A 67,990-nucleotide genomic window follows, 5' to 3' on the forward strand; every position below is an offset into this window, starting at 1 on the left:
CCTTGGAAGCTGGCCTCACGTTCTGGGGAGAGGGCAACTTAGAGAAGGGATCACCAAGTATAATGCGGTCGGAGGCCATGCAGGGGAAAGGTGATGCGGGCTGAATGTGGTCTAGAGACTGAACACAGTGGCCACTCAACACCTCTATTGCGAACCACAACACCTAATGAGAGAGAGAACAAAAGGAAATGCCCTGCCACAGTGGCAGGGTGGTGGGGGGAGATGGGAATCGGGAGGGTAGGAGGGATATTGGGTGTACCGGTGGTGGAGAATGGGCACTGGTGAAGGGGTGGGTTCTCAAACTTTGTATGGGGGAAACATGAGCACAAAAATCTATAAATCTGTAACTGTACCCTCATGGTGATTCACTAATTAAAAATAAATTAAAAAAGAAAGAAGCGCCACATATAACGAGCACATCTTTGTTAGGTGTTGGCGGGGAGGGAAAAAAGATGGTTAGCGCCTCAGAAGGTGAGTCTTCCTGGGAGGCTGAGCCAGAAAGAAGCTTGAGCCAAGCTGTCAACCACACAGCCTGGTCCCGAGACTCCCTCAGTGCGGGGGGAACTTCCTTTTCCTCTCCCAGATAAAGCTTCTGGCTTGGTCCCTCGTCATGCCCCAGGTCCCTTCTGACCTGAGTACGTAGGGCAGCCTCTGTCCGAGTCTTCCCCTTCCTTAGGCCGGAGGGGGGAGGGGAGTGCCCCCTTCAGTACGGCTTGATTTGCTTCTCCTGTGGTCCCGTCCACGTGCCTGCAAGCCCACCCATGAATTCACCTCAGGTGCATTCTCTGCTTTTCCTTGGGGCAAGAGCCAGGCCTGGGGGGGCTTTAACTGGCACCCATGAGCCTCATTCGGGAAACAGCTGTCACCTGTCGTCCCGTTCACTGATTTGCTTGAATGGGAAAATAAAGGGGCTTAATAGCCAACTAACAATGCCTGGGCAGACAGCTCAGACCCCCTCACTCCTCGCTTTCTCTATGGCTCCAGCTGTACCCTGGGGCAGCGTTAATCTTGGGGTCCCTGTGAATGGTGGGGCTCACATACACAGATGTGAGGAGCCCCTCAGCCCGGGCTTGGTGCTGCCAGCAGTAAGGCCATCCCTGTGAGAATCTCAGGTCACCCTTGCCTCATCCCCGTGAATCACATCAGCCCTGCCTGCCTTTGCCATTGAGGAGCCCAGTACGAAGGCCTTCTGCTCAAACCCTGGCACACATGGGTCCCAGTGTCCCCGTGTTGGGAGCCTGTGCTAGTTCCTAGTAATGTCCTTGTCTTGGGGACATGTCTGAAGGCTGGTTTATTAGAAACCATCATAAGTTATCTAGAAACCCAGTACATTATAAACTTTATGTATCCTGAACATTCCTGGATGTTTCCAATGTACGCTTCCTTTAGGAGACATACGTGTCTGTGGCTTGTTCAATAAAGATGCTGCGTGAGCATTGCTTGTCCAGCCCTTAACCTGTTGCCCTTCTCCCTCCACCTCGGGGACCCTGTTCGACGTAGCTTCGAGGGATTGCGGCAGTAATCATTACCGTGCCAAGGTGTTGGGGACTGTTCAGGACCCTGAACAAAAGACGACCCCGAAACCTTTACCCTGGACAAACCGGAAAATTCCATTACCAGCTTTGCATAACCTGAGGCACAGGTGCCCCTGTGACAAAGGAAATAGCTAAACTCAAGAAGTAAAAGTAGCCCAGGGCAGGTAACCAGGAGACCCCAAAAAGCCGGTAAAGTAGAATGCCTTCCTCTACACTAAAAGCCTTGTACATTCCTCCTGACAGATGTTCCTGCCAGATAAACCCTTGTCTTCCCCTCCCCACTATTTCTCAACTGACTCTTGGAGAATGTTGTAAGCCCACCAAATAACACCCCGAACTTTTCCTTATTTGGTCTGAGAAGACACTTCCTGATAACTCATGTATCAACCCCCTGCTAAGAAAGGTATAAAACTAGCATGACTGCCAATAAAGACGCTCTTGATCGGCACGTTTCATTTTGAGCCCCGTTTACTAACCTCACCAGTTTTATTTCAGATATGGACCGCTCAAAGAACCCACCCAATTAGGAGCACTTTACACTGTCTCTCTGCGGGCCGGAGAGATTTCGGGGGGAACGCGCACCAAGGCCTGTGTAATCCTCAGCAACTCCCTCTCGCAAGGGATTAGGGAAATGAACCACTTTCGACTGGGGTTCTTTCTTGATTGACTGCACTTTTGACCAGGGGTTGCAATCTTGTGCAAGCAAAACTAATTTTTTGGAAGGGTTTGTTCTGACCTTAGGGACTGGACTCATCAGGGGTGATGTTACTAATTTTCCTAGTGTTTTTCTGGGGCTTGAGAGAAATAGGAAGCCTTCTCACCTGCTTCACACACTTAATAGTCTTCGCGACAGTGTATTTTCACACATAAAAATATGAAAGGAAGCAGCAAGCAGGTAGGGCTGGCGATTCCACAGTCCAGGGGGTCCCTAGTGCACCCTGAGGTGCTATGCTGCAGGGCAAAGCCAGGAGTAATTGCAAGCGTCACTAGGTCTGCCCCTCACATCACATCCCAAAAGAAAATAAAAACCCCAAAGTTGGCCTTGGACCCTTGCTTGAATATTCTCCCAGGGCTCAGACTGGGACACGGACCCCAGCGGGGCGCCTGGTCGTTGTGGGGAGACCTGGGGAGCTGTTCCCAGGGTGTCCTGCTCTGTGTGAGGGGAAAGGGGCAGAATCAGGAGAACCCTTGCTTCATCCCTCACCTGCCTGTAAAGTGGGCTCGCAGGAAAACACATGGAAGGCTGTGCGTGGGGTCGCCCCCCTAACCTGGGCTCTTAAGCCGAGACTCCCAGATCTCAGAGCTACTGTGTATGACAGTTTCGGGTCAAGGAGCGTCTGTGGGACGTCTGGGGGTGTTTCGGGAGCGTCTAGGGTTGCAGATCATCATCTGACTTGGTTCTTGTCTTTGGAAGGGGATGGGGCGGGAGCTTCCCCTGTACCTTGATGTTGCTGGTCTCTCCGGTGAGCTGCTTTGGGTCTCATGGTGCCCGTTCTCCCTAGGTGAGCCTGACTTCTGCCTGCAAACCAGCCCTCTCCCACTGAACACAGCGGGAGCCGGGAGTGCTGCCTACGTGAGCTGGGGGTAGGGAGGTCACCTGTGCCCATGGGAGGCACCTGGCTGGCCCATGATAGAAAATGCCCTGAGGATGCCCACACACCTTTTAGGATGCTAAGTTTCAGGACTTGACTGATCCCAGACTGGGAGGCTCAGTGTTTGTCCCTTTATCCCTCCCACAGCTAGAAGGGGCTACAAGGGCCATCCAAGTGTCCCCTCTGGGGACCAGACAATGGCCTAAAGGGCAAGTGCGTTTCAGGGCAAGAGGCCCAGGTTCAATCCCTGACATATGGTCCTTAAGGGCTGCTGCAGGTGGCCCCCAAGCCCAGGGCTGTCTCTGCATTTGAAAGGGGTGATGGTCTGTGAGTAGCCCCCAAGGTGAGCTGACTGGGCAACGTGGGGGGTGGTCCTGGGTCAGCTGTATTGGACAGTTGTCAGCAGGTTCTGGGGGGCTCAGCTATGTGAGGACCATACCCGCCCTGGTTGTCCCTTGGAATCCCTCACTGGCCAACCACACTCCAGCCCTGCACTTCAGAACAAGCAGGAGCCGGGGCACGAGGACATGGCGCAGTGAAAGGGGCACTGGCCTTGCACACAGTTGACCCTGGTCTTCTCCCTGGCACCACCAGGTGTGGCCCAAAACTCCTATCCTCTGTCAAGTTTTCCAGAAAGCTTACAGGCGCCTTCTTGGCAACTTGCATCGCAATCCGTGGAGTGTGCTTCTCATTTTCTAAAAAGTTTTGTATTGATTCAATTAAAACAAGTCCTTTGTAAAAGCTGGGCTGGGTCCCAGGGGCCTGAATCCTGACTGGCTTGGTCCCTGTCCCAGAAGCTGTCCCAGCCGCTGAGATGGGGGCTTGCAGGTGCTCTTTGCGCTCTTCTTCCTTTAGTTTCATCAAGTTCATGGTTGTATTTGCCCTCCAGAAAGGCACCTAGACCCAAGGAATCATCCTTCGGTTTCATGTGCCGTGAATCACTGGATGCAGTTGGAGGGGCTGCAGGCTTGAGTGCTGATCGCAGGTCAACGCGTTCTCGCGGTGCCAATGTTGGAGACGAATGCAGAAAGGGTCCGTTGACCCAGAGGACGTGAATTGTCTTCGCTGAATGTCGGGTTACGGTCGCGCTTACTCTCAATTTTGTTAGTCTCGTCTGGATCCGTGGGAACTCTTTCACAGGGGGAATCCGGGTGCGCACGTGCGTTGAGAACTCGGTCTCGTCAGGTGTCTTCTGAGTGAAGGTTCCTCACACCTTGGCGCAGAAGAGCGCGCTGTGGTCCTCTCACGATGGATGCTGAGAGTACGTTCCTCCCAGTTCCTCCCAGGGGCCGGGTGGGATCTGGTGGCAGGTCCGTGTGTCCCGCTCTCCTCTAGCTCAGGTTCATCGCAGACTTCAGCACGTTTTGTCTGGGGGCGAGTGGCTCTGCCTGTACCTCGAGGGGCAAGCGATTCAGTGGACGATTTCTTGCTCGTGATCGACTCTGTAGTGGGGTAGGATGTTCCTCTTTGCGCTCCTATGGGGCTGCTCCCCCTGAATGCAAGGGCCAAAGAGCTGTGAGCTTCCAGATGCTTGGAGAAACTGGGGTACCCGGAATAAGTGGCCCCAAGAGTTCCTCTCCTTGCCCTCTGTCCAATACTACTGCACCCCAAGCTTGCTTTCTCTCTTAAAGGGGCCATGACCTTAGAACTGACAGATTTGAGTACTGGGCTTTGGGTGGGATAGACAGGAGTTTTGGGGGTGACCTGGGCTTTGCCCCCTTTGACAGTCACAAATGCCTCTGACCTCATAGGAGTGTATAGTAGGGGGCCCTGTCCTGTGCTGACTGCCCCCCAAACCCCGTGGCAGAATGTGGGTTCCTGGCACTTGCAGCTCCTGGGAGCAAAGTCGTGGGGTACACCTAGGGCAGGTACCAGGGACTGGATACTGACACCCCAGCATGGTTCTGGACTCCCCATATCTGTTAGACTCCAACTATCTCGGGGTTTCCCCAACAGGAAGGACTGGCCCTCGATGGCGCCTCACCGCTGAGTTTGGGGACAGAGTCCCTTCACACCGGTGCCCTTGGAAAGGCTGGACTCGGCACCAATTGATGCCTTGAGCTGAATGCTTCCTAGGGGCCCTGTTGATGGGGGCTTCTGTCCTGTTCCAGACCCAAGGGAACTGGATGCCATGTGGAACTGTCCAGGCCACCTGTGTCTCTGGACACGGGATGGGGTGGCCAGAGTGGGTGTAAAGCCTTGGCTGCCTCTCTAGAGGCACCCCCCGCCCCCCTTCCCCAGGGAACTTGAGACTTTGGTTCATCTCTGGCCACTTCCCCGTCGCTGTAGCCTGCACTAGTTCTGAAGCGTTTGCCTGCCCGTGGCTCAGGGCTGCAGCTTGTCTGAACAGCAGGTGGGCCTGATGCGTTAGCACTGGGAGAGCCCTAAAATCCACTGGGGAAAGGGACCCTCACCTCCTGGCTGCGGGGTGGGGTCTGGCCACATTCTGGCCAACACCTCGGGCATTTGGACCCTCCTGTTCCTCCGAAGCCAGGTCTGGTCTGTCCTGGGGGTGGGAGCGGGGGCCGGGCACTTTCTCCCTCATTGGAACACCCCGATACCGCCTCCGGCCCAGTCCTGGCTACAGCGTTTCCATGACAGAAAACGAAAAGATGCAACAGCACATGGGATGCAAGCGTTTATTTGCCAAGAGCCACCTCCCCAGGTCGGTCAACGGCGACGGGCGGACGAAGGACCGGGGGACAGAGGAATAGGGCCCCAGGCTGGTCTTCTGTCAGTTTTATTTCCCTCCTCCCCAGTGTAGTCCGATCTCTCCCCTTTTGCCGGGTCGGAGTCCCAGTCCTCAGAGGTCCATCATCCTAGTCTCCTCGCAAAGCACACCAAAAAATTGAAATTTTCAGTCCACCCCTGAACCCGAGCACTGTTTGCTATGAAGTGTCCAGTCACTGCCCGACATCCTGGTGAGCAGTGGCCTGCGCCGTCAGAGGTGGTGAGTCATTTGGCCCCGTTTTGGTGAGATCCTGCGTCTCCATGAGGTTTGAAGAGATGTTCTGCAGCAGGAGCCAGTAGTGTCCTGTAGAGGCTCCATCAGGAGTCGAACAAATTGGAAAGTCGCGTAGACGAGCCAGCATCAGCTCGGTCCTCTTAGGCGGACTCCTGACTTCCTTGGGACTTCCAGCTGGAATTGTTCCTGCACTAACAACTTGGCCGCCTGTAATTTTTCAGTGGGAAGGGGCCACTGGTCCACCCATACAGGCTCAGTGCACTTCCACATGATCTTATCCATATGGGGTGCAGGAGGAGCAGGGGCAGTTATTGAAAAAACCTAAGCCTGTGCGGTCATTTTTCACTGGGTCAAGGGCCAGTGGCACAGGCATGCCTTGGAGGTTTTTTCCTAGACCCTTTCCGGGAGAATAACCTGCTTCGAGGAGCATGTCTAGGCTCTTGGTGTCAGTTAGTAAAAGGTCCATTTGTGAAAGAATATCCCTGCCACAGATTGACTGGGAGCCCGGGCAGAACATAGGGGCGTACTGTCCCGGATTTTCCCTCTTTGGTGCGTGTGTCAATCAAGCGGAAATGAGCTTAACATAGGGTTTTGGGATTGACCTATACCCTGAAGGTGAGTCAGTGAGAGGGTGAGCGGCCGGTCTTTTTTTTTTTTTTTTTGGAAAAGCATATTTATTAAGAACCAAAGGGACATAGCATTTATTTTACTTAATAATTTACTTAAAGGGACATAGAAATGTTACCTTCATTAAACATAGGCATCCAGTGGTTGGTCTGACTAAATAAGAAAGCCCCTTATGTCCTAGACACACAGCTTGGGTCTTTTTTTTTTTTTTTTTTTTAATTAGAGAATCACCGTGAGGGTACAGTTACAGATTTATACACTTTTGTGCTTATGCTTCCCTCATACAAAGTTCGGGAACCCATCCCTTCACCAGTGCCCATTCTCCACCACCCGTAAACCCAGCGTCCCTCCCACCCTCCCCAATCCCATCTCCCCCCCACCCCACCCTGCCACTGTGGCAAGGCATTCCCTTCTGTTCTCTCTCTCTAATTAGCTGTTGTGGTTTGCAATAAAGGTGTTGAGTGGCCGCTGTGCTCAGTCTCTAGCCCTCATTCAGCCCGCAACTCCCTTCCCCCACATGGCCTTCGACTACAATGTAGTTGGTGATCGCTTCTCTGAGTTGACCTTTCCCCGGAACGTGAGGCCAGCCTCGAAGCCATGGAGTCAACCTCCTGGTACTTATTTCTACAGTTCTTGGGTGTTAATCTCCCACTCTGTTATTCTATATACCATAGATGAGTGCAATCTTTCTATGTCTGTCTCTCTTTCTGACTCATTTCACTCAGCATGAAACTTTTCATGCCCATCCACTTAACTACAAAATTCTTGACCTCCTTTTTTCTAACAGCTGCATAGTATTCCATTGTATAGATGTACCAAAGTTTCCTCAACCAGTCATCCGTTCTGGGGCATTCGGGTTTTTTCCAGATTCTGGCTATTGTAAACAGTGCTGCGATGAAAATACATGTGCAGATGTTGTTTCGATTGTACTTTTTTGCCTCTCTGGGATATATTCCCAGCAGTGGTATTGCTGGGTCAAATGGGAATTCAATATCTAATTTTTTGAGAGTCGTCCAAATTGTTTTCCAGAAGGGCTGAACCAGTCGGCATTCCCACCAGCAGTGAAGAAGGGTCCCTTTCTCCCTACATCCTCTCCAACAGCGGTTGCTTTTGTTCTTTTGGATGTGTGCTAGTCTCTGTGGTGTGAGGTGGTATCTCATGGTTGTTTTGATCTGCATCTCTCTGATGATTAGTGATGCAGAGCACTTTTTCATGTGCCTTTTGGCCATTCGTCTTTCTTCCTTGGTAAAGTTTCTGTTCATTTCTTCGCCCCATTTTTTGATGGGGTTGGATGTTTTCTTCTTGTAGAGTTCAACCAGTGCTTTATATACCATTGATATCAATCCCTTATCTGATGGGTATTGTGTAAATATCCTTTCCCATTCTGTGGATAGTCTTTGGATTCTGGTCAATGTATCTCTTGCGGTGCAGAAGCTTTTTAGTTTAATGTAGTCCCATTTGTTGATCTCTGTTTTTACTAGGTTGCTTAGTTCCGTGTCACCTTTGAAGATACCTTTATCTTCAATATCGTGGAGGGTTTCGCCGACCTTGTCTTCAATGTACCTTATGGTTTGTGGTCTAATGTTGAGGTCTTTAATTCATTTTGATCTGACTTTTGTGCATGGTGTCAGGTCAAGGTCTAAACCCATTTTTTTGCATGTGGTTGTCCAGTTGTGCCAGCACCATTTGTTAAAGAGGCTTTCCTTGTTCCACTTCACATTTCTTGCTCCCTTATCAAAGATTAGATGATCATACATTTGGGGTTGCGTGTAAGGGTATTCCACCCTGTTCCATTGGTCTACGGCTCTGCCTTTGTTCCAGTACCATGCTGTTTTAATTGTTACTGCTTTGTAGTAAAGATTGAGGTTGGGGAGGGTGATACCTCCCATCGTCTTTTTCCCAAGAATTGTTTTAGCTATCCTTGGACGTCTGTTGTTCCATATGAATTTTAGGATTGCTTGATCCATTTCTTTGAAGAATGTCATGGGTATACTTATAGGGATCGCTTTGAATCTGTATAATGCTTTGGGGAGTATTGCCATTTTGACAACATTGATTCTCCCTATCCACGAGCAGGGTATATGTTTCCATGGGGCCGGTCTTTTTTTTGCAATGATCAGACCTAAACACTCCTTCCCGTTGATTTCTAAAATCATCATGCCCATGTGATCAAGAATGCATTGGGCAAAAATGCAAAAGTGTGACATTGGGGGTGGTTTTTGTACTGTTATAGGAATGAGTAATTAATAGCTCTGCTAGCCATGGGCCAGCGTCCAAGACTGAATGTGGGGAGATTGATTCAACTACTACTCCAGTCTGCCCTTGAAAATCAGCATCTACAATCCCGGGGAGTACTCGAGCACCCTGAGCGAGCATATTGCCCCGTCCAATAATTAGGCCAAAAGTTCCAGATGGCAAAGGGCCACAGGCATTGACATACATTATCTGGGGACCCTGTTCTTTAACTAATATTGTGCGGGAGGTGGCACAGGGGTCCGATCCGGCTGAGTAGGGGATGACTTTGCAAAGGGATTGGACGTCGATGGGTTGAGCGGCCCATGATTTTGAGGTGCCCCAGTCACGGGAGAGGGAGCGAATTGGGGGCCCTGGGGCTGGCTAGTATCAATTTTAGCGGGCTGGTCTTCTGGCGGCACTCTGACGCCCAGTGGAAACCCCGTTTGCACACAGGGCAAAGAGTTCTAGGTCTGGGCCGCGGTTTTTTATTGGGAAAGTTTACTGAAAAATGTCCAGGCTACCGACAGCGAAAGCACAGCTTGTCCTGGCTGTTTGCTGGTTGAATGGCAAGCTGTTTGAAGGCAGCCCCTCTAGCAAGCCCTAATTTTTGGGTGGTGGGATCGACATCGGAGCATATCCAGATGTATTCTGAGAGGGTCTTCCCACGCTTATAGGGACGGAGTGCGGCCTGGCAGACGGAATTAGCATTCTCATAGGCCAAGTGGCGGATCAGCTCATTATCCGTCTCTTCGCTTCCCATAAATTTTTCAGCCGCCTCCGTGAGGCGCCCTATGAAGTCACTATAGGGCTCATTAGCTCCCTGACGAACCTTGGCTCGTTCATGTGTGGGAGTCGATGTTACCACCGACCCTTTAGAGGGAAGTCCCCTCCAGGCCCAGGGGGCAGCCGTTTGTATTTGGGCACGTAGCCCTAGGGGAAATCGAGCCTCCACTTCATTAGAATCGAATGGTGCATGGCCCTGAAATTTAGCAAAGATCCAGGATGAGGAAGAGCCTCCTTCTCTGATGTTGCGGCATGCCATTTTTTTGGCATCATTCTAAATCTGCTCTCCACAAGAGATAGTCTCCCCTACTCAGGACAGCCTTAGCGACTGAGAACCAGTCGTTTGCCGTGAGCCATCCCTCACTAAGGGAGTCCAAAAGGCCAAGCGTCAAAGGAGCAGTGGGGCCGCAAGAAGAGACAGCGGCCTTTAAATCTTTCAGGTCTTCGAATTTTAATCTAAGGTAGCTTTGGCGGGTGGGTGCCTGCGGAGCTATGTCCTGAGGGGAATTTTCCTCTTTGGAATGTGCCCCTTCATCAGGCTGATAGGCCTCCTCAACTTCCGTCTGAGGAATCATCAGGTGGAGCCGTGGCAGAGGTGGGGTCACTGGGGGCTCGAGAATGGGACCTGGTAACTGGGAAGGCTGCCCCGCCACACTCTAGCTTCAAAACCCACGGCTGAGGAGACCGAGTTTGCACTAGGTTCTTGGGAGAGGGAAGAAGGCTGCAGGGCACTCACTAGTTCCTGAACCAGCTGCCTTATTTGAGTCAAAAGTTGAACTATTCCTGTTTCTGTTGGAGAACTGTGTGGAGAGCCACCATGGGACCATGCTTTGTAGCACTCTTTGTAATCAACACCTGTGTGCTTCGAAAACAACTAATAAGGAAACAGGATGTCTTGCCACGCCCATAAGCTGTGACTAACCTATCAGATGCAGACACGTGGGCGTAAGCAGGCAGCGAGAGGTATATAAGGGGGAAGGTCACCTAGCTCGGGGGTTCTCCCTCATACGTCCCTTTTTCCGCCTTACTCCACGTCCCCTTTCCTGATTTCATCTCTAACGCATGAGAAAGTTCCTAAATAAATCGCAGCCAAAAGGATCTCCGAGTCGCGTGTTTCTTCGCTGGACGAAGCGGCGCGCGACAGAACTGCGCATAAGGCGGCAGTATCCCGGGCAAGCTGGCGGACTGCCTCACTGATGTCATATGGGGGGTTAAAAAAGGCAGTGGCATGGGACAGATAAGGGGGTGGCTGTGTTCCTGACAGAGGCCGAGAAGCTGAGGGCTGACACCTCGCCTCATCTACCTGGGTAGCCCCATCCTCCGGGGGCAAGGATTTAGGTTCCGGGGGAGAGGGATCAGGGATATCAGAAGTCACAGGGTAAAGTCTCAGAGGTGCCTCCGCGCGGGAGGGCTCAGATAGGGGAGCAGGATGGTGAGTCTATCTTCCTGTCTTTTTTGCGCCTTAAGAATCTCACTTCTTGCGGGGCTGGAGTGATAGCACAGCGGGTAGGGCGTTTGCCTTGCACGCGGCAGACCCGGGTTCGATTCCCAGCATCCCATATGGTCCCCTGAGCTCCACCAGGAGTAATTCCTGAGTGCAGAGCCAGGAGTAACCCCTGTGCATCGCCGGGTGTGACCCAAAAAGCAAAAAAAAAAAAAATCTCACTTCTTGGGGCTAGAGCGATAGTACAGTGAGTAGGGCGTCTGCCTTGCATGTGGCAAACCCGCCAACCCAGGTTTGAATCCCAGCATCCCATATGGTCCCCTGAGCACCACCAGGAGTAATTCCTGAGTGCAGAGCCAGGAGTAACCCCTGTGCATCGCCAGGTGTGACCCAAAAAGCAAAAAAAAATCTCACTTATTAAGATCCAAATAGAAAAAGCAGAATTAGTGAGAATAAGTGTATAAAAATAAAAAGAAAAGAAACGGCGCGGGAGAGGGAAGGGATGCCTCACTGCACCGAGCCAGGCACAGGGCCTAGGGCAGCAGCTGTCTCTCCCGCCACCCGAGTTCGGTAGCCTCCAGCCGCTTCCCCACCCCGGGGAGGTTGATGGCGAAGATGTGGCAGGCGAAGGAAGGAACGGAGCCAAGATGGTTGGTCTCACTTGTAGTTTATTCCAATCTTCCCTCTATACACTCTCCTCTGGAACTTTCTCTGGAACTCTCCCCTGGAACTCTCCCCTGGAACTCTCCTCTGGAACTCTCCCTCTGCCCCCTCAAACAGCTACCTTAAATCTCCCCGTCCCCCAGCAGCCTGGGGCTTATCTAAAGGTGTGGTTACAATCCATAGGGAGGGGGTATAGTTCTATCTCTTAGGGGAATGCCTTCACTAGGACAGAATCTCTCTTTCAGCAGGAAGACCCACCCAAGGCCAGAGTCCCATGAATGTGTTTCTCTTCTCCTCAGCCAGCAAACATATAAGAATTCATAATATTAATCATTTTGTATGGACACAATAAGAGATGCATTAAAGCTTATAGAATTGCTCTCCTGGGGCCATCTCAATCTCAGACTACAGTGCTCAGGCCAGATCAGTCTTTCCTATCCCTAGCAGGGTCCCAGTCTCATAATTACTATTGGATCATGACAGCATTTGTCTATGATCAAGCTCTTAACTTATAGTTAAGAATTAGGCACTTTGGCCAGGCCCATCTCGATGCCAGGGTAGCACATAACTCACCGCTTGCCCTGGATCCTTCCCGTCCCACGTCGGGGACCCTACTTTGGGGTGCTAGGAACTGAGGGCAACTGAGGCTTAAGTGGAGAAAGCAGATGCCCAGGAGGGAATATCGAGGCCAATTAAGTCTTAAGTTATAAAAACATAATATTGTCTTCTTGTGTCTATACAAAAAAGACATAGCTTTAAAGTAAATTATTCAAAAGGCATAAAGAGGAGAGAAAGGCAATGTTATAATATTCAGTGTCCTAGGAAGTTCTGACCTTACCAATTAACAGAGTTTGATTAAGGGAAGAGCAGATAAACTGGTAGAATTGGTTACAGATAAACAAAAGAATGGGAGTGACTCGGGAGCACTTTGATGGGTGTGACTGATAAACCTAAGCTCCTTGGGCAAGGGGAGCAAGGACGAACCAAAGTCAGGCCTAACATATTTAGAGCTATATTCCAACATCTCCCCCTTTTCTGTTTACAAAGCGCCAAAGATCATAATAGTTCTGATGGGTCATGGATTTAGTATCAACTACTCTTTTACGAAGGAGGCAGAATCCCAAAATCAATAGAATGAACATGATCAATAAAGCTGTACCAGCACTACTGATAGCATGGGTAATGCTTTGCCACCATGACCTAGGGTCAAGACCCTGTAATGCTTCTGCAATACCCTGGGCTAAGTTTTCATATTGAACCCCTGGGAGTTTATCCTTAAACACTCGAACAATCTCATTCTGAAGGGCGAGAGTGTCTAAAGACATGTTTCCTTTCAAATCTTGCAAATGGTATCTAATTTTTTCCCAAGTATAAGTGGACCCATTATATCTATGGGGGGTAATACAGAAAGAGGAACTATTCCAGTCACAAAACAGTTTCATTTGTTGCTCTAAGATATCAACCCGGTCCTGGACCCAAAGTAACGCTTGTTGTAAAGTGTCCAATCATTGTTCAACATCATGGTTGACGGTGGCCTGCATTGTCCAAAGGTGGTGGGAGTCATTCTGCCATGTTTTGACGAAATCGTGTGTCTGGACCGAGGTTTGAAGAGCTACTCCTGCAACAGCAGCGGTAGTGGTTACAGCAATGAGTCCTAGGACAGCTGCGATCAGGAGCCCAAGGAATCGTCGGGAACGCCGGAGCAGTCGTGTCACGACTTCAGTCAGGAGCCCTTCAGCGGGGGAGCGTTGCCATTCTCTAGTCAGGTTCACCGGTAACCATATATGCGATCTGGCCTTTAACAAAATTATACTGTAGGGAGAATCTTGGATTGAGAGGGAAGAATTGAGACAGGTAAATAAGGCACAATCATGACAAGAAACCCTTTTTCTGGCAGAGTCAAAAGAGAGGGTGCCTCGGGCAAACACATAAGGATGCTTAACACATGCTTGCATGTAGAAAGAGGAGCTATAACTAGCATAATAAGTAAAATTGAACTTCTCAGAGCCACATGAGTAACCATCCCAATAGTGGCCAGGGCTTAAGGCTGCAGCCACTTTCCATAAGTCAGAGTGTTCCGGATAGAGCGTTCCATTACGTGTAGCTCGAGGGCGAGGGGGGGCGAATCCCCCATCATGCCATTCCAGCAATTTTAGGGTCTGGATGTGTAAGCTTGGAACGGAACTAAAAAAGGTGATACTCCATTTGGCTGCAGGGAGAAAATGACATTTAGCATAATCAGAATCATCAGCACAGTCAGGGACGAGCTTGCCTCTAGGTCCCCAATCTACCAACTCATAATCTTCATGATAAGATAGTTTTCCCAGTGGGGATCGGCATTCCGTCCACTCACTGGGAGAGTATTTCCAATCTTTCATAGAGATAAATTCACAAACTGGAATGGGAGGTTGACCTAGAGAGGTTAAGTTAGTGGGTGTAACATCAATGGAGAGAATACGTGTAAGAGTAAAATCTTTTTGTGAATAATCAGAGGTAGTATGAATTAGGGGCTTGGTATGAATCCAAGTCTGAAGGCGAAGAGGGAGACAGGGAGGCACTCCAATGCAAACAGGATCGAGTGAGTATCCTAGAGAAAAATTAAAAGGTGTTCCTTCTTCATTCGGCAACTGAGGCATCTGTGAATCCCATGGAGGGGGTAAAAGAAAGGAATTGTTAGTCCAGACACGGGGGCCTGGCATGGTCCAATCCACAACCTGTAGAAGTGGAGGGTGAGGAACGTAAGTCCAATAGACATGTTTAGCTTCACTTACCACGGGATTGCAAAACAAGACTGCCACTATGACCAGGAATAGGTACCTAAAGGAAAAGAAAGTGTAGGGCACTCTGGGGGTGGCTACTCCTTTTCGGACCTGATCCTTGGTGTGACCCCAGAATATATTACAAAGGCTAGGGGCCTTTGTCTGGGGGTTTCTTCTGCCGACCTGTAGGGGTCGCATCTTCTTCGGCAGATTCTCTGTTGTTGGAAACTGCTCCGGTTTCTTGATTTTCAGCCAGGACAGGTTTGGCGGTGATTTGGAGTTGATTATCTGAGGGTTGCGGAGTCTTTGATGGTCTGAGGGCCAAATCAGGTGGGTAAATTCGACTCCTGATGAGACGCAACGGGACCCATAGTTTCTTAGGTTGTAGTGAATCTATTGACTGGAGCTCTGAAACTCCACACTGGGGAGAAGGGCTGCAGCTGGGAATGTCCCCTGGTTTTGCGGGGCCTGGGGCTGGCCCCACTGCAGGTTTCCCGAATTGGGGTCAGCAGCCACACCAAGATTGGAGGGACAATCTCTGGCCCAATGGTTTCCTTTACGGCATCGTGGACAAGGTCCAGGTGGTGCTCTCACAGTGGCACGGTTTGGAGGTGCCCTGCAGTCCTTGCGGAAGTGGCCTGATCTCCCACAATTAAAACATTTGCCCTTATCTTGCCTCTGTATGGCATAGGCCTCAACAGCGTTAATGCGCGCCTGATGTTTGATAGAACCAACATTCCGACATGCCTTCAAGTATCCCATAATATCCTCCTCCTCCTTAATGGGGAGCAAAATGGCCTGGCAATCCTCATTAGCATTTTCAAAGGCCAATTGTTTGGACAAAAGCTCCTGAGTTTCCTTACCCTTCACCTGCTTTTCTATGGCTTCCATCAACCTCCCTATGAAGTCTGCATAAGGTTCTGAGACTCCCTGAATAATCTTTGTATAGCTTCCCTTGAATTCAGCATCTGCATCAATCCTCTCCCAGGCCCACAAAGCGGTGTCTCGGACATGAGCAAACACAGCACGAGGCAAGGTGACTTGCTTTTTAGGGTCGTGCCATTTCCCTTCACCTATTAACATCTCATAAGTCAACTTAATCCCTGAAAATTTTCGTCCAGCGTGGCCTATGCTCTGTAGTTTCGCCTTGGCCTCATCACTGAACCACATCCTCCACTGCATATACTGAGAAGGGCTTAAGCACGTCTTAGCAACCACATGAAAATCTTGAGGTACCCAATGAGCCTTTTTGCTCCAGCCTGTAAGATACTCCTTACAGTACAGAGATGTAGGTCCGTACAAGGCACAGGCCTTTTTAAAATTACTGAGTGAGTCCATTCCTAACCCTTCATAAGATGGAGACTGATTTTCCTCTAGCTGGATGGGAAAAAAGAGACAGAGCTCATGGGGTCTGGGTGGAATTGACCATTTACGGTCGAGAGGTCTCAGCTGTAAGCTTCTATTGGGAGCGTGTCCCGAGCGACCTGGAGGCCGCCTGGTTGAACGGCGGCGGCTCCTGTGAAAAGCCTCCTCTACCAAGCCGCTCTCAGACTCAGAATCTGAGGAAGTGGTAGCTGGCTCATCATACCCATCACTTTCCTCTGATTCACTAGAAGTGGAGTCATACAAGGGAGGTGGTGGTCTCTCTGGTCTAACGTCAGTAGAGAACGTTAATTCATCAGTGGCAGAGTGATTTTTGCTCTGAGAACGTGTCTGCACTGGAAATGCCTTGAGCTGCTTTCGGGGTTTGGGTACGGGAGCAGCCACGCATTGAGCAGCAGGCTTCTTTCTAGGCTTGGGTATGGGAGGAGCTGAGGGTAAGGCTCTCTCCGTAGTAGAAAATTTCTTTACTTCATCCTCAAATTTAAAATCCTCTCTGTTTAACTCCTGAGGAAAGCCTCCCATAGCATATCTAACTTCCTCCTCCTCAGAAGTATCTTCCAAAGCTGTGAGAATGGAATTAATGATTTCCCAAGTTACCCAGAATTGTTTGGGGATTTTAGCCCCTCCTTTAAATTCCCTGAAAACATTATTCTTAATTTTTTCCCAAACCTTAGGCTCCAAAGTACCCTTATCTGAAAACCAGGGATGAAACTTATAGACAATTTTTAGGCAGGACCGGAGTTGGTCCCGAGAAACACGATGCCCAGTTCTCTTTGCAAAATGCTTAATTAATTCAATAAAAAACTTGCCACGTTCAGTTTGGCGTGAAAAATTTTGAGCAGACTTCTCGCGGCACTGTTTTTGTCCCATCTTACTGATGTAGGCAGGTAGATAGGGAAAGGCCCTTGGCAATGAAACAGATTAACAAAGTCTCTAGGAAGGAGAATCCTGAGACTGACCCACCTTGTGGATACAGAAAACAGACCTGATAAGACCTTCAGCAGACCCTGAGGAGGTTGGACCCCTCCCCATGAAGTTCCTCAATTCTGTCAACCTCTCCCTTAATCTGATTAAAATGTGATCCAGCCTAAGGAAGACCCAGCCTCCCTGGTAACCTTAGCAACGGACTTTTACCTGGAAAGAAGCCCCCACGTGGGGGCAGGTTGGAGAAACCCTATAAAGGCCACCTTGAACAAAGGAAGGGCGCGCATATGCTGCCTGAGCCCATGTGCTGCTTGTGCCATGTGGCCGAGCACATGTGTCGCCCACATCTCCCCCCTTGAGATGTGTACTTTCATGCTTTCGTGTCCAGTGCTAGGATGTGTGTAGAGCTCTCTCCATCTTTGGAGGAGCCCGCGTTCTCTCTTTGAGCGCGTTATTCTTACTATTCTCTCTCCCACTTATCCCTTCCTCCCTCCCTCAGCAACTTCTGAATAAAATCTATTTACTTCACTGCTTGTCTACTCCTGAAATTCTTTTCCGAGAGCGAGACAAGAACCCAGTAACTCTGGGCCCCGGGTGGTAGAGGCGGTTGGGGAGAAAGTGACCGTCTTTCTCCTCCCCACTTCACATAAGTCACCCGTGGGGCCCACCGACATCATTACTGGGGCAGTAAGTCTAGTATTTTAATTCACTGCACCACAAAATTCTGTTCTCCCACCAAACTTTTCTAGAGTGGAATTCTACCGAACGCTATTCTTACCTTTAGTTGCACAGCGGTTGGAGATTCGTGCACGCACAGGGACGCCAGTTGTATAAAAATAAAAAGAAAAGAAACGGCGCGGGAGAGGGAAGGGATGCCTCACTGCACCGAGCCAGGCACAGGGCCTAGGGCAGCAGCTGTCTCTCCCGCCACCCGAGTTCGGTAGCCTCCAGCCGCTTCCCCACCCCGGGGAGGTTGATGGCGAAGATGTGGCAGGCGAAGGAAGGAACGGAGCCAAGATGGTTGGTCTCACTTGTAGTTTATTCCAATCTTCCCTCTATTTCTGTTTGCACAGGTTTGTTTTTATTAAAAAAAAAAAAAAAGTTGGAAACATACATATGTACAGAGTGAGCAGCCCAGACAGCGCAGGGGGCTGCCAGGGGGCTTCACAGAGACGGGCGGCGGGCGCGGAGGCGAAGGCAGGCGGCGAGCAGGGGCGAGGCTCAGTCGGAGTCGCAGGCCTCCTGCTCTGTGGGGGCGGCCACTGCAGAGGCCAGACTGTCCTCCTGGCCTTTCAGCCTCTCTCGGATCAGCTCGGCGATGGCTCTCTGGGTCCGTTTCTCCAGCTTCTCCAGCTTCTTGGCCACGTCTCTCTTGAGGTCCCAATCAGGCTTGCGGGGTGCGAGGTTGGCCAGGTCCACTTCCTCAATGACAGGCTCTGGCTTGGCGGCCTCCAGCTGCTCCTTCACCTTCTCCTCCACTGCCACGGGCTTGGCCTGGGGCACCCTCCTCTTCTTCAGGTCCTCGTCCTCGGGGACATAGTTGCGCAGCCGGAGCTCCCGGTGCTTCTCGCCTTCCTCCTCTCCGTCTCTGAGCTGCTTGGTCTTTGGCTCCCCATCGTCCTTGTCCTTGCGCCCGGTTTTCTCCCGTAGGGCCTTTAGCCGTTCTTTCCGCCGCAAAGCCTCTTCCTCCAGCCGGCCCACACCGGCAGCAGCAGCCGCCATCTTGGCCGCCGACCCTCCCCAGTTGTATAAAAATAAAAAGAAAAGAAACGGCGCGGGAGAGGGAAGGGATGCCTCACTGCACCGAGCCAGGCACAGGGCCTAGGGCAGCAGCTGTCTCTCCCGCCACCCGAGTTCGGTAGCCTCCAGCCGCTTCCCCACCCCGGGGAGGTTGATGGCGAAGATGTGGCAGGCGAAGGAAGGAACGGAGCCAAGATGGTTGGTCTCACTTGTAGTTTATTCCAATCTTCCCTCTATACACTCTCCTCTGGAACTCTCTCTGGAACTCTCCCCTGGAACTCTCCCCTGGAACTCTCCCTCTGCCCCCTCAAACAGCTACCTTAAATCTCCCCGTCCCCCAGCAGCCTGGGGCTTATCTAAAGGTGTGGTTACAATCCATAGGGCGTATAGTTCTATCCCTTAGGGGAATGCCTTCACTAGGACAGAATCTCTTTCAGCAGGAAGACCCACCCAATGAAACAGATTAACAAAGTCTCTAGGAAGGAGAATCCTGAGACTGACCCACCTTGTGGATACAGAAAACAGACCTGATAAGACCTTCAGCAGACCCTGAGGAGGTTGGACCCCTCCCCATGAAGTTCCTCAATTCTGTCAACCTCTCCCTTAATCTGATTAAAATGTGATCCAGCCTAAGGAAGACCCAGCCTCCCTGGTAACCTTAGCAACGGACTTTTACCTGGAAAGAAGCCCCCACGTGGGGGCAGGTTGGAGAAACCCTATAAAGGCCACCTTGAACAAAGGAAGTGCGCGCATATGCTGCCTGAGCCCATGTGCTGCTTGTGCCATGTGGCTGAGCACATGTGTCGCCCGCATCTCCCCCCTTGAGATGTGTACTTTCATGCTTTCGTGTCCAGTGCTAGGATGTGTGTAGAGCTCTCCATCTTTGGAGGAGCCCGCGTTCTCTCTTGAGCGCGTTATTCTTACTATCACTCTCTCACTTATCCCTTCCTCCCTCCCTCAGAAACTTCTGAATAAAATCTATTTACTTCACTGCTTGTCTACTCCTGAAATTCTTTTCCGAGAGCGAGACAAGAACCCAGTAACTCTGGGCCCCGGGTGGTAGAGGCGGTTGGGGAGAAAGTGACCGTCTTTCTCCTCCCCACTTCACATAAGTCACCCGTGGGGCCCACCGACATCATTTTGGCGAGCCAGCCAGGAGTAGCAGTGAAGAAATCCGCGAGGAAGGAGGTAATCCGTGGAAAATCTGCTGTGGAGGTATGCTCCCTTGGAAATCTCTAGGGGGGATGAGGGAGGAATGTGATAACCTCTGTGTGAGTGTGTGTGTGCATGAGCACCCTGATAGGTCTTCCTATCAGGCGTGATTTTGTGGCTCCACGACCTGGCACTCTGACTTAGAGGCACTCCCTCTAAGTCACGGAGCTCGAGTGGGCTGCCTGCGATTCCACGGAGAACGTACGGTCAAGGGTGGCACTGGCATAGCTGCCGGTCGCAAGTCACAATGCTGAACCACTATGGCTAAGTTCTCCACCGGCCAGGCAAGCATCTGAGTGGTCTCTGCAAAGAGGCACCCCTCCTTTGTCTGTCTTGCGTCACCATTCACTATGGGAGGAATGGGAGGAAAGCCCACTAGTGGGAAGGTTCTGGGAAACTAAAGTGAATCAACATCCAGGAAGGACATCCTTTCCCCACCCAGTCGCTGTCCGATTAAAGGATTAGCTAGAGGTCGATTGTAATGCTAATGAAGGCAGCCAGCATGTTTAGCTCTAGACAAAGTGAGACTGAAGAAAAAAAAAAAGGTAAAAGCAGGGAAGATGTAGCAAGCTAAGAAAGGCAGAACTTCTTTCAAGGAGCAGGGTTTCTTTAAGACCACAGCATTAGGTTCGGCTCGGGCACACAGCTGTGGGTCTGCCCGGTGCCAGGCCTGCCCAGGGACGCCTGCGGCAGAAGCAGAGGCCATTGATGGAGACGGTCCAAATCCAATGAGCCTCTGAGTGAAGGCCAATGCTCGGGGGGTTAGAGTCCCCTCGGGAGAGGCCAAAGTAAGGGCCCATACCCGGGAGGTGAGAGGCCAAAGTGTAGGCCAATACTCGGGGGGTTAGAGTCCCCTCGGGAGAGGCCAACGTGTAGGCTAATACTCGGGGGGTTAGAGTCCCCTCGGGAATGGCCAAGGCCACTACGAGGGGTTAGAGTCCCCTTGGGAGAGGCCGAAGCGAAGCCCTGGAGAGTAGTTTTTGCTCAAGGACCATCCTGTCTTAGGTTTTTCCTCTTCCCTAGGTTGTTTCTGGTACTCAAAAGAACATGGGCAACTCAACTTCAATACCTAAAAATTCCCCTCTGGGTTGCTTGTTAAATTAAAACATTGGAAGAGCCTCCAGCTAGATAGTTTAAATAAGGAATATCTTGTTGACCTCTGTAACACCATATGGCTTGAATATAATCTAGAGCATGGGGAAAGATGGCCAGTGAATGGCAGTTTGCATTACCAGACCATTTTGCAGTCAGATCTTTTGCAAGTAATGAAAGAAGTAGGATTATCAAAGCAGAGAAGGATTTAATATCAAGAATGAAGAAGTGTGTCACTAAGGTGGTTTACCCCCACATTTGATAAGAAGATACTAGCTCCCTGCCTCAGAAGTAATCTTGATCTTAAAATGGTAACATCTGGCAACCTTAAGTTTCAACCACTTGGTCATAGTTTTGCCGGCTTGCATCAACAAAAGCGCTTTCTTGACCCATTTCTAACAAGCAGGAAACTGGCTGGTCAGGCAGAGAAACGGGGAGCAATGTTCCCAATCGGCCGACAGGGCTTAACTTTGCCCTGGGAACTGCTCCTTCCTTTCTCAGTCTGTCAGTTCTCTCCCGGCCATTTTTTTGAAGGGTCAGATCGATCGATCAAATGGATACATGTGCACATGTAGTGGTGTTTTTGTTAGTAAGTTCATTGTCTGTCTGTCTGTCTGTCTCTATGTGGAACACTTGAACTTGAGTGTTGGAGCCAGAGTGAAAATCAGCAGTAAAAATTAGACCAGGGAAAGCAAGATCATCACGAGAGATCAAAGTGATATGTAGTCCAGCAATTTAAAGGGTTGAAGTGTTTTTGGAACTTGTTAGACAAGGTTTTAAACAAAGATTTCTTATCAGAATGTTGAGCCTACAGAGAAGGCAAAATTCTCAATCTGGATTTCTTATTGGAAGAACATTAATGGCTATTACAGTTGTAATTCATCTGAACTTCAGAATCTACTATCTAGGAAGAGCTGCAGAAGTAACGGCTAAAACTAAAGTGAAATAAAGAGCTCAGAGGATCCAAGGCTTTATCTTACAAGATTCAGCCAATCTTAATGAGGAATTTAGCCAGTTTACAAACAGAGGTACAGAAGCCATCAAAATAGTTTTCTTATGTTTCCACAAACATTGACAGTCCAAGTGTTTTTTTCTATGCTATTATCAAAGTTTAGTTAAAAAAAAGGGCTCTTTCTGTGTCAGAAAGCATGTTTGTATTGTGCAATTGTTAGTTAGAAAGCTCATGATTTGAAATAACTAAGGTACAAGAACTGTAGGATAACATAGCCTCAGTAGTTTAGGTTTATTGGGTTACTCCCATTACAGTGCTCCTATTCCTCTTTGTTTATTTGTAGCTTCTTTCTTAGTGTTCTGTTGACTTGTAAATAATGTTTTTCTCTTCTCCTTGAGTCCTTTGCATAGTTTATTCAGAGCAAGTCCTTTTTGTATGGACACAGGAAGACTTAACAAATGTTATGCTTTTGTAACCTGGGAGTCATTTGACTCTACATGAAGTTAAGAGCTTGATCATGGACAAATGCTGTCATGATCCAGTGATACTAGATTTGGACCCTGCTAGGGTGAGGAGTGATTAATCTGGCCTGAGTGCTGTGGTCTGAGCCTGTGGCAAGATGTTGCCAGGAGAGCTGCCTTGCAGGCCTCAATGTATCCCTTGCTATGTCCATACAAAAATAACTAGTATTAAGATGTTAATAAGTTCCTGGACTAAGGAAAAGAAAAAAACCTTATGAGTGAGGAAGGGCTTTGGAGTGCCCTGCCCTCAGGAAGGGCTTTCTTATGTTGATTTGGCTACCTGGCTGGTTGTAGCCTAGAGGGCAAGGTGGGAGAGACAAGTGGGAGGAGAGAGAAGCCAGAGAGAGGCAGCAGTTGAGCAGTAGATCCAGAGAGAAACCGGAGCTGGGAGTGCGGGAGATGAGAAAGTTTGAAGATTGAATAAACGGTAACTAATCAGCAACCAGCTTGGTCCTCGTTCTTCCTTCGCCTGCCCTTGACCACCGGCCGTCCAGATCTGGTCCACACACTGCGGTTCCAGAGCACCGAACGCGGGCGGTGAGACCGCTGCCCCGAGAGCCCGCGAGTGCACGCGCCCCCTCGGCGAGCCTTAGTTTTTACAAGAACTATTGAACTTAAGCCAAAGAAGGTTTACTCATGTTTCATAAAAAATGATGGTTTAAAGGTTATGCCGTTGTGTCAATGTACATATGCATCTATATTAGATTATTAGAATGTGAGCTGAAATAGTTGTGGTCAAAAACAGGTTTGAAGAGTAATGGTTTAGTTAAAATATGAGTTTCTAGAGTTATAAAATTGGTTGTAAAATTTATTCTACAAGTGTTTTATTTGATCTGAGACTTTTGGTAACAAATTTTCTAGAGGTACTTAGCAAAGAATTATAACAGATTAATCTCAGGTGTTAGCCTGATAGTCTGAAGCCATAGCATTGGGCCTTGGTTAAAGTTTGAGATAAGAATGGAGTATTTCATGGAAAATGGGAAATTTTACTGACTATTGTTAAATCAGTCTGTCTAGTACATGAAAATGCATGTTATTATTCTGATAACTTTATTCATTGCAAAGCTTTGTCACCAGATATCATACCTAGCTCTGACCATCACAGAGAAGTTTGTATGCAAGTGTGAGATCCTTAATGTTTTATGGTAATCTATGAGTGTTTTAATCTTTATATTTGTGTTTTCCTAGAAATCAGAATTCTAAGATGTCTCCTGGTTAATTTCTAACGTGGAGTGAACCTTTGCCCAATGAATATGTTGTAAGAACTTTAGTTGTGAGCATCTTTAAAGTTGTTGAATATCTATAGAACTGACCTAATGCTTTTGAAATAACACTGCAATTAGTTTTGTCATGTTAAATGAAATGATTGGTAATTTGTGTCCAAATTTGGGAAATCATGTTGTACTAAGTTCAGTAAAAATAAGAGTTTAAACTTGTGAGACTATAAAGAATATAGATGTATGTCTTAACTCAGAAAGATAATGGATGCAGATATCAGTTGGAAAAAGGAAAGGAATCCTGTTAAAGTGAAGTTGATTTTGAAATGGGTTGAAGGAAAGTTACAGAACAGAATGAATGTAAAAGAATGTGTAGAAGGTTTGAGGTTGTGTTTGAAGGAAAGAAACTGATCACTGTTTTAAGAAACTCTTTAAATCGCATGCAGAATTGTTCTAGTATGTTTTTGGTAGGATCTATGGAAGAGATATTGGATGGATTGTCTGGACTCCTGTTACAGTGCTCTTAGATTATTGAATTCTTCAAAAGTTGTGGAAAATCAAGTGTTTTTTTTTACAAATGGGATTAAATGAATTAGACATGTTTAACTGTACACTGGACTCCCAGTACAGTGCTCTTATTAATGGGAAGTCAAGGTTTTTAACATGGAATTGAATGGGTTAAATATGATGTTAAATTGTACACTTTTTCTCTACAGATTTTAGCTTCTTTGACTAGGACCCACAACAAATGGGTGTGTTGCATCTCACTGTGAGTAAAGTGAAATGTTTGCTTTTCTCTTCTTTTGTACCTTCAGTATGTTTTTGATGCTTCATGGCACTATGTTGGTTTGCATAAATCCAGACAAAAGTCTTTCCTCTCTGTAATAGGGTCTACCCCTCATGCAGACAGGAAAATCAGTTATGGGACCCCAAAGCCCTCTTTCAGGGAAACAGTCAAGGGATTGGTCTAAATGACAGGAGCAGGTATTTAACAGGTACTGTTTCAAGTACCCTACAAACCTCAGGGAGACCCTAGAGGCTGGCTGGCTCAAGGAAAGAATGGAAATCATCACTGCTATGGAAAATGAGAAATCCGGCAATCTGTGTGACTGACACAGTCTGGGCCTACTCAGCATCAAGAAAAATGAGGCCCAAGACCACCTCCAGTTCAACCTGAAGGCTTGAGACCATCCAGTTCATCGTGGGACATTTATGGCCAGGCCTGGGTAACTCTGACGTGCCACATAGAATTAATGCCATTATTGGTGTGCCTCCTGTCTTTAGCCAACCCCCAGGACTTCTCAGTAAATAATGGGGTACCCCAAATGGAGAGTTCTCCAATCTTGCTGTATTTATGCAAAAGAACAAGTCAGATTTGTTAAGCCATCAGGCAAATTTTAAAATGAAGGTGGAGAGAAAACCATGTTTCCGTAACTTGCTTTTTAAGGAACCAGATTCAAATTCTACAGAGTAATCTAGTAAATGTATTCTAATCTTGATCTAAAAGGTATCCTTTTGGGTAATTCAGGTACAATGTGTTTTGCTGACTGTAAAGTAAGCAGCCTAGTCTTTGGGACTCAATGTTGAACATGCTGTCACTAGTCTGACCAGGGTATTAGAAGCCAGAGCTTTAGTGGGGGGAACCTCAGCTCAAAGTTCAGAATTAATTGCTTTCCCCCAACCTGTCAATTGGCTACAGTGCCAAGTGTGGACATCTCAACTGGTTCTAAGTATTCACTTAGTTCTATGAACACAGTCATTTGGAGAGAACTAGAATTTTAACAGCTCTTAATTCTTGTTCCATCATGGGATTAATACCCCATCCAGAGAATACTCACCTAAGATACTCTGCAAAAGAGGAACAAGAGGAACAAGGTTTTCAAAAGGAAATTGATAAAGGGTTATACTAAGCTTCCAACACTATGAAAGCCATCTTTCATGGGAAGGAACTCAGAACTGTGCTTCCTGTTTCATTAATGAACCTAGTGGAAATTCTGGGCTTCCTTTCCTAACACTTGTTCAGCATCAAGGAATTTACCAAGGAGAGGATTGGCAGCTTGGCATCATGTAAATGATCAAACGCTCATATTCAAGGTATAAACATCTACTGCTTCCAAATGACAGCTTCAGTGGATGGGTAGCTTTTCCAACCTGAGAAGCAGTGTGGTGCTTCTAGGCCACTAGAAAAATCTGGACATAGGAAGTCATTTTCTATCAACCAATGGGTGAAGCAGTTATTCTTTTCCATTGTTTTTATGACAAAAATGGGTATGGCATTATGTTGCTTTGGTTTCTGTTGCTTTAACTCTTATGTTTCCTAAGACAGCAAACTATTTTGTCCTTACTAGGTCAGAAAGGACCTTCCACATCTCCAGAGTCTAATCCTTTCAAAGTGACATTCCTCAGTCTAATTGATCTGATCTTTTCTTTCAGATAACTTCAGGATCCCAACCAGTTCATTGCCTGGGGCCCACTAAAACTAAGGTAGCTTGAGGTTTCACCCCTTGTGCAGGCAGGGCCAGCGCCCCTTTGTCAGCATGAAGCAGCTCCAGAAGATGGACCTTCAGCCATTTTCCCTTGAAGATTCAAGGTGGTGAAATCTCTAGGGGGGAATATGATGTAGGCAGGTAGATAGGGAAAGGCCCTTGGCAATGAAACAGATTAACAAAGCCTCTAGGAAGGAGAATCCTGAGACTGACCCACCTTGTGGATACAGAAAACAGACCTGATAAGACCTTCAGCAGACCCTGAGGAGGTTGGACCCCTCCCCATGAAGTTCCTCAATTCTGTCAACCTCTCCCTTAATCTGATTAAAATGTGATCCAGCCTAAGGAAGACCCAGCCTCCCTGGTAACCTTAGCAACGGACTTTTACCTGGAAAGAAGCCCCCACGTGGGGGCAGGTTGGAGAAACCCTATAAAGGCCACCTTGAACAAAGGAAGTGCGCGCATATGCTGCCTGAGCCCATGTGCTGCTTGTGCCATGTGGCCGAGCACATGTGTCGCCCGCATCTCCCCCCTTGAGATGTGTACTTTCATGCTTTCGTGTCCAGTGCTAGGATGTGTGTAGAGCTCTCTCCATCTTTGGAGGAGCCCGCGTTCTCTCTTGAGCGCGTTATTCTTACTATTCTCTCTCCCACTTATCCCTTCCTCCCTCCCTCAGCAACTTCTGAATAAAATCTATTTACTTCACTGCTTGTCTACTCCTGAAATTCTTTTCCGAGAGCGAGACAAGAACCCAGTAACTCTGGGCCCCGGGTGGTAGAGGCGGTTGGGGAGAAAGTGACCGTCTTTCTCCTCCCCACTTCACATAAGTCACCCGTGGGGCCCACCGACATCATTACTGGGGCAGTAAGTCTAGTATTTTAATTCACTGCACCACAAAATTCTGTTCTCCCACCAAACTTTTCTAGAGTGGAATTCTACCGAACGCTATTCTTACCTTTAGTTGCACAGCGGTTGGAGATTCGTGCACGCACAGGGACGCCAGTTGTATAAAAATAAAAAGAAAAGAAACGGCGCGGGAGAGGGAAGGGATGCCTCACTGCACCGAGCCAGGCACAGGGCCTAGGGCAGCAGCTGTCTCTCCCGCCACCCGAGTTCGGTAGCCTCCAGCCGCTTCCCCACCCCGGGGAGGTTGATGGCGAAGATGTGGCAGGCGAAGGAAGGAACGGAGCCAAGATGGTTGGTCTCACTTGTAGTTTATTCCAATCTTCCCTCTATACACTCTCCTCTGGAACTCTCTCTGGAACTCTCCCCTGGAACTCTCCCCTGGAACTCTCCTCTGGAACTCTCCCTCTGCCCCCTCAAACAGCTACCTTAAATCTCCCCGTCCCCCAGCAGCCTGGGGCTTATCTAAAGGTGTGGTTACAATCCATAGGGAGGGGGTATAGTTCTATCTCTTAGGGGAATGCCTTCACTAGGACAGAATCTCTCTTTCAGCAGGAAGACCCACCCAAGGCCAGAGTCCCATGAATGTGTTTCTCTTCTCCTCAGCCAGCACACATATAAGAATTCATAATATTAATCATTTTGTATGGACACAATAAGAGATGCATTAAAGCTTATAGAATTGCTCTCCTGGGGCCATCTCAATCTCAGACTACAGTGCTCAGGCCAGATCAGTCTTTCCTATCCCTAGCAGGGTCCCAGTCTCATAATTACTATTGGATCATGACAGCATTTGTCTATGATCAAGCTCTTAACTTATAGTTAAGAATTAGGCACTTTGGCCAGGCCCATCTCGATGCCAGGGTAGCACATAACTCACCGCTTGCCCTGGATCCTTCCCGTCCCACGTCGGGGACCCTACTTTGGGGTGCTAGGAACTGAGGGCAACTGAGGCTTAAGTGGAGAAAGCAGATGCCCAGGAGGGAATATCGAGGCCAATTAAGTCTTAAGTTATAAAAACATAATATTGTCTTCTTGTGTCTATACAAAAAAGACATAGCTTTAAAGTAAATTATTCAAAAGGCATAAAGAGGAGAGAAAGGCAATGTTATAATATTCAGTGTCCTAGGAAGTTCTGACCTTACCAATTAACAGAGTTTGATTAAGGGAAGAGCAGATAAACTGGTAGAATTGGTTACAGATAAACAAAAGAATGGGAGTGACTCGGGAGCACTTTGATGGGTGTGACTGATAAACCTAAGCTCCTTGGGCAAGGGGAGCAAGGACGAACCAAAGTCAGGCCTAACATATTTAGAGCTATATTCCAACAATAAGGATGTAAATAACGGAATTCCCAGGAGTAGACAGAGGTGGAGGAATCGGAAGGTAAGCAGGCCATTCCCGTACCAGGGTGTGTGCCAAGAGAGGCGACCCTCAGAAATACTCACTTTCTCCGTGAATTCGTTGGCCGACGTGAACCGGATTGGGCATTTGGTGGTCCCCTATTGCCCCTCATTGGGCGCCAGGTGAAATCAGCTCCAGAGATGTACTGGGAGTTTCTTGGTGGGTCTGTCACCTGTTGAAAAGAAGCATCAATTTTTCCTCCTACGAGGAGTTTCCCTGATACACTCAAGTGTATCAAGTGGGGGAATATCTCCGTTTTTAACATTCTACATGTCCACTGAATGGAGAGGTGACGGCTGCAAAACTGCAGTGTCCCCTATTAAAATGGGAGTGTCCTCAGAATTAGGGGGAGGCGGAGTGGGAATTTTAAACTCTACTTGCCATTGTCTAGGTCAATCTCGTCCCCGTAAGTTCAGAGGCATGGGGGCTATGTAGGGCTGGAAAGTGGCGGTAACGCCTTCGGGGCCAGTATGTTTTAACCGCCTGCCACTCTAGGACAGGGGAAGAAAGCGTCATGCCTACTCCATGCAAACCATAGGGTACTGCCTGCACGGCCCCGTACATCATCCCGTTGATCGTCGAATTTCTCGAGCGGTCTCAGTAATGTCTCCATTCATCCTAGCCCTGAGATTTTAGAAACCCCTCTCTACTACTTGTCCTTCCCAACGATGCGGCATTGGAGGCTCTTTCAGGGTCAGGGGAATGAGACACAGCTTGTTACTGGTTTGGGCATATTAATACACCATGGGGACCTTTCGAGGCTCTCCCATGTAGGCAGGAAACTTCCGGTAGTTGGCCAGGTTCTCCCAGGAGTAGGCTATAAGATAGTTACAGGGCCAGTGTTGGGTAGAGATGACATGAGATAATCTGCCCCCGAGTCAATCATTTCCTTAAATTTCTTTCCATGGATCTCAAGAATTACAAGAGGGCAGCGTAGACAATCAAGGGATTCACTATCACTGTCATCCCTTGCTTGCTGATTTGGTTGAGAGTGGGCCACTAATGTCTCCATTCGTCCCTGTCGAGTGCTAGTGTAGCCTTGTGGCGTCTGCTCGCTCCAGGAACATGAAGAGCCTCAAACCTATTTAGCAGCCTAATCAAAGGATTCATAATCACAAAATCCCGTTAATCGCTGATTTCTCGAGCAGCTCAGTAACCTCTCAATTCGTCCTTTCCCTGAGATCTTAGAAGTCTCTCTCGACTCAGCCCTCCCAGTGATGTCGCACTGGAGGTTCTTTCAGGGTCAGGGGAATGAAATCCAGCTTATTACTGGATTTAGCATATGAATACACCATGGAAGCTTGCAAGGCTGTCCCATGTGGGCAGGAAACTCTCAGAAGCTTGCCAGTTTCTCCCAGAGGGATAAGTAGGCTACAAGATACCTGGGCTATCGATCCTGGGAGCTCACTTTTAAGTCTCTGGATGTTGGCCGTTGATGGGATTACCCACACCTGGGTTCCTCTGCCGGTACCTTCATGCGTGAGGCCTGACCGAACGTGTGGAGAAGGGCCTCCAGCATGGCTGTAGCTAGGTTCCGGTGGTCTTTGGCCACTGGGAGCTCTGCTCAGGGTGGGGAGGGAAGCTGGAGCCCATCCCCTCCGAGGGGCCCCAGGGAAGACAGCCAGGCATGAGGGCAAGAGACTCCCTGCTAATCAAAGGATTAGTGCTCCTAAAACCTCTTGTCCTAGAGTGAGTGGACTGACCGGGCATAACAAAACAAAGCAAGAGAAGTTGAGCAATGTGCTCTCCCTTATCAAATGTCCGAGCAGCTGGCCCCATAACTACTTCACCAACATAAATTGTGTTCACCCAGTTTGTTTTTTTTTTTTGGTTTTTGGGTCACACCTGGCAATGCACAGGGGTTACTCCTGGCTCTGCACTCAGGAATTACTCCTGGCGGTGCTCAGGGGACCATATGGGATGCTGGGATTTGAACCTGGGTCGGCCGCGTGCAAGGCAAACGCCCTACCCGCTGTGCTATCGCTCTAGCCCCTCACCCAGTTTGAACACGAATTCCCTTAGTAGTCAAACTGCTTCTCCCTTAGAGTAGGCCGAGAGTGCTCCATGAGATGGGTCCCTTTTTCACCAGAATTTAATTTGCAGGGACTCTGATCGGGGGTTATCGATGGCTGCGTTCCCTACAGGGGCTGCCTGCAGCAAATTGACTGTTTGGCGCTCATGGAATACCAGAGGGAGAGGGGCTGCAGTCCGGAATGTTCCCTGGTTTAACGGGGCCTGGGGTTGGCCCCCTTGCTGGTTTCCCGAGATGGGGTCACCCATAGCATCAAATCTGGCAGGGCAGTCCCTGACCCAGTGGTTCTCCCTCTTACACTGGGTACAACACCCAGGAGGTGCTTTTCTCTGACACCATACACAGAGCCTGGGTGGTGCTTCGAAGAAGCAGGGGGTTCCCTGCTATCCTTTCAAGGAGAACTGATGAAACTGATTTCCCAAACTGAAACGCTTATTCTGAGCTTGTCTTTGTACTGCATAGGCTTTGAGAGCCTGCATCTGCGCCTGGTGTTTAACAGAACTAACATTATGATACCCCTCATGTACCCACTATATCCTTTTCCCTAGCGGGGCACAGAGTAGCCTGGCAACATGCTTTAGCATTCTCAAAAGCCAATTGCTTCGACAGGCTGTGTTGAGTCACTTTACACTTAACCTGCCCATCATTGCATCCATCCACCTCCCTATAAAGTCTGCATGGGGTTCCGAGGCCCCCTGGACAGTTCTTGTATAGCTTCCTTTAAATTCGGCATCTGTACCAACCCTTCTCCCAAGTCCACAGGGCTGCCTCATGGACGTGAGCAAAAACGGCACAAGGCAAAGTAACTTGCCTTCTTGGGTTGTGGCATTTCCCTAAGCCTATTAAGATCTCATAAGTCAACTTAATCCCTGAAAACTTTCACCCAGTATGACCTAAGTCATGGTTTTGCCTTGGCCTTATGACTGAACCACATCCTCCACTGCATATACTGAGAAGGACTTAAGCACATTTTAGCAACCATGTAAAACTCTGGGGGTACCCAGGGACTGGACTGATAGCACAGCGTGTAGGGCGTTTGCCTTGCATGCAGTCGACCCGGGTTCGAATCCCAGCATCCCATAGGGTCCCCTGAGCACCGCCAGTTGTAATTCTTGAGTGCAGAGCCAGGAGTAACCCTTGTGTGTCACCGGGTGTGACCCAAAAATAAAAAAATCCAGGGTACCCAATAGGCACTCCTACTCCATCTTACAAGATACTCCCTACAGTACGGAGGAGGTGGTCCGTACAAAGCGTAGGGCTTTTGGAAATGGCTGAGTGAACCCATTCTGGCCCATCCAACCCTTGATAAGCTGAGGCTGCTTCTCCTCCAGCTGGACTCAGATTGGGGGCACGGCCCAAGCAGCCCGGAGGTAGCTTGGCTGAGAAGTGGGAAATCTCCTTTACGGGGCCACTCTGACTCTGAATCCGAGGAAGTGGTGCGGGCTCGTCATCCACATCACTTTCATCTGATGCTCTGGACGTGGAGCTGTATGGACGAACTGGGGGTCTCTTTGTAGGCAACATTAATTCATCAGCATCAGATATGTTTACTTGGAGAGTGTGTTTCTCCTGGAGACATGTTGAGTCTCCTTTGGGACTTGGGTATGGGAGGAGCATCTTACCCCTGATATTCTCTTCCTCCACTGTCCTTCTCCAAAGCTAGAGAATAGAATTAAGTCTCCCATGTAACTTCTATGGGGATCTTAGTCCCCTCCTTAGATGCCATGTAGACACTTTCTTAACATTCCAAATCTTGGTCTCTAGACTCCCTTCATCGGGGAAACAGGGGTTCACTTCATAAACTAAGGTGGGTCCAGAGTTGGTCCTGTGGGAGAGACACTGGACCAAATTCATAAATGCTTGGCCCGTTCCGTCTGGCTCGAGATACTGTCCGAGCCTGGGGAGGCCCAGGTTCTGCCCACCTTAGTGAACGCTAAAAAAAGAGTTCCAGCCGGAAGTCTCGTGTCTTCTGCCCAAAAACTCTCCGTTTTCATGGCAGTTTGTGAGTGTTTTATAGGAAATTCTTTAAAATTATTTCATTCCAGGCACCAGGTTTCTTTAGTGATACACACTCCAGGGTATTTGTTTCCATCGAATTGACAGACAAAAACTAAAGTTCTTATTTCTCTTTTTGGTATCATAGAAGGAAAATGACCAGTGAGTCCTTCAGCCATACGTGAGGAAAAGGGAGGAAAAACCTAGATCATGCTGGGTGCTGGTTCTGACGCGCCTTTCTGAGGTGTGACTTCAGACATGTTCAACCACACTCAGGTCACGGCAATGATTAGTACAAGAAATCTTTTGTTTTAGATGTTTTTATTTTATTAAATCACTATGAAGTTACCAAACATGTTTGAGTTTCAGTCAGTGATCAAACACCCGTCCCTCTACCAGTGCACATTCTCCACCCATGTCCCCAGTATACCCCCCCCTTTTCAACCCTCCCCTTGTCTATGGCAGACAATTTCCCCCATATTCTCTACTTTTGGGTATTATGGTTTTCAGTGCAGATACTGAGAGGTCGTCATGTTTGGTGCTTTATTTTCCTATCCCGAAAGATTCCTCCAGCCATCATTGACTTAGTGATCCCTTCTCTATTCAGCTGCTGATGATAAAAAGGAAAATACCCAGTAAATATAAAAATGATCAAAAATTTATTTTTACCACAGGTCAATTTTCTCCCACACCCCACAAAGATACAAAACAAATATTCCGTTGGGATGGTAACTCAGAGCTGGACTCTCCAATTCACAGTTCCTGTTCCCCGTGGAGATGAGGGGAAGTGACATGGGATCTTGTTAGTAACGTTCTAGCAGAAACCAGATGTGTTGCAGCCTATCTGCCATCAATCCTTTGAGTACATACATGTAGCAAGGCATGACCGTCCAACTGAGACAGATCTGAGGGATCATTTGTTTGGAGAGACCGGGCGGTGACTGTCACGCAGAGACAGTGTGCTCTCATTCAGTTTGCCACCAGGCAGGCTGCAGAGGTGGCTGCTGACGTGTCCTTTAAAAAGCTGATCATCTGGGGCTGAAGTTGAGAGCACAGCGGGTAGGGCATTTGCCTTGCACGCGGCCGACCCGGGTTTGAATCCCAGCATCCCATATGGTCCCCTGAGCACCACCAGGAATAATTCCTGAGCACAGAGCCAGGAGTAACCCCTGTGCATCACCAGGTGTGACCCAAAAAGCAAAAAAAAAAAAAAAAAGCTGATTGTCAATGGCCGGAGGCTCCAGGTGAGGTGGGGACGGTCCCAAGCAGCGAGAGGGCGAGGAAAGGAGAAGGGCGGGGCAGAGTTGGTTCCGTGGCCGTGCTCTTACTATACTCACGGTGCTTAGCTTGTTCCTTTGATGCCAGGGGAGATTTCTGCTTCCCCTGGGTCCCTCCAGTCCCTTCGTCGGGACCCTGCTCTGGGAGTGCTAGGAACTAAGGGCAACTGACACTTAAGTCAAGGAAATATGGAAACCCAGGAGTCGATATTATTTGGAGTCAACTCCCATGTTACTAAAGCATAGCATGAATTATCTGTCTCTACAAAAAGAACTTTGAGCATCAAACATTAAAATAAGCACTGGCACCTGGGAAGGTGTTAAGTAAGAACTGAATGTTTGCAATCCAAAAACAGGAAGGCGTGCGCTGATGTCTGCCCTTTAGGGTTTTGTTTTTGTTATCTGTTCCTAGTCACACAAAGTATCAAGAAAAAAAGCTTTGCCCAGTAGACCAGGTGTCTGAACTACATGACATGCATTCAGCCTTGCACATGGCCAATCTGGGTTTAATCCCGGCATCCCATATAGTCCCCCAAGGACCCCCAGGAGTGAGTGATCCCTGAGCATTGCCAGGTGTGACCCCAAAACAACACAAATAACACATTGGGATCTGGGGGCCAGAGATTGTATCATGGGGAGGGCCTTTGCCTTGCACACAGCCAACCCGAGTTCCATCCCTGGCATCCCATAGGGGTCCCCTGAGCACTATCAGGAATCATTCCTGAGTACAGAGCTAGGAGTAACCCCTGGGCATTGCTGGGTGTGGTCCCAAAAAACAAATTTGGATCTGGGGCCAGGAAGAGTGCCTTGCACATCAGTGACCTGGGTTCAATTCCAGGCATCAAATAGTCCCCCAAGCTTGCCAGGAGTGACCTGAGCACAGAGCCAAGAGTAAACCTTTAGCCAGTCAGGACAGAGAAGGAACCATTATGTCAAGGCTAGCTGGAAACAATCACTCTGGGTAAGAACTGCGTGCTGCAAGTAGGGAAAGAAAACAGACAGGACAACCTCTCGGGATCTGTGTGGCAAACCACAGCACCCAAAAGGAGAGAGAAGGAAATTTCCTGCCTTAAGGCAGGCTGGGAGGAGGGGAACTGGGGACTTGGGTGAGAAATGTAAACTGGAGGCACGGGTGTTGGAACATTCTACGGCCCGGTCACAAAGAGTTTTGTAACGGTCTTAACTGTATCAGTAATTCAATTTTTAAAAAGAAAAAATATTGATACTGAAAGACTGTCCAGAACGGAAGAGAGCACTAGGGCAATAATAGCTGGGAATGATCACGCTGGAAGGAACTGAGGGTTTAAACAATCTTCACACACTTTGCTGTAAGGAAACTCTCTGGATCCTTTCTAGTGATTATTCATAACACAAAATTTACTCAGGACCTGCTTTAAAAAAAATTTTAGTTGAATCACTGTGGTACAGTTACAGACTTAAAACTTTCCGTCATATGATGATCGAGGGCCCATCCCTCCACCATTGCCCATTCTCCACCAATGGTAGGACCTGCTTTGGGGGCAGGCTTGGGTGGTGGTGGGATTGGAGTTGGAATACTGAATGTAATAAACTGTGACCAACAGGAACATTGAATTTAAGTGATTCAAACTGCAACTCTCAGGACAAATGAAGTCATGAGACTTGCCTATTAATGCTGGACACAGAGAATGCCATGGTGAGTGAAGCGAGTCGGAAGGACGGGGACTGATAGTGGCCGCACTCATTTGTGGGATATAATATAGTAGAATAATATCCATGGCCAGGGCACACAGGGGTTAGGAGGATCAGTAAATGGTTGTGACCGCAAGAGCATGTATGTGTCGGGGAGGGACAGTTCAGGGCGGGAAAGACAGAGAAGAGACCAGTAGGAAAATAATAGCTGGGAATGAGCACACCGGACAAGGTCTGAGGGTTAAAAGTAGGTAAGGAATATTCTTTACCTTTTCAGCATCAATATTTCAAACCACGATGCCCAAAAGGAGAGAGAAAAGTGCTTGCTAAAGAGGCAGGCGGTGGGGGGTGACGGGAGGGAGCCTGAAGACACTGGTGCTGGGAAATGTACACGGGAGGGACGGTGTTGGAGCACTGCAGGACTGAAATCCAATCATGAGGAGCTTTATAATGCTCTAAAGAGCAAACTCAAACATAAGCTTTGTAACTATAGCTCACATAACTTAAAAATTTTTTTTTTATCGAATCAAGGTCAGGAAGTGCAAAAATTCAAGCCTTCCACCTAACCAGTTCTGAAATAACATGGACATCAGTGTTAGCTTGCTGCTGATTGAGGTCCCCAAAGAGTTAAGAAACGCAAGGCCAATGACAGGAACCTCAGCTCGTGAAGGGTTTGATGGGCAACGATTTTTTTAACAGGCGCAGACCTCACGGGCCAAACCAAATCACCCGATGCCTGGGATAGTCCTCACTCCAGGCTCAGAAACAAGGTCTTCATGTGATTTTAGGACACAAGATGCCAGGTTGTTCAAGGCTTTTTATAACATACCAGGAATGAGCTAAACCCTTTCCAGAGGCAGTTCTCTGAGCACCCGGCTAATCACGGAAAGCGTGAGCCAGAGTCCGTGGCTGCTGGGCGTGTGAGTCATCGCTTGTGCTGTAAAAATGATGGCTTTTCCAAAACTCCCCTTCTGAAGGCGCCTGGGCTCCTTACACTAACTAGTTTCAACTGGTTTGGTCATTGCTCTGTTCTGGGAACAGTCCCTGGAAACTTCTTGAAATCCGAGGGCAAGAGTTGGGGGCCGTGGGGCAGCTGACCCTGTTCCTCCTTGGTGCAGATGAAGAAGCTGAGGCTCTGTCCTTACCTCTGGGCCGGGCACGTGGTTGAGCTGAGACTTCAGACTTTTTTCCTCCATCTCTTCCCCCTCGATCTGCCCTCTGCCAGCTGCCGGGAGGAGGGTCCCGACAAAGCTGAGTGTGCAGTAACTAACCGTTCCTTGATCCACTCTATTCCCTTTGGGGATCCATAATGCATACCCCAGTCCAGATTCTGCTGTGGAACTGACTCAGGGAGCACTGAGAACTGGGAGCGGCTCTCTCGACTCACACATGTAAGTGTGTGGAGTAGGAATCATTGATTCTTTAGAGCCCCGCACAGGTTTCTAGGTTTCAACCAAGGGGGACGCCTAGTCCAGCCGGATGAGTGTCCACTTCTGGCCCTCGGTGGAGTCTTTCTGAACCGCACCACTGCAGATGCCTAGCGTTCTGGCGTTCTAGAATGTGAGCCTGGGGAACAGCCCCCACCCCGTGATTAAACTAGGAGGGATACTTCAAAGGAGTCCCCTACTACCTTTCAGGCACAAGTGGGGTCCTCTCACTGCTGGGAGGCCTTAGCTGAACCCGCTCATTGCCTTAGCCCCCCCCAGATCTGGGTGGGTTTGGGGAACTTCCGTGGACCAAGTCGGAAGGTCCCATTAGGACATGGGTTTGGGTTTGGCTTCAAGTGGGACCTTGTGTTGAAGGGGGTGTCCTTGGTGAACTCTCGGTCCCTGCCTCAGTAGTAGCCTGGGAGCTGGGCTGCTTGTTAGAACCAAGACCCCCACTGGCCTCTGCTGCTTTGCACGACACCCAGAAGGTGCCCTGGGTGGGGCACCCCTTTCCCCCCGAGACTCCCCGCTCCTGACCTTGCAACAGCGCGTCCAAACTCAGGGTCTAGTAGACTCGGGTTTTCTTAGAGTTCAAGGTAGCTCTCGGACGGTAGGAGAGCAAAAGGCCTTGCCTTGCTTAAGACATACTCCAGGTGACTGGTGGTCTGGGGCTTCCTCGTTCCCCCCCCCAGGGTCTTCTCCTGCCCACTTTAGGGCACGAAGGAGGGTGCTGGAAAGCTTGAGACTAAGTTTCATCCCCCCTCGGATGCTCTCTGGTCTTCAGAAGGAAGGAGACCCTCTCCACGGCGCCAAAGGCGTCAGGGCCGCTGGCACTCGGACAGGCCCTGAGACCCAAGAGCTTGGCCCTCCTGGGGACACAGGGGCTCGGGTTGGTCTCAGGTAACGGGACAGCGGGGCGAGGACACCTCAGCCTGGTGTGGCTACTCTGGGCATCTCCCCGGGAGGCCGGCGCAGACTGAGGAGCACGTCAATCTGATGTGCTAGCAAGGGGTCCCGAGCAAGGGACAGTGACTGAGGCATTTGCCTTGTACGAAGTTGATACGGGCTTTATCCCTGGCATCCATAGGGTGCCCTGAGCGCTGTGGGTGTGTCCCCCACCCCAAAATATGGTTTTAAAAGAAAAGTGACTGGCCAGGGTCTTCTAGGCCGGTCACTCCTAACTCCTTCCTGCTCTGAGCCTCAGCTCCAGTCACCACGGTGACACCTGGAGGTGGTTTGACAATGACATCACAAGGCAGACACTGTGGGGACCTTCCCAGTCGCTGGGCTATTGCTTCACGGTCCTTGGAGTTGTGACTGTCAGTCGGCACCACTCAGCGCAGACCCAGCCCCTTGGGAGATGGCCCCTGTGCTCCAGGGTGGCTTGGTTCTCTGTCTGCTGTTATTAGTTATTCGCTTATGGCCACACAGCAGGCTACTGAGCTGTGTCCCGGGCTGGGGGTCAGCTGGCTTGCAGGCCGTCTCACCAGCTCAGTCCTCAGCGGTGCTGAGCCAAGGCTACCTTTTTGCCCGATCCTGGCAATGGGGCCCTGGGCTACTGTCCGTGCCCCTCATTGCTTCCCCCGGCGTGATGTCACCCCACTCCTGCCCCCCACCCCCCAGCAACCTGGTGGCAGCGTGTGGTTCTTCGGAGTTTCTGGTTTAATGAGCGCCCATGTAGACCCAAGCTTAAAAGGCGCACGTGACTAGATTGGCCTCCACCCTCCCGTCCCCCCCCCCCCCCGCCAGCGAACTAGCTACGGTCAGGATCAGGGGAGGTGACCCTCCCAGGGGGTGTCGGGGGCACTGCCTGGGAATGCTGCATCTCGGCAGACTTGGGGCTGGTCAGACCCACTTGAAGTCTCGAGGACCGACATCCTCACTCCCTCCCTCCCCCCGAAGGCCACACAGGAGATGTTCAGGGTTCAGCTCCGTCAAGCACCCTACCTCCAGACTTTCAGGTGAGGCCTGTGTTCTCCTGGGGAACAAGCCAGCACAGCTGAAAGAAAAAAACACTGGTCAGAGAGCAGAGCGCTGAGGCGCTGGCGGAGGCTATTGTTTGGGGGGTACCCCCGAAGCTCACCCTCCTGACAGCAGGAAGGGCCTCGTAGCCCGGCCATATCTTCTCACTGGAGATCCCCAGATCCCTACACTCTGCTGATTTGCTCCCTCTCCGACTTGTCTGGGAACAGGGACTCGCAGCTCCCCAAAGATACAACCCACCGACCACATGTCCACGTAAGAAGTCTCTGGAACCTAAGTCTTTAGGCGCTGAGGGTCTGTTTCACTCTCAGCAGCTCCGAATTTATCTGGGCCGAGGGCGTGCCGGTTACACCCACTTCCCATGATTCCCTAGGAGCCCCAAGTGTAAAAATCGTCTACCTCTGGGTTAGGAGTCTTAGAAGATGGCTCCTGCCATGTGGATGCTGCCGCCGCCGCCATTTTTTATGCAGGAAGACAGGGTGGGGAGGGAAGATCCACCCCCGGGCAGCACGGAGTTGTAGCCCAGTTCACAGTCCCAGTGCATTGCTATAAGAAGCTGCGCTGGATGCCCGAATATGTTAGGTCTCTGGAATCAAAGTCTTTAGGCGCAGAGGGTCCGCACGGGCTTAATTTGGCAGGAAAACCCTGTTTCTTGGATGCACCTTCCTGCCACACCAAAGAAAGTTTTTTGTAGGGAGGCATTTTACAAGCCCGGCTCTTATCCTCTAGTCAAGCGGAGGCTTACTTGGGATTCCTGTAACAAGGTCACCACTGCTGACCTTACTGATCTTATCAGTTTGCCATTCCTCTCTCACTAGCCAACGCCCATGCCTGATCTGCATTTTACCATTGTTCCTATGGGGATCCAAGCATGCATACCGCCCCCTCCCACCAAGAGGTATAAGTATTGTAACTGCTGTGAATAATCTCTCTCTCTCTCTCTCTCTCTCTCTCTCTCCTCCTCCTCCTCCTCCTCCTCCTCCTCCCCCCCCCTGCGTCTGTTCATTCGGTTACATCCCCTCCTTAGCCCCACGAAGGGTCCTCCCTGCGGGACAGGATGGACCCTCACATCTGGCGCCCAGCGTGGGGCACTAGGGGACCACCGAACGCCCGGTCAAGTTCACGTCAACCGACAAATTCACGGAAAAGTGAGTGTCTCTGAGGGTCGCCTCTCTTGGCGCACACCCTGGTATGGGACCGGGCTCGAATACAGTCTCGTGTTAAGGATGAGACGGTCACTGGTGGAAGGCTTGAATTCCCTTGTCTTGTGTGTGTGTGTGAGTGATTGTGCAGTCTTGGACGTCCTCGTCCTTGTACTGAGTCTGTGGCTCCACGACTTGGCATCCTTAAGATCCTTTTAAGGTTATGGAGTCCTATTGGGCTGTCTGCAATTCCATGAGGGACATATGGTCTAGGGTGGTGCTGGTTTAGACACTGGCTGCAAGTCACCTCTCAGGCTGATCCACTATGGCTAAGTTCCTCACCGGCTAGACATGCATCTGAGTGGCTTGTTATGAGTGTCCCCGTCCCCCCCTGGCCCCTTCTTGTGCCTTTTGTGCTTTCATTTCCGTTGAGTTAGAGAAACAGCCTTCCAGTGACCCTTTCTTTTCTGTACTTTCATTTCTGTTAAGTTAGCAGAAACAGCCTACCAGTGAAGATAGTCACTGGTGGAAGGCTTGAATCCCTTTGTCCTGTTTTCATTTCTGTCGAGTTGGCAGAAACTACCTCCCAGTGAAGAGTCACTGGTGGAAGGTCGAATCCCTTTGTCCTGTGTTTTCATTTCTGTCGAGTTGGCAGAAACAGCCTCCCAGTGAGGACAGTCACTGGTGGAAGGTTGGATCCCTTTGTCCTGTGTTTTCATTTCTGTCGAGTTGGCAGAAACAGCCTAACAGTGACTCTTCTCTTCTTGCTTTATGGCCTGCTTATCCTGTTTCCAAGGCTCCCTCATTCTGTGGGGATGAGGCCACCCCCATGCACGGATCTGACTCCTCAAATTCTACTATAGACTCTGACCATCCTGCTTCCCTACCTGAGCCCTCCCGCACGGAGGCGCCTCCAAGACTTTAAAAAGAAAAATGGCAGTTGGCGACTGCTACAGGATCTACGAGCAGTAAATAAAACCATAGTCATTTTGGGGGCGCTTCAACCTGGACTGCCGTCCCCAGCAGCCATTCCTTCAGAAATGTATAAGACAGTACTGGATTTAAAAGACTGCTTTTTCTCAATTCCCTTGCATCCTGATGATCACCCCCGCGTTGCCTTTAGTTTGCTAGCTTCTAATTAGAAAGAGCCCAATGTACATTGGAGCAACCCCATTGTCAGGGGGATAAGACCAAAGATAATGTGGACGCCCGTAGGGCAGGTTCAGGAATTTCAGTGTGAATGTGGTGAGTGGGTGCGCACCCTTGTGAAAGAAGGACCGGTCCAAGCGAGTGCAGGAGTGTGCTTTGTACGTGTGCCTTTAGTGTGTGTGTGTGTATTTGCCTCATTATCTTTCTCTTAGTTCTGCTTATTATTAGCAGAGAAGGCAGGAAAATGCAAGATCATGTGGTTAAGTGTTTAATATCAGGAAATAGAAGTATATCACTAAGGTAGCCTATCCCCAAATCTGATAAGAAAATACTAGTTCCCTGTCTCAGAACTAGTCTTGACCAAGAAAGAAAAATGCTAGCATCTGACCACCTTAGGTTTCAACAATTTTGAAAAGGTTTTGCCAGCTTATATCAACAAAAGCGCTTTCTTGACCCATTTTTAACAGGCAGGAAACTGGCTGGTCAGGCAGGGAAACGGGGAGCAATGTTCCCAATCGGCCGACAGGGCTTAACTTTGCCCTGGGGACTGCTCCTTCCTTTCTCAGTCTGTCAGTTTTCTCCCTGCCATTTTTGAAGGGTCAGATTGATAGATCAACTGCAGACGTGTGCACATGTACGTGTGGTGTTTTTAGTGAACTTATTGTCTGTCTGTCTGTAGAACACTCGAGTGTTAGAGCTAGTGTGAAGTCAGTAATTCTTAGACCTGGGCAAACAAAATCAAGGGAGATCAGAGTGATATGAAGCCCAGCAATTTAAAAGATCTAGGTATTTTTGGAACTTGTTAGATCAGGTTTAAACAAAGATTTCTAATTTGAATGTGGCGCCTACAATGAAATTGAAATTTTTAGTCTAAATTTCTTATTGGAAGAACATTAATAGTTATTAACAGTTGAAATTCTTTTGAATTCCAGTATCTGTACTAGCTAGAAAAAGCTACAGAACTAGAGCCAGAAAACTAAAAGTGAAATAAAAATTCAGACAGTGCAAGGCTTTATCTTACAAGCCTCAGCCAATTTTAATGAGGAATTTAGCTGTTTTTCAAGCAACAGAGGTACAGAAACCCTCAAATAAACAGTTTACTTGTGTTTCCATAAACATTTGACAGTCCAAATGCTTTTTTTTCTATGCTATTATCAAAGTTTGGTTAATATATATATATATATATATAAAAATATACCCAAAGGGCTTTTTCTGTGTTTGAAAGCATATTTGTATTGTGGAATTGATAGTTAGAAAGCTTGTGATTTGAACTAAGGTACAGGAACTATTGAACTTAAGCCAAAGATTTACTCATGTTTCATAAAAATTGATGGTTTAAAGGTCTTATGCTGTTGTGTAAATGTACATATGCATCTATATTGGATTATTAGAATGTGATCTGAAATAGTTGTGGTTAAAAACAGGTTCGAAGAGTAACGGTTTAGTTAAAATATGAGTTTCTAGAGTTATAAAATTGGTTGCAAAATTTATTCTACAAGTGTTTTATTTGATCTGAGACTGGGTAACTAAAATTTCTATTGATACTTAGCAAAGAACTATAATAGATTAATTTTAGGTGTCAGCCTGATAGTCTAAAGCCATAGTATTGGGCCTTGGTTAAAGTTTGAGACGTGGGAACTTTTACTGACTACTGTTAAGTCAGTCTGTCCAGTACATGAAAATGCATGTTATTATTCTGATAACTTTATTCATTGCAAAGCTTTGTCACCAGGTATCATACCTATCTTGGACCATCAGAGACCTTCGTACAGAAGTATGAGATCCTTAATGTTTTATGGTAGTCTATGGGTGTTTTAATCTTTATATTTGTGTTTTCCTAGAACTCTAAAGTTTTTTGAATATCTATAGAACTTATAATGCTTTTAAAATGGTATGGCAGAGTAGTTTTGTCATGTTAAATGAGATGATTGATAACTAGTGTCCAAATTTGGGAAATCATGTTGTACTGAGTTCAGTAAAATGAGAGTTTAAATTTGTGGGACGACTATAAGGAATATAGATGTATGTGTTAAGTCAAAGATAATGGATGCAGATATCATCAGTTGGAAAAAGGAAAGGATCCTGTTAAAGTGAAGTTGATTTTGAAATGGGTTGAAGGAAAGTTACAGGACAGAATGAATGTAAAAGAATGTGTAGAAGGTTTGAGATTGTGTTTGAAGGAAAGAAACTGATCACTGTTTTAAGAAACTTTTTAAATCACATGCAGAATTGTTCTAGTATGTTTTTTGGTAGGATCTATGGAAAAGATATTGGATGGATTGTCTGGACTCCCAGTACAATGCTCTTATTAATGGGAAGTCAAGGTTTTCAACACGGAATTGAATGGGTTAAATACGATGTTAAATTGACACTTTTCCTCTACAGATTTTAGCTTCTTTGACTAGGACCCACAACAAATGGGTGTGTTGCATCTCACTGTGAGTAAAGTGAAATGTTTTTCTCTTTGTACCTTCAGTATGTTTTTGATGCTTCATGGCACTATGTTGGTTTGCATAAATCCAGATAAGTCTTTCCTCTCTGTAGTAGGGTCTACCCCTCATGCAGACAGGAAAATCAGTTATGGGACCCCAAAGCCCTCTTTCAGGGAAAGAGTCAAGGGATTGGTCTAAATGACAGGAGCAGGTATTTAACAGGTACTGTTTCAAGTACCCTACAAACCTCAAGGAGACCCTAGAGGCCGGCTGGCTCAAGGAAAGAATGGAAATTATCACTGCTATGGAGAATGAGAAATCTGGGAATCTGTGTGACTGATACAGCCTGGGCCTACTCTCAGCATCAAGAAAAACCCTGGAAACCAGAATCTCTCTCAGCCCTGAAGAAGGGAGGGACTCCTTTCTGCCAGGATGCATCTATGGAAAATGAGGCCCAAGGCCACCTCCAGTTCAACCTGAAGGCTCGAGACCATCCAGTTCATCGTGGGACATTTATGGCCAGGCCTGGGTAACTCTGACGTGCCATATAAGATTAATGCCGTTATTGGTGTGCCTCCTGTCTTTAGCCCAACCCCCAGGACTTCTCTCCATTTTGGGGTACCCCATTATTTACTGAGTTCTCCAATCTTGCTGTATTTATGCAAAAGAACAAGTCAGATTTGTTAAGCTATCGGGCAAATTTTAAAATGAAGGTGGAGAGAAAACCATGTTTCTGTAACTTGCTTTTTTTAGAATCAGATTCAAATTCTACAGAGTGATCTAGTAAATGTATTCTAATCTTGATCTAAAAGGTATCCCTTTTGGGGGCTGGAGTGATAGCACAGCGGGTAGGGCGTTTGCCTTGCACGCGGCCGACCCGGGTTCAAATCCCAGCATCCCATATGGTCCCCTGAGCACCGCCAGGGGTAATTCCTGAGTGCACAGGAATGACCCCTGTGCATTGCCAGGTGTGACCCAAAAAGCAAAATAAAATAAAATAAAATAAAATAAAAATAAAAGGTATCCCTTTTGGGTAATTCAGGTAAAGTGTGTTTTACCAACTGTAAAGTAAGCAGCCTAGTCTTTAGGACTCAATGTTGAACAATGTTGACCAGGGTATTGGAAGCCAGAGATTTAGTAGGGGGAACCTCAGCTCAAAGTGCAGAATTAATTGCTTTCCCTCAACCTGTCAATTGGCTACAGTGCCAAAAGTGGACATCTCAACTGGTTCTAAGTATTCACCTTTAGTTCTATGAACACAGTCATTTGGAGAGAATAGAGTTTTACAGCTCTTAATTCTTGTTCCATCATGGGATTAATACCCCATCCAGAGAATACTCATCTAAGATACTCTGCAAAAGAGGAACAATAGGCATTGGAACAAGGTTTTCAAAAGGGAATTGATAAAGGGTTACACTAAGCTTCCAACACTAGTGAAAGCCATCTTTCATGGGAAGGAACTCAGAACTGTGCTTTCTGTTTCATTAATGAACCTAGTGGAAATTTTGGGCTTCCTTTCCTAACACTTGTTCAGCATCAAGGAACTCACCAAGGAGAGGATTGGCAGCTTGACATGCAAATGATCAAACACTCATTCAAGGTATAAATATCTATTGGTTCCAATTGATAGCTTCAGTGGATGGGTAACTTTTCCAACCTGAGAAGTGGCTTGGTGCTTCTAGGCCACTAGAAAAATCTGGACATAAGAAGTCATTTTCTATCAACCATGGGTGAAGCAGTTATTCTTTTCCATTGTTTTTTTATGACAGAAATGGGTATGGCATTGTTTTGGTTCCTGTTTTAACTCTTAATGTTTTCTAAGACAGCAAATTATTCTGTCCTTACTAAGTCAGAAAGGACCTTCCACATCTCCAGGATCTAATCATTTCAAAGTGCCATCCCTCAGTCTAATTGATCTGATCTTTTCTTTCAGATAACTTCAGGAACCCAACCAGTTCATTGCCTGGGGTCCACTAAAACTAAGGTAGCTTGAGGTTTCACCCCTTGTGCAGGCAGGGTCTGCGCCCCTCTGTCAGCATGAAGCAGCTTCAGAAGATGGATCACCGACCATTTTCCCCTTAAGGATTTAAGGTGGTGAAATCTCTAGGGGGGAATATGATGTAGGCAGGTAGATAGGGAAAGGCCCTTGGCAATGAAACAGATTAACAAAGTCTCTGGGAAGGAGAATCCTGAGACTGACCCACCCTGTGGATACAGAAAACAGACCTGATGAGACCTTCAGCAGACCCTGAGGAGGTTGGACCCCTCCCCACGAAGTTCCTCGAATTCCCTCGACCTCTCCCTTAATCTGATTAAAATGTGATCCAGCCTAAAGAAGACCCAGCCTCCCTGATAACCTCCTTAGCAACGGACTTTTACCTGGGAAGAAGCCCCACGTGGGGGCAGGTTGAAGAAACCCTATAAAGGCCACCTTGAACAAAGGAAGTGCGCGCATATGCTGCCTGAGCCCATGTGCTGCTTGTGCCCACGTGGCCGAGCACATGTGTCGCGCACATCTCCCCCCTTGAGATGTGTACTTTCATGCTTTCGTGTTTGTGTCACAAGGGATACCGGACAATGCCTCCCCTGACCACATTTAATTTAAAACAAAACAGGGGGAGATGTAGGGAGCCATTGTACAAGCCCGGCTCTTATCCTCTAGTCAAGCGGAGGCTTACTTGGGATTCCTGTAACAAGGTCACCACTGCTGACCTTACTCATCTTATCAGTTCGCAATTCCTCTCTCACTAGCCAACGCCCATGCCTGATCTGCATTTTACTATTGTTCCTATGGGGGTCCAAGCATGCATACCGCCCTCTCCCACCAAGAGGTATAAGTATTGTAACTGCTGTGAATAAACTCTCTCTCCTCCCCCTCCTCCTCCCCCTCCCCCCCTGCGTCTGTTCATTTGGTTGCGTCCCCTCCTTAGCCCCACAAAGGGTCCTCCCTGTGGGACAGGATGGACCCTCACAGTTCTTGTACCCTACTATCTCTTAGTGGCATCCTTAATCATTGAAGGAAGGAGTTTCTCTCGCAGACACTTTGGTCGTGAGCCGGCTTCTGTTATTCAACCCTATAATAAGGAACAGTTAGATTCTGGGCAGGGTGAAGAAGAGGTGGCCATGGGAGCAGGCACCCCGTAGGGCAGCACCCTGACCGAAGGGGACTTTGTGCTCGAATCCCCTGCTGTGTGGCCTGGTGGGCTCAAACAGGCGCTGCACAGATACCTGCCAGCTTGGCAGGGCTGCCGGAGCGTGGAGGAGATCCAGTGTCTGGACAGGACCACAGAGGGTGCCTACGGGGTGGTGTACAGAGCCAGGGGCAAGAAGACAGCGAGATTGTGGCACTGAAGTGCCTGAAGATGGAGGAGGGCTTTCCCCATCACCTCGCTGAGAGAGATCCACACCCTCCGGAAGGCCCAGCACCCCAACGTCGTCACCATCAGAGACCATGGTGGGCGGCCACCTGGACAAGATTTACATCGTCTTGAGCACGACCTCAAGAGCCTAATGGAAAGTATGCAGCAGCCTTTCTGCCGGCGGAAGTGAAGACCCTCATGATCCAGCTGCTGTGCGGTGTCAAACATCTGCATGACAACTGGATTATGCAAAGCGACCTCGAGACCACCAACCTGCTCCTGAGCCACACTGGCATCCTCAGGGTGGGCGACTTCGGGCTGGCTTGGGAGTACGGCTCCCCACTGAAGGCCTGCACCCTGGTGGTTGTGACCCTGTGGTACCTCGCCCCCGAGGAACATAGCCTATGTGTGGTACATAGCCCAGCACTGGGACTGTGAGCTGGGCTATGCAATTTCTGACAGAATTTTCCCTGGACTTTATACAGAAATCCAAAACCGCGCGGATGCGTGACTTAACATCTATAATTGTAAGCAATGTGAAATGGTTCCTTTTTAACAGGTCTGACTTGGGGGGGAACTCCAAATAACTGAGTTTTTGTTGAAATATTGAAGGTTATTAAAGTAGCAGCCACTTCTCTGGACTGTGAACTAAGCAACAGCCCCACGCCGGCCGAGAAGAGGAAATATCCCTCTTTTCCGGTTGTTTCCCATTTTCAGGGAGAAACGTGGCATGGCATCCACCATACTATGAGGCTCGGGAAGGGGGATGAGGGGGGGGAAAGGAAAAAGAAAAAAGTTATGTACTTGGAGCAGTGGGGCTAAATATCTCTTCATTCTCAGCAATGGAAAACTAATTATAAAATGCTTCCTTGGTAGTAGGGCTGTCCTTCTTGGGGGGAGACTCCAACAACAATAGTGAGTTTTGTGTTGAGATATAGAATGTAAACAAGGTAAAGAGAAAATGAAGTGAAATTCATCAGTTATACAGTTGGGGGGCGGGGGTGGGGAGTATACTGGGGTTTTTGGTGATGGAATATGGGCACTGGTGAAGGGATGGGTGTTTGAATATTGTATAACAGACATAAACCTGAGAACTTTGTAACTTTCCACATGGTGATTCAATAAAAAATTGAAAAAAAAAAACCAAATTAAGCCCGTGGGGGAATGAGGAGTAGCGAAAATAAGGTGAAAAGGGCGCTGGTAATCTAGAGAGCAAACAAAGTGACCTTCAATTGCTTTTTCTATGAGAACTAGGGATTCTCAGGCCACTGGTGTCAGACTCCGAGGGGAAGAAGGGTCAGCATCTGCCGCAGCCTGCGCGGCCAACTTGAACCTCGGCTGGAGAGAGGGAATGAGAGTTGAGTGGGCTAGGGAGGACTGCATGCAATATACGGCATACAGCAAGTTTATTGAAATCCAAGCTGGTTTACATAGTTTTTAGCAATAATCAGCAGGTTACATAAGTGGCATGAACATTAAGTGGTGAGAGCATCTTTATTTTTGCCGATCTTGTTTTTCGGCTCCTTCTCTCAGCCTTGAGAAACATGGGAAAGCAGATGTGGCCTTGAGCATGGCCATGGAAGACGAGAGCCAATCCTCCCTTCAGCCTCCTCTCGAGTCCAGCTGCCAGAGCATGGTGGCCCTTCAACTTTTCTCAGGAGGCAGGTCGCCAGAGCATGGTGGCCCTTCGACCCCTTTCCAGGCTGGCCGCCAGAGCACGGTGGCCCTTTGGCCGCTTGTCAAGGTCGGCTTTCAGGGGATGGCTCGCCCTTATGCCACGTTTCCCCATACTCATTCCCGTTTGCAGGAACTAAGGCAGGCGGTGCCTAGGCCCGTCCCCAACAAGCATCACCGCGCAAAAGGTCATAAAGGGGCATAAGGTCTCCTTTGGAAAGTTTCAGATAGGGACTGAGCCATGTAATATGCCCGAGCAGTTGTTGAAAATCATGTAGTGTCTTTAACGAAGTAAGCTTCAGCTGTGTTTTTTCTTTTCTTTTAGGTTTAATTATTTATTTATAGTGAGGGCTACTTCTGGAGGTGTTCAGAGTTCATTAGGGCAACAACCAATATTGCTGGGGGAAAGACAGGCGATGTGAAGCCAGGGACTGACCCCTGTGCCCCATGCAGGCACACTGTGTGCCCTGCCACGTGGGCCCCAGGATAACCAATTTTAATGGAGCCAAATGATTACACAGTAAAAGTTTATAAACATTCACATACAAAAAATCTTGCGACTTTTCTGGGAACTGAAGCAACGGGACACACATCCTTGAGAGAATCTTTCTATACATCAATGGAAATCAGTATTTTGGTCTCTTGACCTCAATCCCATCAGCTTCCATCTTCTTCCTCTTAATGATTGCACTAATCATCTTCCACTGGCGATCAAGTTCTGCCTTGTCTTTGGTTTCCTTAAAGCGCCTGGTTTTCTGCCCTTCAGACATCTTGATGCCATACTGGAATGCGGCTTTGGGCAAAGCCTCTTTGTTGTTCATATATTCACTGTATTCCTGTTGGGTATCAAAGTCCCAGCGGCCTAAGGGGCCCTTCTTGTTACCCTGGTCCATTTTGCTGTAATCCACCTCCTCATCACTGTCCACAGCCATATCATCCATCGTGGCTGGGTAGCACTCGGCATAACTGTTGGACATCCCAAAGAAATCTCCAAGCTGCTTCTTGTCCTCTGGCTTCTTCCGTGATTCAGTGCCTTCCCAGCCAGTGGAACCAGAAAATGTTTCATTGATGGATTTGATCAAATCCTTGGCAGATGCAGGTCCTTTGTCAACATCAATGGGCTCATCATCCACTTTTGGCTTCTTGAAGTAGCTGTGTCTCTTTTTTTTCTCCTCTCTCTCTCGGTCCCGCTCCCGTTCCCTGTCCCGCTCTCTGTCCCTTTCACGATCACGCACCCATTCTCCGTATCTTTCTCGTTCCTTGTCCCGTGGTGTCTTGGTTGTAGAAGGTACATAATCCCCAATGTCTTCAAATATATTCATGTCGGCCTCGGGAGGCGGCTTCTCTTCCAGCTTCCCTTTATCTTTCTTCTTGAGCTTCTTGTTATGGGTTCCCTGCCTCAAGTAGGAAAGAATCTGTGTGAGCTTGCTGATGACAATGTCACTTGTTGTCGGTGTGGTCTGGGCCTCCACGGTGGGGCAGTCCGCCTTGCTTCGGATAAGAGTGGTGGGGATGTCCGTGTCCGCATACCCATCGTCCAGGTCCACCACATAGGCCATGCGGCCCGGCAGGAACAGCTCATTCCGTTCGTACGCTTTGCTCTTGAAGAGCATACGGTAAACATTGCGGCCTAAACGTGTTTTAAATTCAATTTTGTTTTCAGGGTCCTCGTCTTTCTTGGTTTCCTTCTGGGGCTTTTCCATCAGTTCTTCCTCCTCTTTCTCCTTGCTGGCAATCTCAGCTCGAATCTTCTGAAGCAGAGCAAAATCCAGGCCTTTCACCAAATGGGTATGTTCCATGTCTCCACCCAAGAACTTGGACTCCTGGATCAACTGTCTTCTTTTCTCTGCAGCTGATGTGTCTGATGTGTCTGCCTCAGCAGTGGGGCCCACGGCCCTGTAGTTTGCCGTGGTGCTGATCAGCTCAGTTTCCTCATAATCTTTGTTCACACCATCTCTTCGTTCCTTGGCCCGGTCCCGGTATTTCTCTGCTAGCTCTCGCTCTCTCTCAATTTCTTGTTGGCGAAGTTTTGCATAATAATTTTTCTTTCTTCTCCTTTGAGCATCTGGATCCTCCTTCTCATTATACTTTCTTGGCATCTCATGGTGATGTGATTTAGAGGGTGGTGCAGAGGTAGGCGCAGCCCTTGGGGTCATGAGAAGTTTTCTGAAATCCTCATTGGTGCACTTAGATTGGTGGGAGGAGTGAGGATCGTCCACATCGTAGCCATGTGGGGCCAACGGATTGGAAAACGGCTCGCTGTCTCGCTCAGGCATTTTGTCCGCGTCCTTCTATCGCCAGCAGGAATTCAGGAACCAACAACACGGCCTCAGCTGCGTTTTTTTTGCAAAAGTACACAGGACCCCTGAAAGACAAAATCCAAGAAAGATATAAGGGTCAGCGATCTGAATTTTTTCAGGGACAATTTGAAAGCCAGATTGAGTAAACGCACGGATCACCTGATTGCAACAGAGCATAGTGGCCTGTGGGTCAGATCCAACAAGCAGTATATCATCCATATGATGGACCATATAGATGTCGGGCCATTGTGCCCTAATGGGAGCAAGAATTTGTGCCACAAATTTTTGACATAGTGTGGGGCTATTTGCCATTCCCTGGGGTAAAATTTTCCATTGAAAATGCTACATGAGCTCTTTATAATTAATAGCTGGCAAACTAAAGGCAAAACGGGGGCGATTATCGGGATGCAAGGGAATTGAGAAAAAGTCAAATACTATCTTGACTAAGAAATCAAGTACTATTTATACATTTCTGGAGGATTGGCTGCTGGGGACGGCAGTCCAAGTTGAAGCGCCCCGAAAATGACCATGGTTTTATTTACTGCTTGTAGATCCTGTAGCAGTCGCCAACTGCCGGTTTTCTTTTTTTATAACAAAAATGGGTGTGTTCCAGGGGGAGGAGGTGGGTTCTATGAGTCCCGCCGTGAGATGTTCCTGCACTAACAACTTGGCGGCCTGTAATTTTTCAGTGGGAAGGGGACACTGGTCCATCCATACAGGCTCATTGCACTTCCACATGATCTTATCCATATGTGGTGCAGGAGGAGCAGGGACAGTTACTGAAAAAAAACCTAAGCTGTGCGGTCATTTTTCACTGGGTCAAGAGCCAGTGGCACAGGCATGCCTTGGAGGTTTTTCCTAGACCCTTTCCGGGAGAATAACCTGCTGCAAGGAGTATGTCTAGGCTCGTGGTGTCAATTAGTAAAAGATCCATTTGTGAAAGAATATCCCGGCCCCAGAGATTGAGTGGAAACCCGGGCAGAACATAGGGGCGTACCGTCCCGGATATTCCTTCCTTGGTGCGTGCGCCAATCAAGCGGAAATGAGCTAACATAGGGTTTTGGGATTGACCTATACCCTGAAGGTGAGTCAGTGGGGGTGAGGGGCCACCCTTTCGGCCAGTCTATTTTTTTAGCAATGATCGTTATATCCTTGCCAGTGTCAATCAGACCTAAAAACTCCTTCCTGTTGATTTCTAAAATCATCATGCCCTTGTGATCAAGAATGCGTTGGGCAAAAAATGCAAAAGTGTCTGACACTGGGGGTGGTTTTTATACTGTTATAGGAATGAGTAATAGCTATGCTAGCCACGCGCCAGCGTCCAAGACTGAAAATGGGGAGATTGATTCAACTACTCCAATCTGCCCTTGAAAATTAGCATCTACAATCCCGGGGAGTACTCGAGCACCCTGAGCGAGCATATTGCCCCGTCCAATAATTAGGCCAAAAGTTCCAGATGGCAAAGGGCCACAGGCATTGACATACATTATCTGGGGACCCTGTTTTTTAACTAATATTGTGCGGGAGGTGGCACAGAGGTCCAATCCGGCTGAGTAGGGGATGGCTTTGCCAAGGGGTTGGACGCCGATAGGTTGAGCAGCCCATGATTTTGAGGTGCCCCAGTCATGGGAGAGGGAGCGAATTGGGGGCCCTGGGGCTGGCCCTGTATTCAGTTTCCCGGCCTGACCTTCTGGCAGCACTCTGACGCCCAGTGGAAACCCCGTTTGCACACAGGGCAAAGAAATCTAGGTCTGGGCCACGGTTTTTTATTGGGAAAGTTTTTAAAAAAATGTCCAGGCTGCCGACAGCCAAAGCACAGCTTGTTCTGGCTGTTCGCTGGTTGAATGGCAAGCTGTTTGAAGGCAGCCCCTACAGCAAGCCCTATTTTTGGGGTGGTGGGATCAACATTGGAGCATAGCCGTTTGTATTCTGAGAGGGTCTTCCCATGCTTATAGGGGCAGAGTGCAGCCTAGCAGATGGGATTAGCATTCTCATAGGCCAAGTGGTGGATTAGCTCATTATCCGTCTCTTCGCTTCCCATAAATTTTTCAGCCGCCTCCAAGAGGTGCCCTATGAAATCACTATAGGGCTCATTAGCTCCCTGAGGAACCTTGGCTAGGGATGTTACTACCAACCCTTTAGAGGGAAGTCCCCTCCAAGCCCAGAGGGCAGCCTTTTGTATTTGGGTAAGTAGCCCTAGGGGAAATTGAGCCTGCACCTCATTAGAATCGAATGGTGCATGGCCCTGAAATTTAGCAAAGATCCAGGATCAGGAAGAGCCTCCTTCTGTGATGTTGAGGCATGCCATTTCTTGGCATCGTTCTAAATAATCTGCTCTCCACAAGAGATAGTCTCCCCTACTCAGGACAGCCTTAGCGACTGAGAACCAGTCGTTCGGCGTGAGCCATCCCTCACTAAGGGAGTCCAAAAGGCCAAGCGTCAAAGGAGCAGTGGGGCCGCAAGAAGAGACAGCGGCCTTTAAATCTTTCGGGTCTTCGAATTTTAATCTAGGGTAGCTTTGGCGGGTTGGTGCCTGCGGAGCTATGTCCTGAGGGGAATTTTCCTCTTCAAAATGTGCCCCTTCCTCAGGCTGATAGGCCTCCTCAACTTCTCTGTCTGAGGGATCATCAGGTGGAGCTGTGGCAGAGGTGGGGTCATTGGGGGCCCGAGAATGGGACCTGGTAACTGGGAAGGCAGCCGTGGGTTTTGAAGCTAGAGTGTGGCGGGGCGGAGGAGAGACCGAGTTTGCACTAGGTTCTTGGGAGAGGGGAGAAGGCTGCAGGGCACTGACTTGTTCCTGAACCAGCTGCCTTATTTGAGTCAAAACTTGGAAATATTCCTGTTTCTGTTGGAGAACTGTGCATAAGGCGGCAGTGTCCCAGGCAAGCTGGCGGACTGCCTCACTGGTGTCATATGGGGGGTTAAAAAAGGCAGTGGCATGGGACAGATACGGGGGTGGCTGTGTTCCTGATGGAGGCTGAGGAGCTGAGGGCTGACACCTTGCCTCCTCATCTACCTGGGTAGCCCCGTCCTCTGAATGCAAGGATTTAGGTCCCGGGGGAGAGGGATCGGGGATATCAGAAGTCACGGGGTAAAGTCTCAGAGGTGCCTCCACTCGGGAGGGCTCAGATAGGGGAGCAGGATGGTCAGAGTCTATAGTACTAGAATTTGAGGAGTCAGTCCCCTGCATGGGGGTGGGGGGCAGCTCATCCCCACAGACTGAGGGAGGCTTGGAACTCTTTTCCCTCAGTCTTTTTTTGCGCCTTAAGAATCTCACTTATTAAGATCCAAATAGAAAAAGCAGAATTAGCGAGAATAAGGATGTAAACAGTGGGGAATTCCCCGGAGTAAACAGAGGTGGAGGAATCAGAGGGTAAGCAGGCCATTCCCGTACCAGGGTGTGTGCCAAGAGAGAGGCGACCCTCAAATACTCACTTTTTCCGTGAATTCGTCGGCCGACGTGAACTGGACCGGGGGTTCAGTGGTCCCTTGTTGCCCCACGTTGAGCGCCAGATGTGGGGGTCGATGTGGAGGTCTCGTCCTGTTCAGCAGGGAGAACCCTTCTTGGGGCTGAGAAGGGGACGCAGCTGAATGAACAGATGCAGAGCCCAGAGGAGGGAGAAAAGGCGTTTATTCTAGGGCAGTTACAGTATTTATACCTCCCTGCTGGGAGGAGGTGGTATAGTATGCATGCCGGGACCCCCAATAGAAACGCAGGGTGTGGCATGGGCGTTACTAGTGATAAACAAATGGTGATAGGATAAGATCAGTAAGGTAAAATGGCTGCCTACAGATTACAGAATTTTTGCAGCTAATCTCTTCAATATTCAAATCAGTACAGCTGGGCCCAATGAGCTTACATGGGTGGTGGTTTGGGATCATGGGTGTGGCTGTCTGAGCTCCCCACCCTCCACTCCCCAAACGTCCTGAGCTCTCACCAGAAACACCTGTGTAACCTGAAACTTGTGGGTGGGCTTCCAGGGCTTTGCCAGGGACACCCTGTCATACTCAAAGCACCCTGGAGGTGCTAAGTCTTTAACTGAAGATGAATCATCATTACAAAGCAAATAAATGTAAGGAGGACAAAGTCACGCATTTTGGCATCTTGATACTGACATAATTAGATATCTAAGCTTAGCTAAAACAACTGTTGGCTCTGACCGAAACAAATCCATTTTATACAGAAAATACCCGAAAAACACCCTAAAACAGTCTCAACTTTTCAGTGAACAATTGGATGCTTCGGGATTTTAATGCACTAACAAAGGTTCAAACTTAGGCAGCTTAGAAATGTCTTCACACTGAATTCCACCAACTGTCCATCGAAAGGGCCACTTTCAATGACCACGGGACGTGCGGGACTCAGTGCGCAGGCGCAGAAGCATGCCTGGCCCGGTTCCTCCCACAGTCTCGCCCAGTCCCGGCCGCACGGGGAAGTCTCGCGAGCCCTGGGGGGTTGGGAGGGGGTGTCGTGCAGCCTCTCGACTCCGCCCCTTCTGGCTTGCAGCTGATATAAGTTTCCCCTATACACTCAAGTGTATCAAGTGGGGGAATATCTCCATTATTGGTAACATTCTATATGTCCAGTGAATGGAGAGGTGGCGGCTGCAACACTGCATTGTCCCCTATTAAAGTGGGGGTGTCCTCAGAATTAGGGGGAGGCGGAGTGGGAATTCTAAACTCTACTTGCCATTGTCTAGGTCAATCTCGTCCCCGTAATTTCAGAGGCATGGGGGCTATGTAGGGCTGGAACGTGCCGGTAACGCCTTCGGGGCCAGTATGTTTTAACCGCCTGCCACTCTAGGACAGGGGAAGAAAGCGTCATGCCTACTCCATGCAAACCATAGGGTACTGCCTGCACGGCCCCGTTCATCATCATCCCGTTGATCGTCGAATTTCTCGAGCGGTCTCAGTAATGTCTCCATTCGTCCTAGCCCTGAGATTTTAGAAGCCTCTCTCTACTTGTCCTTCCCAACGATGCCGCATTGGAGGCTCTTTCAGGGTCAGGGGAATGAGACCAACGTCTATATATATGCAACATATATATATATATATATATATACATACATATACATATATACACACACATATAGAAGGACTGGCTTTAAATGCCAAGCTATAAGGAAAACCTAAAGGTTTTCCCATGTCTTAATCATTTGTACACTTTTCAGCAAGATCTGGTGGTGTCCCTTGGATACTGAGGGCTTTACACTTTCCTTTCCGAGATTAACTCTGGGCAGGTAAGATTTAAGGATCTATGCCGCTGAAATGGACACCGATCATATTTCCTTGCGCTGAGGTTTTGTTTTGTTTTTTTGGAGGGGGGTTTGGAACACACCCATATGGGCTACCAGGAATCAACACTAGGTCAGCGGTGTGCAAGACAAACACCCTACATGCAGAACTCTCTCCAGTCCCAACGTTTATCATCTTATGGGTCAAACAGCAGGTGCCCCCAAGGTGAGGACAGGAGAGACATATCCCTCACTACGACGAGACATTGCATGCGCAATACACCGCTCTCTATTTCTCTGGTCATCATAGGGTATGTCAAGTCTGAGGACCCCAGGAAGCCTTTCCTGCATCCCTCGTGTTCAGAGGCTTCCTGTATGTATGGACACACTTGTGAGTGTGCACAGAGGTGCCAGCTTTCCCGTAGGTGTCCTGCTCACCTCTCTAGTGCTCTAAAACACATCTAGAGAGAAAACATAGTATGAGACTAACACCGAGGGACAGTAGGACTGGCCCACGGTTGGCAGCCTGCCTCCCGTGCTGGGGGGCGGGCAGCTGGGATAGAGAAGGGACCACTGTCACAAGGACAGATGGCACTCTGGATTCAAAAAATTATAATTAATAAAACATAGCTGGATTAGAACTCCTGAATGGAATCTCCCCCAAAGACTTCAGGGGATGTCGGTTAACGAGCTGTTGCCAAAACTGAGGTCACTAGAGTCCATCAAGATCATCCAGAATTGGGGCTCGCCCAGCCCACCTGGACACCATAGCTTTTCCTGTCATCTCAGACTTGTTCCTGCCTCAGGACCTTTGCCCCGGCTGCTCCTTTTACTTCGGGTGCTTAGAAGCTTCTGCACAGACTCCATTAGGCCCAGATCTGCCCCGGGGCCTTTCATTTAACTCCCGACATTGCTAACAAACCCACTGGGATCCAGGACACTTTGATAAGGATTGGGGAAGGATGGGGCACTGTCCTGCCATGATGTTGCAGGGGAAATAAAGGGCCAGAGGAACGGGACTTCTGATTGGTCCCTTAGTTATAGAATGGACCATCTGACTGGTCCTCTTTTTATTTTTTTCCCATTTCTGTGGAATTTATTTCTTACTTAGGACTTCCCATTCTGTGCCAGAGTGTCTTGGTGAAAACCCGTATGTGCGGATGACCAAAGAAAAGTCCGGGACGGGATGCAAGATCTGTGCTGGACCATTCACGGTGTTTTGCTGGCGTCCTGGAGTTCACACGCGTGTCAAGAAAACCCAAGTGTGCCAGACCTGCAGCCGACTAAAGAACGTCTGTCAGACCTGCCTGTTGGGCCTGAGGCACGGCTGCCCGTCCAGGTTCCTCGGGACGCAGGGCTGTCGTTGAAGGAGGATCTGCCCAAGTCAGATGTTAACAAGGAGTACCACATGCAGAATGTGGGAGAGAGATTCTAACTCAGATGGAACACGGCCCGTCGGCGAGCTCGGGAAACCCGCCGGCCCCAGGAATACGCGTCTCAAGCTGGCACGAACGGCACCTTATTACAAAAGAAATCGCCCTGTATCTGCTCCTTCTGGGTGAAAGAGTGTGAGAGAGGAGAGGAGTGTCCGTGCCGACACGAGCAGCCCACAGGGCCAGATGACCCCCCTGCTCGTCAGAATACTCAAGATCGGTACTGTGGGGTCCAGGACCCCGTGGCAGACAGACTGTTAAGGCGGGCATCCACGATGCCCCGGCTGGACCCGCCCGAGGATAGGACTATCACCACCCTCGATGTGGGCGGTCTGGGAGACGCCGTGACTGCGACGGATCTGAGGGGTCGTTTCTCTCAGTTTGGAGAGACCCGGGCGGTGACTGTCGCGCAGAGACCGCAGTGTGCTCTCCTTCAGTTTGCCACCAGGCAGGCGGCAGAGGTGGCTGCTGACGTGTCCTTTAAGAAGCTGATCGTCAACAGCCGGAGGCTCCACGTGAGGTGGGGCCGGTCCCAAGCAGCGAGAGGGCGAGGAAAGGACAAGGGCGGGGCCACAGGTGCTGGGATGGAGCTAGAGCCTGTCCCGGGGCTGCCAGGAGCACTTCCTCCCCCTCCTGCAGAAAAAGAATCTCTGCCAGCTACTTCAACCCACCCCCAGGCGGTCCTCTAGCTGTGGTGAACATCACCCCTCCCCCACCCCCGGGTTTGGGGCCACACCTGTTCCACCTGATGGGACCACCCCCTCCTCTCATGAGGGCGCCAGGACCAATCCGTTATCCTTCTCAGGACCCTCAGAGGATGGGAGCTCAGCCTTGAAACACAGCAGCCCCCAGCGCACTCTCCCACCCTGATCACTGCGGAACAGAAGGCGCGTGAGGGGCCTGGAGCAATAGCACAGCGGGTAGGGTGTTGGCCTTGCATGCGGCCGACCCGGGTTTGATTCCCAGCATCCCATATGGTCCCCTGAGCACCGCCAGGGGTAATTCCTGAGTGCAGAGCCAGGAGTAACCAACCCTTGAGCATTGCCGGGTGTGACCCAAAAAGAAAAAAAAAAAAAGGTGCATGAAAATCCCAGTAAATGACCCTGGGAATACACATAATTTTCCTTCCTTTGTAGTGTCCATGGTAGCTGTATATGTTCAGGTGCAGGCAGTTGGACAGTCATGCTTTCCTGCATGTATGTATTCAAAGGACTGATGGACTGCAGATAAGCTGCCGTCAATACATCTGATTTCTGCTAGAACATTACTAGTAAGACCTGTCACGTCCCCTCATCTCCACGGGGAACAGGAACTCTGAATTGTAAAGTCCAGCTCTGAGTTACCATCCTAATCGAATATGTTTTGTATCTTTGTAGGGTGTGGGGGGGAGAAAATTGACCTGTGGTAAAATAAATAAATTAATTAATTAATTAATTTTGGATCATTTTAATATCTACTGAGTATTTTCCTTTTTATCATCTAAAAACATATCTGGCAGCTGGAATAGAGAGGGGATCACTAAGTCAATGATGGTTGGAGGGATGGAGACGTGTGCTGAAGGTAGATAAAGGACCAAACATGATGACCTCTCAGTATCTGTATTGCAAACCATAATGCCCCAATGGAGAGAGAGAGTATGGGGGAAACTGTCTGCCATGGAGGCAGGGGGAGGGTTGGGGTGGGGGGGTACACTGGGGACATGGGTGGTGGAGAATGTGCACTGGTGGAGGGATGGGTGTTCGACCATTGTATGACTGAAACTCAAACAAGAAAGTTTTATAACTGTATCTCACGATGATTTAATAAAAAATAAATAAAAACATATCTAAAACAAAGATTTCTCGTGCTAATCATTGCCGTGACCTGAGTGTGGTTGAACACATCTGCAGCCACACCTCAGAAAGGCGCGTCAGAACCAGCACCCAGCATGATCCAGGTTTTTCCTCCCTTTTCCTCACGTATGGCTGAAGGACTCACTGGTCATTTTCCTTCTATGCTACCAAAAAGAGACAAAAACTAAAGTTCTTATTTCTAACAATTGCATGGAGACAAATACCCTGGAGTGTGTATCGCTGAAGAAACCTGGTGCCTGGGATGAAATAATTTTAAAGAATTTCCTATAAAACACTCACAAGCTGCCATGAAAACGGAGAGTATTGGGGCAGAAGACGCGGGACTCCCGGCTGGAACTCTGATTGTAGCGTTCACTAGGACGGGCAGAACCTGGGCCTCCCCGGGCTCGGCCAGTGTATCTCGAGCCAGACAGAACAGACCAAGCATTTATGGATTTGATTCAGCATCACTCCTGCAGGACAGGGAACCTGGAAGATGGCATTTCCCGAGACCAACTCCGGGCCCACCTTAAAGTAGCTTATGAAATAACCCCCTGGTTCCCGGATGAAGGGACTCTAGAGACCAGGATTTGGAACGGTAAAAGAAGAGTCTACATGGCATCTAAGGAGGGGACTAAGATCCCCACTGAAGTCTGGGTGCATGGGAGACTTAATTCTATTCTCTAGTTTTGGAGAAGGACAGTTGAGGAGGAGAATGTTAGGGGCAAGATGTTCTTAGCTCCTCCCGTGCCCAAGTCCCGGAAGAGTCTCAACATGTTCCCAGTGTATGATCGTGTTCATTCTTTCGGCTCAGCCGGAGCCCAGGACCCGCAAAGGCTCCTCGGGGCCAGCGGCCGGCGTGGCCCCAGGCCGACCTTCCCTATTTATAACCTCCTGATTGCGGCCGCTTTGATCCCAGCCGCCCGGCCAGCCTATTTCTAGACTGAAGAGGCAGCAGGGAGCAGTTCCGGAGCTTCTGCTTGGGGCTCCTTGCCCTGAGGCTCTTCCAGATCCTTCTCCGTGTCCATCAGCAGGAAGGGCGTCCTTCCATTACTCTGATTGGTAGAAACGATTCCGTGTCACCCACCCTGGGGCAGTGTCAAGGCGGGCAGGACAGGCTCCTTCTCACAGGGGCCACTTGCCGTGTGCTTCCTGCTGGGGACGGAGGACTTGGGTCTGTTCCCTGCCATGGCTCGGGTGACCCAAGCGTGTCTGCTGCCTGACAGGAGCGTGGCAGGCTTTGGCAATGTCGGGGGAAGGTGTGTGTGAATGCCCGCATGCACGCTCAGGGTGGCAGGCTGTTCTGAGCATGTGGCTTTGGCCTAAGACAGACGAACATGGAGACTCAGGCTTCCTCTGGGTTGCCCGTGGGTTAGCCCGGCTTGAGCCCCGAAATTTCTACATCCGAGGAAAATCCTTCGGCCGGCCGAGACCACTGCATGCCCGGCAGACTGCTCGGTTCCTCGCCAGAGCCCGGCCTGGCGTTGCCCCTCTGCTTCCTGGTTCCCCCGTGCCCTGCGCTGTGAGCAGGAGAGCCGCCTCCCAGGGTGGCAGTGGGGACTGGGAGAAACGGTCCACGCGGGAATGAGCACAGTGCTCTGGGAGTCCCCAGCTGGGGGAGGGTGCTCTTAGAGTCCCCTCATCCCCGCAGATGCCTCTGGGTCTCGCAGATGCACCCAGCTGCCTCACACCCGCTCCTGACCTCATTCAAGTGGGGACTCTGGGGCCGGGGAGGGAGGGGGCCCTGCCGGGGCCCCAACATGGCGCCTGTCTGGCATTCTGCCTCGGGAGTGGCTCTGCTCTGCCCTGCGCCCCCCCCCCCCCCACCCCGGCTGCCGCTTCTGCACTCCTATCTGGCCGCCGAGCTGATTCCCACCAGATGTTCCTCTAATGAACCACGCTGTAATCTCCAGGCCTTAATATAGTGCCGGGGTGTGATAAGTTGGAAATGGCTGTCATCAGAGCCCGCGAGGATGGTCTGGTCACTGTTTGGGACTGTCTTCCTCTGATTGTTATGTGAAGGGGCATTTATTTTCTCCCTTCACCTCTCCACCCTGCCCCCAGCGCCCGCCTCCACCCCCGAGGCTGGTGGGGGTGGTGGTGGGGGTTGCTCAGCTCCTGTCGGAATGAAAAAGTCTGTGTCAGAACCTTCTAGAAGGTGCTCAGTGCACCGTGATGAGAGGGATGACAAGAGGGAGGAGCAGGGAGGGAGAGGTGTTCCGCAGAGGCCTGAAGGCAATATTTGCAGCCCGTCGCTGGGTTGCTGGGTTGCCTTGCAGGCGAGGCTGGACTCCCGGGGGACCAGTGACAGATGTTCCGGAGGCAAGGGGGGGCTCGAGGTCGGAAGGAGCAGGTGAGGCTGGGGCAGAGCCTCAGCAGGGAACCTCCATTTACAAGTGCCGGGGGTGGGGGGGGCTCCTGGGGTGCAGGGAGGGGCCAGAGACACAGAGGTGTTTCCTGGCTCCTGAGGCCTCAGTTATCGAAGGATCTTGGGGTCCCGGCAGGTGGGCTGAATGAGTGGACTGTGTCCTACGTGCCCGGTGTCCGGTCGCCCCGGCCACATTCTGGTCCTCGGGCTCAGTGACGCCCAGATTCTGCCTCCTGCATTCCAGTCATCAGCTTCTCCATGCTGAGGGGAGGGGCACTTTGCTATTGGGGGGTTGGGGAGGGCATCCAGTAACGGCCAGAGTCAGGGTGCTGTGTCTGAGAAGGATTTTTTTTTCTGCCAATAGTAAAAAAAAAAAAAAATCAACAATAAGCGCCATCGATAACAGCCAACTTGGGGCTGGAGCAATAGCCCAGCGGGGAGGGCATTGGCCTTGCAGGCAGCCGGCCTGGGTTCGATTTCCAGCATCCCAAAGGGTCCCCTGAGCACCGCCAGGAGTAATTCTTGAGCGCAGAGCCAGGAGGAACCCCTGTGCATCGCCGGGTGTGACCCTCAAAAAAAGAAGAAGAAGAAGGAAAAAAAATTAACAGCCAACTTTATACAGGCTTGGAGCTAAATTATATTCATGGACACCCAATATTCCCCCAAAAAAACTCACCAAGGGGGGTCATTGCTTCCACCCCTCCTGTGATAGTTGTAGTTTTGGGGAGGCAACACTCAGCGGGCAGGGGTGGGGTGGGGGGGTGCCTTTCCTAGTAGTAACCGGCCAACTGCGCTGGCTGCTGCTTGTACTCTCCGGCGCTGGGGGTCCCCAGGACCACCCCTGCAAGTGCTGGAGGGCCTCCAGGCCTATACCTGGAGATGCTCAGGAGACTCTCTGGTGCCTGGGCTGGGCCCCAGGTGGGGTACGTGTAAAATAGATCTCTTGGGGCTGGAGCGATAGCACAGCGGGTAGGGCGTTTGCCTTGCACGCGGCCGACCCGGGTTCAAATCCCAGCATCCCATATGGTCCCCTGAGCACCGCCAGGGGTAATTCCTGAGTGCAGAGCCAGGAGTAACCCCTGTGCATCGCTGGGTGTGAACCAAAAAGCAAAAAAATAAAATAAAATAAAATAAAATAGGTCTCTTAACTGCCCTCCTCTCCTCCAGCCCCAGACCCATGTTGTAGGAGCGACCCCCCACTCCAGACACACACACACACACACGCACACATGCACACACACACGCATACGTACACACCACCTCCACCATGTTCTATACTTGACTGAGTGATGGAATTACGAAAAACTGACCTGGCCTGAGGACTGTGGTCTGGGATATACAGCGAGCTGCCCCCGGGAAAAGCCACCCTTTAAGTGTAACCTCGGGGGGCTGGAACCATAGCACAGCGGGGAGGGCGTTTGCCTTGCACACGGTCGACCTGGGTTCTAATCCCAGCATCCCAAAGGGTCTCCTGAGCACCGCCAGGGGTAATTCCTGAGTGCAGAGTCAGGAGGAACCCCTGTGCATCACCGGGTGTGACCCAAAAAGTTAAAAATAAAAAATTTAATCTCAAGTATAGATGAACACCTCTCTGACGGTGTTCATACAAAATGACCGGAACTGTCATGACGAAGTCAATTTAATGGGATTGTTTAGACGAGTTGCCGGCGAAGGAGAGGAGGAAGCGACATGCCCTGGGGTGGAACGACACCCTGGGCAGTCCTAGTAGGAACCGAGAGTGCTGGGTACCTCCGTGGAATTCTGTCCTGGGTGGGTTTCCTAGAAGCTTCCCCCCGGAAGGAGGGGCTTTACATCTATTCGCTGCTTATGCTAATGTTTAACCCCATTGTGTAGTTGCAGCCACCGACCCTCACAATTTCTCTCTAGTAATCCTGACATATTTGAATAAACAGTCACTGATCGCACAGTGGGTAGGGCATTTGCCTTGCATGCGGCCGACCCGGGTTCAATTTTTCCGCCCCTCTTGGAGAGCCTGGCAAGCTACCGAGACTATCCTGCCCGCACGGCAGAGCCTGGCAAGCTCCCCGTGGCATATTTGATATGCCAAAAACAGTAACAACAAGTCTCACAATGGAGATGTTACTGGTGCCCGCTCGAGCAAATCGATGAACAATGGGACGACAGTGCTACAGTTACCAGTCTGTTCCTTTGTCCACTGACTTGGGGGAACGGTCATCAGACCTGAATGCTCCGGGGGACCCCCAGGTCACCGCTGCGGCTGGGGAGAGGAGGGCAGTTATGAGACACTGAGGTCACGGCCCTAGGGAGTGGACAAGGAGGGATTTGAACTTGGAACCATCTGACTTCCAGAGCCTGTTTTCAACCTCTTGCACAAACGTTCCTCCAAATTCTGGCTCTTCACGTTTTTTATCGATGAAGATATGGGGGGGTGAAAGTAATTTATTTCTTTAAAATACGCCTCCAGCAAATCTGTTGAGAGCTCCTTGCTTAACACAAGCCAGGGGCTGGGTTTTCCATCATCCGGCTGAACAGTCGAGAGAATTCGAGGAATCTCTTGCATGGAGATTTCTCATTTTATAGGAATTAACCTGTGATCCTCGCTCTTTCTCCCTCCAATAAGCTCCCAAATCCTCCGAGAGTCACTGGGGAGAAATTCAATCCGCATAGCGTCTGCTGTGTGCAGGCACCTTTCCTACGGCGAAGGTCATCTCTGGAGAGAAGCGCTTTGTGTGTGGAAATCGAATTGTCGGCCACCACATTTGAGGACAGCAGGTAAACCCTAAATTCAGCAGTAAGGGGCTGGAGCGATAGCACAGCGAGTAGGGCGTTTGCCTTGCATGAGGCCGACCTGGGTTCAATTCCCAGCATCCCATAGGGTCCCCTGGGCACCGCCAGGGGTCATTCCTGAGTGCAGAGCCAGGAGTGACCTCTGTGCATCGCCGGGTATGGCCCAAAAAGGAAAAAAAAAAGTCAGCAGTAAGCATAGAGCCTAACTCCTCCCTGAACCCACCTCAAACGAGCTCAGAACTCTGCCAGCTTTTTCTGCAAAAGTTGGTTCCGAGCAGATCCTAAACTACGATCTCTGTCCTTGGACCCGAGAGTGCAAGACTTGGTTCTGTGCAAGTAAGAAACAACCAGGGGGGCTGGAGAGATAGCACAGCGGGTAGGGCGTTTGCCTTGCATGCGGCCGACCCAGGTTCAAATCCCAGCATCCCATATGGTTCCCTGAGCACCGCCAGTGGTGATTCCTGAGTGCAGAGCCAGGAATAACCCCTGTGCATCACCAGGTGTGACCCAAAAAGCAAAAAAAAAAGAAAAAAAACAACCAGGAAAATTTTAAGTTACATTCCACCCTCCTCCCTCCCCTCCCAAATCCTTATTTACAAAGAAACCAGGGAAGTGGGGGTGGTGCTGAATTAAGAAATCACACAGACTGTAAATGGGGTGCCTTCCTCTGGCCCTGTGGGGGAGTAACTGTGTTCCAAATTTATGTATGAAATCAGAATGAAATCTCGAGAGAGTTGCAGGAATCGGGACATTTCTAAGGGCTGTGTTTTTTTTTTAAATTTTTTATTTTATTTTTTAATGAATCACCGTGAGACACAGTTACAGACTTACAAACTTCCGTGATTACGCTTCAGTCAGACAATGGACCCATCCCTCCACCAGTGCCCATTCTCCACCACCCATGTTCCCAGTGTCACGCCCTGCCTCTGTGGGAGGCACAGGGAGGGCTGTTTGATTTTCCCTCTTCTTTTCTTAGATGTGAGGCCGTGACCATAGCTGTCTGCACAAGATGGGGGTGTGACTGTCACCTTCGGTCCCCTGCTCGCAAGCCGAGCTTGCCGCAGAGAGAGACTCTGGCCTGGCCGATGGCCATGCAGTCATTCTAGAATCGAGGGAGCAGACGCTTAGAATCCAAAGGACCAGAGAAATGGGACAGGCGTCCAGGCCCTCCTCTCTCACGTGGTTGACTGTGGTTACATTCCAGACACCACCCCAGGGTCCCCGGGGGCACCACGGATGTGTCCCCCTTCCCCGCCCCGTGCCCATTAAAAACCCAGTTTGACTTTAAACCTGTCTTTGTCATTTAACAACCTGTCATTAAAACGTGGTCACCAGTCATTTTTCTGCCATGTATGTTTAAGCCACTCTTTGACCCTTGTCTTCCAAGAAGCACTTCCGTAGCTTTGGACAGCCAACCCTCTCTGTTAAACGTTGCTTCTTTTCCCCCCGGACCCCCTTGTAAATAATGCTGTCATGAACATCTTTCACGGCAGGTTGTGCAAGCTTTAGCCGGCTGATTTCCTGACGCCCAGTTCCCGGCCATCAATTTGCGGGGTCGGATGTGACCACGGGGTTTGGACGCCGGTTGGTTGCAACAGGGCGAAGGACAACTCTCAGAGACTTCAGACCGACTTAATTGCTTCTCTGTAGCCTTTCAAAGAAGTCATTAGAGACTGGGTTTCTGGCTTGGGTTCACCAAAGAAGCCGGGATTTCATTTTCTCTAATTGGGAATGATTTGCCCAGGAGCACAGCCCGACAGTGGCCACGAACCAAGCCTTTGATCTGCCCCAGGGAACGTCAAAACAAGTTATCTGCCGGCCCGTGGAGGACACTCGGAATTCAATGGTCAGTGAACTGTCCTCCATGCCCAGCCGGCACTGACCCTTCTGGACATTAAGGGACATTAAGCTCTGTGTTGTGGCTTTGGCGTCAGGGAGCCTGACTTCTGAGGTCTCCCTAATGGACTCCCCCGGCCACTCACTCACCCCTCGGGGAACCCATGCTCTAAAAATGAGAAAATACTCAAGTGCAGCCATCCTCCGTGAAGGGTCCCCCATTGGCTAGAGAAACTCTTTTATTATTATTATTGTTATTATTATTATTATATTTTTGTGGGGTGGGGTGGGGAGGGTACCAGGGATCAAACCCAGGGCCTCGTGCATGTAAGGCAGATGCTCTGCCACTGAGCTGCCCTTAAATATATCACCCAGGGATTCTGGCTTCAGGGGGCTGCTCTAAGGATGCTGGGGGTGGGGGGGGGGGTAGGACCACTCCCCGTTGGTACTCAGGAGAACCCCACCTGGACCTTGCACTGAGAGACGGTGGGTGTCTGTTGTGTAAGCGCCCAAGGTGGTGGTCCTTGGTTCCACCTTGCCCTAAGACAGGACCACCTGGGCCCTACCTATAATTCTGGAACTTTCTCTGTTAAGCAAATGTGTGGGGCCTGCCCCTCCTGCTGCAAATGGGCTCACTCATGCTCTTGGACCTCAACGCACGGGTTTCCTTTCTGCTCTGTTCTCCATGCCTCACGCTTGATGACGCGGCTCACCAGCCATTGTGGAAAGATCCCTTGGCTCAGGGCCAGGAAATGACACATGCTTACGGCACATGCCAAGAGCTTGCCCAACGTGGGTTCAATTCCTGGTACCATAGGGTCCCTCGAGCATTGCCAGGCACAGCCCTAAGGGCTCCCAGCACCTCTGGGGTGGCCTGGGTGTCCCAGACCACACAGGGCCCAGGCAGAACCACATCCTAAAGCCCTTGCTTGAAGTGACTGGCCTGGCCGACCGATTGTTGCATGGGACCCTTGGTCTCCTGAGCACTGCTTGGGAGCCCCCACTTCTGAGACACCGTGAGACCTCGATTCCTTATGTCTCTGCTGTAAGCATCCGCCTCTGCTGCAGAGATGTGGATTGACATCGAAGAAGAGGAGCTTAAAATCCAGCTTGCCATCTAACAGGGGTGTGTGTGTGTGTGTGTGTGTGTGTGTGTGTGTGTGTGTGTGTGTGTGTGTCTTTAGATTGTTAGGTGATGGATTGTTAGCAACTCACACTTACCTGACAGTAGTGTCAAATATGCATTCATGCACTGGTGTACTTACACCCTCAAAATCATGTTTTTTTGGGGAGGCCACATCTGGTGTGGTGCTCAGGACTTACTCCCAGCTCTGTGCTCAGGGATCACTCTGAGCAGGGCCCAGGGAACCCTATGGGGTACCAGGGATCAGACCTGGGTCAGCTGCGTGTGGTGCAAGCGCCCTCTCTGCAGTACTATCTCTCCACCCCCTCGACATTTTGCTGGCTTTGGAAAATTCCACTGTGTTCATCCCTGTAAGTATATTTGACGTGTTCTCACATTTTTCTGATCAGTGGTTATTTCACGCATACAAAAAGTAGAGACTCCGACAATATCTTTGCGTTGTCCGTCCAACTGCAAACGTTCACGAGTCGCTCATGCTACAGAGAGAATTCAAGGG

At 49.4% G+C, this 67,990-nt stretch overlaps 2 protein-coding genes and 2 pseudogenes across 2 annotated transcripts; 2 read left to right on the forward strand and 2 right to left on the reverse strand.

Annotated features, from left to right (window-relative positions):
* Positions 1 to 18,100: 18,100 nt before the first annotated feature.
* LOC129407108 (coiled-coil domain-containing protein 12) lies at positions 18,101 to 18,646 on the reverse strand. Its single transcript, XM_055147290.1, has one exon. It carries the CDS (start codon positions 18,630 to 18,632, stop codon positions 18,132 to 18,134), a length of 501 nt encoding a protein of 166 aa, XP_055003265.1. The 5' UTR covers positions 18,633 to 18,646; the 3' UTR covers positions 18,101 to 18,131.
* A 15,045-nt stretch (positions 18,647 to 33,691) lies between these two features.
* On the forward strand, positions 33,692 to 47,342 carry LOC101556806 (cyclin-dependent kinase 11B-like; annotated as a pseudogene).
* Positions 47,343 to 49,204: 1,862 nt separating this feature from the next.
* LOC101539161 (protein Red-like) lies at positions 49,205 to 50,854 on the reverse strand. Its single transcript, XM_055147230.1, has one exon. The coding sequence runs from the start codon at positions 50,852 to 50,854 to the stop codon at positions 49,205 to 49,207; it is 1,650 nt and encodes a 549-aa protein (XP_055003205.1).
* A 5,934-nt stretch (positions 50,855 to 56,788) lies between these two features.
* LOC101557069 (pre-mRNA-splicing factor RBM22-like) lies at positions 56,789 to 58,380 on the forward strand (annotated as a pseudogene).
* Positions 58,381 to 67,990: the final 9,610 nt, after the last annotated feature.

Source organism: Sorex araneus, chromosome 9, assembly GCF_027595985.1.
Source record: "Sorex araneus isolate mSorAra2 chromosome 9, mSorAra2.pri, whole genome shotgun sequence".
NCBI classification, from domain to species: Eukaryota; Metazoa; Chordata; class Mammalia; order Eulipotyphla; family Soricidae; genus Sorex; species Sorex araneus.

Coding starts and splice junctions, on each gene's coding strand:
- LOC129407108 (XM_055147290.1), bottom strand. CDS start 18,632: ATGGCGGCTGCTGCTGCCGGTGTGGGCCGGCTGGAGGAAGAGGCTTTG.
- LOC101539161 (XM_055147230.1), bottom strand. CDS start 50,854: ATGCCTGAGCGAGACAGCGAGCCGTTTTCCAATCCGTTGGCCCCACAT.